General features: G+C 44.3%; 1 protein-coding gene across 2 annotated transcripts; it reads left to right on the top strand.

Moving 5' to 3' along the window:
- The first annotated feature begins 15359 nt into the window (after positions 1–15359).
- Positions 15360–71634, top strand: PNCK (pregnancy up-regulated nonubiquitous CaM kinase). 2 transcript variants are annotated; one of them, XM_040442803.1, is made up of 12 exons: positions 15360–15501; positions 26641–26743; positions 45887–46018; positions 59187–59261; positions 60359–60497; positions 61709–61832; positions 63188–63263; positions 64271–64383; positions 66086–66164; positions 68702–68789; positions 69986–70108; positions 70488–71634. In XM_040442803.1, exons 2-11 carry the CDS (start codon positions 26667–26669, stop codon positions 70100–70102), a joined length of 1020 nt encoding a protein of 339 aa, XP_040298737.1. In that variant the 5' UTR covers positions 15360–15501; positions 26641–26666; the 3' UTR covers positions 70103–70108; positions 70488–71634. The 2 variants fall into 2 exon arrangements, with proteins under 2 accessions (XP_040298737.1, XP_040298738.1); XM_040442804.1 differs by lacking the exon at positions 70488–71634 and adding an exon at positions 70207–70462.
- Positions 71635–72089: the final 455 nt, after the last annotated feature.

Raw genomic sequence — 72089 nt, 5'->3', positions numbered from 1 at the left:
ATTGAAATTAATTGGTCCTCATCCAATTCGCGAAAAAAAACGATTTTGTGGATGAGGCCTCATACTCACCTGCTCCCTGCTAAACCGGTCACAACTGAAGCCAATTATTCGCTGCAGCAGAGCACGTAACCATTCACATGCAGTACTGGACGTGGACATGCGGAACATGGACATGCGGGAGCCAGCACGGAGGACAGGCTGCGAAATCTTTATTCCCGGAGAACCCCTTTAAAGTCATATTTCAGCACAAGGCTCTGGTCTCCATGGCTGGGTACTTGTATTTTGTACTTGCAGACTGACAATAAAGTTGAATCTAATCTCGTCTTATGCCCCTCGCCAGGAATGCAGGACAGAAGTCTGAGGGTCTCCGTAGGGACAATGGGATGCCCCCCCCCCCCCCCCCCCCCCCCCGCTATAGATTAATCCATCACATTGCTGGGTTCCTAAGCCGATCACAATAGACTCTTATCTCTTGGTAATGTCAGGTAGATAGGCCTGGTGCCTTCTCCTTCAGATGTTTGAACATATGAAAATCTCACCTTAAAGGGGTTGTCCACTCCTTTACTAATGATCAATGTCTGATTGGCAAGGGTGGCTGACACCCCGCTCCCCTCACCGATCAGCAGTTCTGCGGTAGCTTTGCCGTCTGAGTGTAGTGGACGGAGCTGGTTACTGCAGCGTTGCTCCCATTGATGTGAATAGGAGCAGGGCTGGAGATACAATCTCCGTCTGTGTAGTCCAGCACTGACTTCTGACACAGCTGATCAGTAGGGGTGTGGGGTGTCAGACACCTAGGATCAGATACAGATCCCCTATCCTATGGACAGCTCCTGTAATTAACAGTGCAGTAGAGGATAACGCACCAATGAGGAACACGTCTCTACATTTAAAGGGGACCTGTCACCTGACATGTCTATTCTAGAAAATAATTATATTCCTCATGAAAATAACAATTCCAGAGCATCTTTTATCATAATGCTATGTTGTGTCTTTCCTCTGTTATTCCTCTTAGACATGTATGAATTAAACTTGCTATACAGCAGCACATGCCTGTCACATCCAGGGCCTCCCAGGTGACGTCACCTCTGATGAAGATCTTCTCTGTCATCATCTTCTCCATTCGGTCCAGACAACTTCTTTCAGCCGCCTCGTCTCTGCAGAGTGTGACACACAGACATGTTAGCTTCCTCACTTTTCTATCATCTCCAAACCTGGAGCCCCCACAGTGTTATCCTGCTGCTCGCTGTGTCCCCTAATACCCCCAGATACTATCCTGAAAAATCCTGCTCCTCCAAGTCCCACCTATAGTAATTCCCTTCTAGAATGCCCTCATTAGTAATACTGCCCCCTACAGTGCCCTCAACCGTGATAACGCTCCCCAAGAGTGCCCCCTTTAGTAGAAGAGCCCTCCTGTATTAATAATACCCTCACAGTAGAGCCCCCAGTAGAAATAAGGCCCCCCTATTGTTATCCCAGTGGTAATAAAGCTCTCCACAGACCCCTCAGTAGTAATAAGACCCCCCATAGTGCTCTTAGTAGAAATAAGGCGGATCTATAAGTCCCTCCTATAGAGCCCCCAGTGGTAATAAGAATGCCTATAGTGTCCCCTGGATTTAAAATGCTCCTACAGTGCCCTCAGTATTTATACTGCCCCCTGCAGTATACAGTCCCATGTAAATAACATTACTCCCCTCCCTTCAGCCCCTCCAATATATAGTCCTATGTAATAACATTATTTCCCTCCCTCCACCATAGAGTCCCATGTAAATAACATCACACCATCTCTCCAGCCCCCTCCAATATACAGTCCCATGTAAATAACATCACCTCCTCCCCAGCCTCCTTCAACATTCAGTCCCATCTAAATAACATTACTCCCTACCACAGCCTCCTTCAACATACAGTCCCATGTAAACATCACCCCCTTAACATTCAGTCCCATGTAAATAACATCACTCCCTCCCACAGCCGCCTCCAACATACAGTCCCATGTAAATAACATCACTGCCTCCTACAGCCACCATCAAAATACAGTCCCATGTAAATAACATCCCTCCCTTCAGCCCTAACATACAGTCCCAGTTAAATAACCACAACTCCTAGCATTGCTCTGCCTCTCCCTTCACTTACCTCTCCTCATGTAGCAGACATCACCACAGATTCTTCCCCCAGGACTTCTCCTCTCCTCCTCACTTCCCTCCTCTCCTGCTCTGGTCACATGATGGTGACATCATCGCAGGTCCTTCTCAACCACTGCCTGTTTTACTGGTCACATGACCGGTGATGTCTTCACGGGTCCTTCAGCTTTTCCAGTGCATTAGATTCAATTGTATTGCCTTCCTGAGGACAGCAATACAGTTGTATCTCTCTGGCAGGCAGGACATTCGGGGCCTGGGACAAAACATCAGGGGCCCAGGCCCCGAATGTTTTAACCTAGCAACGCCCTTGCTAGGTGGAATAGCAGAGGAATGGCCCAACTTAGAGTTATGAGAAAAGATGCTTTATAATTGTTATTACAAAAAACAAATTGGTTGGGAGAAGTGACAGGTCCTCTTTAAAGAGCGCCTGTCAGCAGGATCAGTCCTATTAAACCAGGAATTCTGTCTGGTGGGGTTGATCCTGCTGATGAAAACAACACCTGTCTTGTAAAAAAAAAGGTGTGGCATTCCCAAGGAAAAAGACATTTATTCTTTAAGCGAATTAGGCCTTTAGTGCACTGAGGGACGTGGTTAGCATTGGAAAGCTGAGTTGCACTGAGGAGTTAGGCCCTGCCCCTCTGTGCACTTAAACCCTCATTTGCATAAAGAATAAAATGTTGAACTCCTGGCTGCACCCCAAGTCTCTGATTACTAAAGTGCAGAATGGGAGTTGTAGTACCTCCAACGATATCAAGGCTAAGTTCCAAAACAAGCCACAATGCAGTCTCTTCCCAGTAGCTCTATATAAGCAAACAGTAACAATGATGATAATAGGAGTAGTAGTCCCTGAGCTCCTTCTAAACACTTTGTAACCTTTCCAAGATGATCACAGGTGTGCAAAAGTCTCAAAAATGTGGTGGGCGTCCCAGACTACAAACCATCCACAACACACATAGCAATTGCAATTTCCAGACTAAAGGATGCAGAGGGGAAAGCTAATTCCCTCTGCTGAGTCAGGGTATAATTAACTAAACAGTGCCACCTACAGACAGCTTCTGGGAATACATACATAGCATAGTAAAAAGCATGGACAGATTAAATAACATCAAATCAAGAACAATAAAACAGGTATAGGTGCCAGCTACAGATGTCCACGTAAGAGCCAGCCAAGATGCCCTGAACAGTGCCAACAACAGATCCTCCAAAAGGTGGCGCCATTGGCTGCAGTAACCTGAAAGTCCCATGCACAGTTGCACAATGCTACATCTGATCATCACTTCTACAATGGCACTCCTGGGGTGTGGATTTGGCATTTCTGATGCCCCAAGCAAACATATGACCGGGGTCCCCCCGTTTCACACTTAAGCCTTGCCTCATAGCACTGCTAAGCTCCGCCCCCACTGCACTGCTAGGCTCCATCATCGTCAGACTGCTAAGCCCCACTCTCAGCTTAGCAGTGCAGTGTGGCACTACACCTATGAAGGCCCCCCCCCCCCCCCGGGCCCCTGAACCGTCTGCACAGGTGATATATTGGCCCCTTTAGTCGTTTTTTTTTATTTTTTTTAGCAGCGGGCCACGGTGCATTTGCTTGGTTTGTGTGGTGGTACAGTCCGCCCCTGTTTGGGGTATCTTGCTGCATAGTTTGCCGCTGGTCAGTAAATTGGGCTTGCCAGCTGCGCACGATGATGGCAGTTTCGGTTTGTACCAATTTAGCTTCGATGCCCAGGGCACTGAAAAATGGTTTTGGCTCCGATGACCACACGATCAGTGCGATTTCTACGAGAGAGTTCTTGGCAATGCCGTGCAGCAAAGGGTTAATGCACACGGCATGAGTCAGGAGTATTGCAGATGTCTGCAACCAACCTGCGGGGGCGTGCAAGAGCGACACCTACAGTCTCTTAGCGGCATTGCGTCATGCGCATCCATGAGTTAAGATAAGATGCCTTTATTGTCACTGTACAATACAATGAAATGTTGTTTGGAGCAATCCTAGATGCCATAGACAGAGGAACAAGAACTGACATTTAAACTAAAGCATTACACTAGAAAAAAACAAAACATTGCACTAGAAAGCATTACTATTCCCAGTTCACAGCATATATATATATAGCAAGAGCACAGTAGGAAGTGCTTGTGAGTATATATACACCCTGATCAGACACCACTGCAGACAAGAGATCATCATGGGGTCATGAATGCAGCAGTCACTTTCAGTCTGTGGTAGTTTCTATCCTTAGAAGGGGCAATAATCTCCGAGCATTTAGGAGACTGATTGTTTTGGGGTAAAAGCTGTTCTTCAGCCTAGTGGTGCGGGCGTGTAGGGCTCTAAGACGCCTACCAGAGGGTAGGGGAATGAAAAGGCTGTGGCCGGGGTGAGTTGGATCCCCGCAGATAATCTTTGCCCTGTTGCTGCAGCGAGCAGTAAAGATGTCATCCAGTGATGGTAGCTGAGTACCAGTGATTCTGCCAGCCATTCTGATGATGCGCTTGAGGGTCTTCTTGTCCTCAGAAGAGCAGCCGGAGGACCCCACTGTAATGCAGTATGTGATAACAGATTCTATGCTGCACCTGTAAAAATGGACTAGCAGCTGTTTTGGGATTTGTGCTTTCTTCAGACTCCTCAGAAAATAAAGTCTCTGAAGGCCTTTTTTGGTAATTTCTGTTGTGTTTTTTATCCCTGACAGGTCCTGACTAATACAGGTCCTTCTAAAAAAATTAGCATATTGTGATAAAGTTCATTATTTTCTGTAATGTACTGATAAACATTAGACTTTCATATATTTTAGATTCATTACACACAACTGAAGTAGTTCAAGCGTTTTAATATTGATGATTTTGGCAAACAGCTCATGAAAACCCAAAATTCCTATCTCCAAAAATTAGCATATCATGAAAAGGTTCTCTAAACGAGCTATTAACCTAATCATCTGAATCAACTAATTAACTCTAAACACCTGCAAAAGATTCCTGAGGCTTTTAAAAACTCCCAGCCTGGTTCATTACTCAAAACCACAATCATGGGTAAGACTGCTGACCTGACTGCTGTCCAGAAGGCCATCATTGACACCCTCAAGCAAGAGGGTAAGACACAGAAAGAAATTTCTGAACGAATAGGCTGTTCCCAGAGTGCTGTATCAAGGCACCTCAGTGGGAAGTCTGTGGGAAGGAAAAAGTGTGGGAGAAAACGCTGCACAACGAGAAGAGGTGACCGGACCCTGAGGAAGATTGTGGAGAAGGACCGATTCCAGACCTTGGGGGACCTGCGGAAGCAGTGGACTGAGTCTGGAGGAAGACTGGGGAGAGGGAAAAGCCAAAATGCGTGAAGTCCAGTGTCAAGTACCCACAGTCAGTGATGGTCTCGGGTGCCATGTCAGCTGCTGGTGTTGGTCCACTGTGTTTTATCAAGGGCAGGGTCAATGCAGCTAGCTATCAGGAGATTTTGGAGCACTTCATGCTTCCATCTGCTGAAAAGCTTTATGGAGATGAAGATTTCATTTTTCAGCACGACCTGGCACCTGCTCACAGTGCCAAAACCACTGGTAAATGGTTTACTGACCATGGTATTACTGTGCTCAATTGGCCTGCCAACTCTCCTGACCTGAACCCCATAGAGAATCTGTGGGATATTGGGAAGAGAAAGTTGAGAGACGCAAGACCCAACACTCTGGATGAGCTTAAGGCCGCTATCGAAGCATCCTGGGCCTCCATAACACCTCAGCAGTGCCACAGGCTGATTGCCTCCATGCCACGCCGCATTGAAGCAGTCATTTCTGCAAAAGGATTCCCGACCAAGTATTGAGTGCATAACTGAACCCAACACTCTGGATGAGCTTAAGGCCGCTATCGAAGCATCCTGGGCCTCCATAACACCTCAGCAGTGCCACAGGCTGATTGCCTCCATGCCACGCCGCATTGAAGCAGTCATTTCTGCAAAAGGATTCCCGACCAAGTATTGAGTGCATAACTGAACTTAATTATTTGAAGGTTGACTTTTTTTGTATTAAAAACACTTTTCTTTTATTGGTCGGATGAAATATGCTAATTTTTGGAGATAGGAATTTGGGGTTTTCATCAGCTGTATGCCAAAATCATCAATATTAAAACAAGAAAAGGCGAGAACTACTTCAGTTGTGTGTAATGAATCTAAAATATATGAAAGTCTAATGTTTATCAGTACATTACAGAAAATTAGGAACTTTATCACAATATGCTAATTTTTTTAGAAGGACCTGTATTTTTGTTTTGTAGCAGAGCTTCGCCTCCTTAATGCCCCTCTTCAGATTGGACCTGGCTGTTTTGTACTCCTCTGGGTCCCCCTTTCGGAAAGCAATGTCACGTGCCTTCAAAAGGTTTTGGACATTTCTGTTTATCCATGGTTTCCTATTTGGGAAGGTCCGAATGATTTTGGTATCAGTGACATTGTCCATGCAAAATTGACTATAGGATAGGACAGAGGAGGCATATATGTTTAAGTCTGTGTGATTTTCCTTTGTAGCTGCTTGTTTAAACAAATCCCAATCTGTGTCCTCAAAACAATCCTGTCGTCTCATTGTGGCTCCTTCAGGCCAAACTCTGATTGTATGCAAAGTACAGTAGGCTTAATCCTGGTGATAAGAGGTTTGTATGCTAGAGCCAAAAACAAAGAAATGGGATCCGACCTGCCGAGATGGGGGGCAGGTGATGCTGTATAAGCATTTGCTATGTTGCAATAAACACGGTCCAATGTATTTCTCCCCCTAGTTGGGAATTTAACAAACTGGTAAAATTTGGGGAGCACAGTTTTGAGATTGGCTTGGTTAAAATCACCCGCTAAGATGAACACTCCATCTGGATGGATATTTTGCAGACTGTTTGTAATATCATGCAATTTGGACAGTGCCAGCTTAAAGAGGACCTTTCACCGATCCTGACATTGTGAACTAAGTATCATGACATATACAGCGGTGCCCAGGGATCTCACTGCACTTACCATTATCCCTGGGCGCCGCTCCGTTCTCCCGTTATGTCCTCCGGTATGTTCGGGGAAACTGAAATTTAATGTGGATAAGTGCAAGATAATGCACCTGGGGCGTAAAAACCCAAGGGCAGAATATAGAATATTTGACACAGTCCTGACCTCAGTATCTGAGGAAAGGGATTTAGGAGTAATTATTTCAGAAGACTTAAAGGTGGGAAGACAATGTAATAGAGCAGCACGAAAGGCCAGCAGAATGCTTGGATGTATAGGGAGAGGTATAAGCAGTAGAAAGAGTGAAGTGCTTATGCCGCTGTACAGAACACTGGTGAGACCTCACTTGGAGTATTGTGCGCAGTACTGGAGGCCATATCTCCAGAAGGATATAGATACTCTAGAGAGAGTTCAGAGAAGAGCTACTAAACTAGTACATGGATTGCAGGATAAAACTTACCAGGAAAGGTTAAAGGACCTTAATATGTATAGCTTGGAAGAAAGACGAGACAGAGGGGATATGATAGAAACTTTTAAATACATAAAGGGAATCAACTCGGTAAAGGAGGAGAGCATATTTAAAAGAAGAAAAACTACCACAAGAGGACACAGTTTTAAATTAGAGGGGCAAAGGTTTAAAAGTAATATAAGGAAGTATTACTTTACTGAGAGAGTAGTGGATGCATGGAATAGCCTTCCTGCAGAAGTGGTAGCTGCAAATACAGTGAAGGGGTTTAAGCATGCATGGGATAGGCATAAGGCCATCCTTCATATAAGATAGGGCCGGGGGCTATCCATAGTATTCAGTATATTGGGCAGACTAGATGGGCCAAATGGTTTTTATCTGCCGACACATTCTATGTTTCTATGTTTCTATGTTTCTATGGTTATAGTAGGTGGAGTCTGCCCTTGTTCTGCTGGGCGTCTCCTTCTCCAAGGCTGTAGCGCTGGCCAATCGCAGCGCAGAGCTTACAGCCTGGGAGAAAAAAAACTCCCAGGCTGTGAGCTCTGCGTTGCGATTGGCCAACGCTACAGCCTAGGAGAAGGAGACGCCCAGGAGAACAAGGGCAGACTCCGCCTACTATAACCAAGTCCCCTAAGTCTCCGCCTACTATAACCTAGTCCCCGAACATACCGGAGGACATAACGGGAGAACGGAGCGGCGCCCAGGGATAATGGTAAGTGCAGTGAGATCCCTGGGTGCTGCTGTATATGTCATGATACTTAGTTCACAATGTCAGGATCGGTGAAAGGTCCTCTTTAACATTAGCTTGTGGAGGAATATAAACTACGGTGAGATACACGACTGTGAATTCCCTCGGTAAGTAGAACGGTCTGCATTTAAGGGTCATAAGTTCTAAATCAGCAGAGCAATATTGTTCAGCAATGACTGTGGAGGTGCACCAAGCCTTACTGACATAAATGCACACTCCACCTCCCTTATTCTTACCGGACTCAGCGGTTCGATCCATTCGGTAGACAGTCCGATCCGCAAGTTCAATAGCCTCGTCCGGGATGTTAGTATTTAGCCAGGTTTCGGTGAAAAATGAGGCGCAAGAGTTCTACACAAAGCAATTGTATTTTCGACATAATTCATTAACGAATAAATTACATCCTACTGTAAGTAAATATGTATCAGAGAATTGCTCAAGTAGCAATCCCATAGTTCAGTCACGTAATTGCTTCTTTTATTCACTGGAGCATTGGGTGAGGAGGGGGGATGTGCAAATTTCCAGCAGCTTAGAGGTTTCAAAAAAAACCTAAACAACAACAACCTGCTTTCTCTCCCAGATACAGCGTCTATATCTTGTCCATGGGTTGTGTCTGGTATTGCAACCTGACCACTTAGAAATACCGCACTAAGGCATTGTAGGTTACTATTGGGGAAGTCAGTAAAAATTGTAATAAATCATTTTGATTGGAAAGTCCAGTTTGAAGTGGAGTTCCCCTGTAAGTATGCCAGGGACAGATTCATGCCTCATCCATAGTCACCTGCCGTCCTCGCTCTTGGCTTCTTTGAGTTCAATCCAAAGGGCTGAACTGATGAAACTTCTCAGTGATTTCCATGTTATAAATCTATTTGATGCGGTCGTAAGCTCCGCTGTCTGCATAATTACCAGCAGGTCCGGGGAAAAACTATTTATTTTATGTTTAGGGACAGGACTGAGTCCCTCTTTTGTCAAAGCAAAGGTTTCATTATGCACCCTCCACCATCGGACCCCCTGGTTTCATCACAACTGAATCTATTGTGAATCCCTTCCCCCTCCAAAGCACTAGATTATAGGGAGGACACAAGTGCCAATTGACCAACTATTTTAGGGACCTAAGGTGCTTCTGTAGTACCCCAGAGCAGGGGGTATCTACAAATGGTTTGTTATTTAATGTCACGTAATGGTATGTCATGTATTGTATAACCGGTATAGCTATGTATGGATGACACAGCCGGGGTTAATAATTCTGGCTGAGCTCTTTTAGGAAGCTAGGTGGTGGTTGGCTCCACCCCTAACTTGAGGTTGTTCTAGGCAGAATTCAGAGAAGAAGGAGGCAGTGGCTTTTGCTCCCTCTCCTTAGGCCCAGAAAGCTTCAGAGACTAACAGATCTCTGCACGATCTACAGAAAGAGAAGAGAAAGAGAGTAAGATAAGAACTTGGAATCTGCATGGCCAAGCATAGGAGTCAGCAAGGTAACCTGCTACTACAGCCATTCAGACATTGCTGCTGTGAGGGGCATCGTTAAGTCATCCTTCACATCTGGACACGTCCTGGCCAGATGTGCCTTCAAATCCTCGTGTCCTGCAGTGGACACTACAGCCACCATTTCGAGAGACTTTTGCAAGATAGTGTATAAAAAGGGCCATAACTCCCGTCCTCGCCTAAATCCATACATCGATATCTGCGAGAGATCTGCACTGTGAACAGTTGAAACTATGGTTGCTATAGTTGGATGTACTACAACTCCCATTTTGCTCTACTGTGAAGAGAGATGTTTATTCTTGTACCTTTATCCTGGTTTTCTGACTCCTACACCACACGCTGGCCATGGCCCTCCACACAAATAGCTGAGCACTGGCTTGGCTATCTCAGGCAGTCCTATAGAAGTGAATGGAACGATGGCTGTGCTTGCGCGGTGCGCTCTTCATTAATTTCTATCGGATTTCCGAAAATAGCTGAGCACGATCGCCTGGCCACTTTTGGAACTCCCACCAAAATGAATGGAGAGTACACTGGGCTTGCGAGGTGTGCTGTCCTTCCCTTCGGGATTCCATTCTGTCTACAACCCAACAGTAGGGTTGGGTTATTTGCCACTTGGGTTATTTGCCAGGCTGTGGTACACCGTAATCTTTGGTCACGCAACATGTACCGTGGCCAGTCACCCTATAGACTTCAGAGGAGATGGCCAAAGGCTACCTCTCCTACATACGGCTGCAATACGGGGCCCAGTCAGATCCGAGTCCCAAAGGTGGGATGGTGACAACCAGGTCACAGGGCTTCAGCTAGAGCCATGGCGGTGAAGAGCAGGAATGTCTGAGGAGCAATCCTCTGGAGGATACGAGGACGGAGATGAATCACCCCCGTATACTCATGTATTATATATATCTGTGCATGTACTGATCCGTGTGCAGCAAGACCTCCATCTGCATGTTAATGCCTTGCACCATCCCTCCCAGTGATGAGAAACCTCCTCGTTTTTTCTCTGCAGGAAAACACTGCGCTTTTCACTCGTTTCTCAGACGTGACAGGAATGGTACGGACCTGGAATGATTCAGGTTTTCGGATCTACTTCTACAAGTGAGGAAAGACTGCCCCCTGCTGGTGATCAGTGCTACGTAGCACTGGGGCTGAATACTGAAAGACATTTTTAGTCTGGATTGATGAGCAGTTTGAGTTTCGCCAAATTTCCGGCGAATATCTGTAATTCAATTCACCGTGACTCACCGAGGTCACCATAGGAATCTGTCAGAAGGATCCACCCTATTAAACCAGCCATAATGACTGGTAGGGCTGACCCTGCTGATTAAAACATATGCATCTTTCTCCAATCTGTTGCTGCCTTTAGGAGAATTAAGCATTTTAAAAAATATGCAAATTAGGACTTAAAGGGGTTATTCAAGAGTCGGCTCATTGTGGAGATACTTACCTTATTTCTGCTGCTGGGTTCGGTATCTTATGCTCCTGTTCCGGCTCCTTCTATTCCAGCGGAGATCAATATCTGTCGATGACAGAGGGACATGTGACCACTGCAGCCAGTTGCAGGCCACAGCAGTGAACTGCTCCCCTTGCACCACGTGACCAGTTGTCGTGATGCAAGGGGAGCTGGTCACCGATGAAGCGGTCAAGTGTCCCCCTGTCGACAGATTTTGATCTTGGAGCGGCAAGGAAAGGAAGAGACAGCCTGGGAGCGTTAGACACTGAACCTAGTGGCGTGACCAGGTAAATATGCTCTCCACCCCTTTAAGTGCACTGAAGGTGGGCCATAGCTACTTGGTGCACCTTAGCTCCTCTGCCCTGCTTCTCTGGATGCTCCACCTTGCACTTGATTGACAGGGCCAGGAATACAGGTGGAGGAGGATCTTTCAGGGAAGAAGAATGGGGGAGCTAAGGTCCACCCCTGGGACCCGCTCCTATCTTCAGAACGGGCCCCCCAATGTGAAGACCACGCGGCTGGTAACCCTCCTGAGGGACAGCTCAGTTATTTCCGACAGTTCCATAGCGGTGAATGGAGAGGTGGTTGTGCATCGGAGGTGCTTTCTCCATTCACTTCTATGGGACTTCCGAAAGTAGCTGATCACACTTCTAGTCCCATAGAAACGGATGGAGAGCACACACACATGCGCGTGAACTCTCCTTCACTTTGGGGGCCCCGATTTGGAGATAGGGGTGGTGCATGCACACCAGGATCGGCTGAGTGTGCATGTGCATGGGTGAGTCAGAAGTAATAGCTGATGCCCAAGGGTCAAAAAATAGATATGAATGGGGTAACAGACTATTAACAGGGCTATTTTGATCTTTGCCCTCTCTGTTCTATGTACACCACCAATTTTGGAATACCCCTTTAATCGATCTCCTAAATTTTTATGTTTGCTAGTTTTCACAGGGTATTTATTATGGTTCTTCTGATCAAATTCACCTCCCAAATCTTAAACCTCCAAAGTTCCTGTACTCCTATGCAGTTCCTGTACGTCTCTGCAGTTAAATATATACATGGCATCACATGGCACCGGCTTCCACACGCTGGCGCTGTCAGGTCACCCACATTTCCCTCCGCCTGCTTTGTGTTTCCAGAAGCCAGGCGATGACGTCTGCTCCTGACCTGTTTTTACTGTACCAGCTTCTCCATGTTAACCTGCCAGCTTCATTCATCTTTCAAGGCACCGATTCATGTTTAATGGGCTCCTTTAGGAGAGGGATTCAGATGATGAAAGCCAAGCCTGGCACTGGTGCCCAAAGAGAATGGCATTCCTTAGATCTGTCATCTTGGGTCTTAAAGGAGGGGGCATTAATAACAGGTGTCATTGAAGGTGAGGCATCAAATGCGCTGTGCCAATAGTGGGGGAGCATATTGACCCCAATTTTTGTCTTACGTTTTGCATGAGGGATTTCCTGGCATTCATTTTGAACAGGCTAATTAAAACTACTCCGGGACCAGGACCAGGTTGTCTAGAATGAAAGCATTAAATAGAAATCCTTTGGCTTACAGTGGCCATGACAAAGGAAGCCTATGAGCAATGTTTGACTGAGGTTCTTGAGGCCCACCAGAGATGATTCTTGAGACCCAACCCCTATATAATCAATAAAGTTTATTAAGTTTTGAATCAAAGGTATAGACCCCTAGTGGCAGGTCATTGGGTCCAAAGGGAAGCCAAACGGGTTTTCCTTCTAGAACTTTGGGGCCCATTATGGTATCAAAACCTGGGCCACCAGGCAGTATAGGTCATGCTTATGGTTGTGAAGGTACAGAATACCTTTAAGTCAGGACTGGTTTCCTGTCTGTTCCCACCCTAGTTGATTTTTTTGGGAGTTGGTGATGGGAAACGGTGGAGAATGTTAACATGGAGTTTGTCCTTCAACCTCCATGAGATATGACCACACTGCACCTACATGTTCTTGAGGCCCCTATATCCAGGGGCCCCATAGCAGCGGCAGGTCTGTCTCTATGGTATGTATACCCTTGCCTTGTATTATTAATTTGACTAGAAAGTTCACATTGAACCGAAACGCATCGAAGGACATTAAGGAAAACTGCCTAAAGAAAACCAGTCTTTGTTTCCCATAGCAACCAATCACAGCGCAGCTTTCATTTTTCAACAGCAGAATGCGACATGAAAGCTGTGCTGTGATTGGTTGCTATGTGCCCCATCGATCTCTCTCATCAGGGAAGACGCTGGGTGCCTCATTTTTTTTCACGCTTTTTCCTCTTGAGGCTGAGCCATATCTCTGGTCCAGTGGCCCTGAATCTAGGCCCCTGTTAAGGAGTTTTCCAGGTGTTTAATAATAATGTCCTGTCCTCGGGATAGGTCATCTATATCTGAATGGTTGCGGCCTCCTCCTAGGCCAATGATGTCATGTTCATTGGTCACATGGCATTGGCGCAGCTCAGTTCTATTCAACTGGACTGCAATACCAAGCATAGCCACTATCCAATGGATGGCGCTGTGCTCGGTAAGCTGCGAGGAGGCTGTGGCGTTCACCGGTGCACCATGGCCTCTTCAAACAGCGGATCGTGGGGGTTGCTGGGAGTCAGACCCCCACCGATCACATACTGATGACCTACCCTGAGGATAGGCCATCAATATTAAACCCAGAGGATAGGTCATCAGTATAAAACACTCGGAAAACACTTTTAGGCCTCATGCACACGACCGTATGTATTTTGCGGTCCGCAAAACACGGATCCACAAAAAATACGGATGACGTCCATGTGCGTTCCGTATTTTGTGGAACGGAACAGCTGGCCCCTAATAGAACAGTCCTATCCTTGTCCGTAATGCGGACAATATTAGGGCATGCTCTATTTTTTTGCAGAACAGACATATGGACACGGAATGCGCACAGAGAAACTTCCGTTTTTTGTGTGGACCCATTGAAATGAATGGTTCCTCATAGGGTCGGCAAAAAAAAATGGAACGGACATGGAAAGAAAATATGTTTGTGTGCATGAGGCCTTAAACCTAACTGTCCGCACTCCGCCACCTCCGCCGCCCCAGCTGCTGCGAATCTGCAACTCCCAGAATTCACACTATGGGTGTTACAAGAACAGCCGAACAAGGGTGCATGCTGGGAGTTGTAGTTTCACAACAGCTGACCTCTGCCTTAGGGCTCACGCACACGAACGTATTTTCTTTCCATGTCCGTTCCGTTTTTTTTTTTGGGCGTACCGTATGCGAAACCATTCATTTCAATGGGTCCGCAAAAAAAAACAACCTGAAGTTTCTCCATGTGCATTCCGCTTCCGTATGTCCGTATATATCCATTCCGCAAAAAAATATAACATGTTCTATTATTGTCCGCATTACGCACAGGGATAGGACTGTTCTATTAGGGGTCAGCTGTTCAGTTCCGCAAAATACGGAATGCACACGGATGTCATCCGTATGTTTTGCGAATCTGTGTTCTGCGGACCACAAAATCCATACGGTCGTGTGCGCAAACCCTTTTAGAATGTGGCAGCGGTCAGCAGCGTTAGGCTACATTCACACGACCGTATGTGTTTTGTGGTCCGCAAAACACGGATCCGCAAAAAATATGGATGGCGTCCGTTTGGCATCCGTATCCATTATAAGAATAGGACATGCTCTGTCTTTTTTGCGGGGCTACGGAACAGACATACGGATGCGGATAGCGTTCGATGTGCTGTCCGTATTTTTTACGGCCCCGTTGACATGGATGGGTCCGCATCCTATCCGCAAAAAAAAAAAAACAGAACGGACACGGAAAGAAAATACGTTCGTGTGCATGAGGCCTTAACGTGAACTGCTCCATTCACATTGCTTTCGCTTAGCCGAGACGTATCTCCCTTTTTGAATAGGCAGATGTAGCAGAGCTGAGTCGGTCGCCATCCGCATATTGCAGGTTTTCATTCATGCGGAGGAATGCTTTATGCATCCGACGAACATTTCTGGGATTTGCCCACCGCAAGCCAGGAAGCCTGCGGTAGACACTAGTTTTTTTTTTTTCCAGCAATGAATGTCCTTATAAGGATGGACCCCTTTAAGGGAGATGGATAATAAAGGGGTGGGGAGAACGGATGATAAGGGAGGGAGAGGAGAGCGCTACAGTTTGCTGGCCTGGACTGTAGGGGATGAGAATGTTTTAAATAGCATGGAATATGTTCACACAGTCACACAGCTCTGCATCACTCGAGAAGGGCAGCATTCCTCCCGCCACACAAGGTTAATGCACTACTGATCACAGCCAGGTAAGTTCCGCTAGAGGATTTAAAGGGCATCACCGATTTCACGATCTCATTTCACAGAATGACTTGGATATGAAATCTAATCATTTTTTTTATATTTATTTTATTTTTATTTTTTGGCATTGATTTTTTTTCCCCTCCTCCGCCATGCTCTATAGTGCCGCTATAGACATTCCTCCACGGCCAATTGTTGCAGTTCGGTTGGTGACAAGTTGTTCCAGGGTGCAGGGTGTACGCTAGGACTCGCCTGCACTGGGACATGTCTCCGTTGGGGGTCTCGGAGAAGTTGGTGCAGTGTTCTAAAGAGTTAATCTTCGCCAAAGGGTTAATCGTGGACGCTAGGGATTATCCGAGGTCTCCGCGGAAACCCACCACCACCACCGTCGCCAATCCAGCGGGATGCTAGGGGTTAGAAACTCCATTCTCAAATTCTAAGAGGCATTGTGCATCTTCATGAAGGCATTGGGAACCCATCATTCTGAGGTCTCAGTCACAGGGGGCCAGGAAGCTGAGATACGGGGAGCTATTGGATAAGGCGGGAGTTATATCCGGTGGTCCCAAATCCTATAGCTACCAAAAAGCAGCTTTACCGGCTGTCAGTAATAGCAGTTATTGGACATCATCAATCAGTGAGTCACCTGACAAACAGACCCCCATATCTCAGCTTCCTAGTGTGTCAAATAGAGAAAACAGCGCACATCGTAGGGTTAACTGCAGACATTCCTCAAGGAAGCGGCACTGACTCCTGGAAATCCCAAATGTCTCCAAGAACAGTTTTATTTTTGGCTTTAGAGTGTAGTATACGATTATCTATCATCTCTATCTCATATCTATCTATTATCTTATATCTATCTATCTATTATCTTATATCTATCTTCTATCTATCTATCTCATATCTATCTATCTATCTATCTATCTATCTATCTATCTATCTATCTATCTATCTATCTTCTATCTATCTCATATCTATCTATCTCATATCTATCTATCTAATATCTATCTATCTATATATCTATATATCCCTCTATCTATCTATCTATCTATCTATCTATCTATCTATCTATCTATCTATATATCCCTCTATCTATCTATCTATCTATCTATCTATCTTCTATCTATCTATCTATCTATCAATCAATCAATCAATCAATCAATCAATCTATCATCTATTATCTATCTCATATCTATCTATCTAATATCTATCTATCTATATATCTATATATCCCTCTATCTATCTATCTATCTATCTATCTATAAATCCCTCTATCTATCTATCTATCTATCTATCTATCTATCTATCTATCTATCTATCTATCTATCTATCTATCTATCTATCTATCTATCTATCTATCTATTATCTATCTCATATCTATCTATCTATCTATCTATCTATTATCTATCTATCTATCTATCTATCTCATATCTATCTATCTATCATCTATCTATCTATCTATCCCTCTATCTCATATCTATCTATCTATCTATCTATCTATCTATCTATCTATCTATCTCATATCTATCTATCTATCTATCTATCTATCTATCTATCTATCTATCTATCCATCTCATATCTATTATCTATCTATCTATCTATCTATCTATCTATCTATCTATCTATCTATTATCTATCTCATATCTATCTATCTATCTATCTATCTCTAAGTATTATAGTGTATATATATATATATATTATACATCATGTTACTATACATTTGTTTTTTATGTAATTATAATCCTTAGATAATAATATTATAACCCTTGGTGGAGCCACCTTGAAAATGTTATTTTGCAATTGCATAAATAGCAATTACTTAATGTACTGTTCTCCAGCATCCAGATCACTTTCGTTAGACCTGAGCGTTATCCTAAGCAGTAGCGGTAGGCTGCCCATCACTGGTCTGCTTGTATAGCTGGTGTGGTTATCCTCTAGATACAGGCATTCATAAAACAGCTGCTGTCTGCTGATGGTTCTGCAGGACAAGCTTGGGTTGGATGAAATTCAGTGCATATAACTGGAGAACTAAAGTGCAAGGTCTCCAGATAGCATATCGGACAATTACTAATCGAACATGTACTAATTAATTCCTTGAAAGTTGCCCACCTCTGGGGCCCGACCTCATCTTGAAAACAGGACTGAACTTAAATGTCGGGATGGAAAGACCACTTTAAGTGATCAAATTGTGTTTTTCTACAGCCACCACTAGGGGGAGCTTACTGCATACTGTTTATTACTGAGTTCAATGTATGATCAGTATGCGATCCTCTAGTGGTGACGGCTGGTAGAAAAAAATGTATGTCCATGGCTATGCAGATGTTTTTGAGCTGTTTAGCAAAAATGGAGCAATTGTTCTGAGCTCCCTTGATGCTCGAGTCACAGAAGACCTAGTTCAACATGCTGCAGGTCCATCTGATGTAGATAGAACTTTGCTTTTAGCCACAAATTGCACCATTTTTGTCCATAGGATATGCCTGGTATTGCAGCTCACAGCCATTTCCTTCATTCAGTTCTGGGACAAGACAAGACCTCAGTTGTTCTCCCTTCCACCCATTGTAGGATCTTGCCAGCCCAATAGAACATAATATGATCTTCTGGTTGGGCCAGGAATTTAACAATGTAATGGTGGTCCAGCCGCAGAAGAGACTTCGGCTCCACAAGGTCTGTGTTACTGTGTGGTTGGATAAACATTCGCTGTTGTGACCCAATTAGCATCAGATGCCAAGACCATTTCTGTTCAATTAAGTTCCTCACACACGCAAAGCACTTAATTCTATGGAATTTCATGAAGGGCCCAGACATGAAAACTCCACTCACAGCAGAAGGCCTTAGGAATATAAGTAAATGTATAATAGGCTGTAAATCATTCCTGTTAACACCTACGTGTTAATCATTTTCCTAATCATGGTTTGTACATCATGGGCTTCGCATGAAGCCCAAACACACCACACCTTAATGCATGCGTCTCCATCTAACAAGGACCTCACCTCCTGTAGAGCCTACATATTTAGTGTCTACACGATCTGTATAGAGGACTTTGGCGGCCCCATCATTACCACCTGTGTCAAAGCCAAAATTCCACCAAATGATGTACCCCTTAAGCCGGTTGTACTTAAAGGGAAGAGTTGAAAGATGGAGGGTTAGGCATTGAAGCAAGCAGTTGGGAAGAAGAACCCACCACCTGACCCATGCAGTGCCACCACCTCGCCATCACTTATCATTAGGTCTGTTTTTATTAGGGAAAATGACCCAGCAATGTAACAGCCAGATTTGGTCAGGGAGGCCAGTAGGCCACTAAACTTTGTCTCAGAAGTTAGCGACATGGCTGGTAGATTTTTGGGACGATGGCTCCATATGGGATCATCAATGGTAGAAGTGAAGTATTCAAGGTTCAATTAGCTTGCAGAATATGAGCTGAGGAGTCAGGATCCTGTGGACTTCGTCTATCCAAGGGTCGTCTGATTTAGAAAACCAATTTTCGGCATCCTATTAAGGAATTCTAGGTAATTTAAGGGGGTTACCCGATTTGGGATCTCCATTAATTCACCAGAATGGCTACAAGGAGGACCTGGCAAGGAGGCTATGATCTATAACGCAGTAGAAGACATTTACTTGTACTGGATATGACCACAGTCTTCCCGCTCATCCTCTCAGGCCTGTCACTACTCATTATGGTGCAATGTGATAACGAGCTATTACCATTAATTACTCATTATTTTTGCTCATAGCTTACATAATAAGCGACAAGCTTACTTCAGTGACCCTATCAGAATATCTTACGTTTGCCAGACTCTACATCTTACTAACAAAGCCAAATAATATGGAAATCTGCATCGTCTGAGAAGTGTTCATACGTTAGGATTACAGCTTGACACGTATATAAATTTGACATAGCTGCGTCTGTATATGCAACTCTCGATGCCAAATTCACCCCTGCTACATCTTTATATATGTTTCCATACAAGTGCAGCGAGCCCCTGAGAAGCCGTGGCTTTGGCTATCACAGTCAATCACGGTGGCTTTCCTCACACCGTTGCTCACTTTTCTCCCTTTCTGGGTCTTGGGCTCATGTCTGATAGTAGTTGGGGTACCATTGATGTTAGGTGTTTGGATGGGTGCAAGGCCGGGTGTATAGAGTGCAATAGCCATCATATGATGTAGGAGACCAGTGGTAGAAGAATAAACATCTCTCTTTATTGTAGCGCAAAATATGAGTTGTAGTACATCCAACTATAGCAGTCACAGTTCCAACTTTACACAGTGCAATTCTCTTCCAGATAGCAATGTATGGATTTACACAAGTATGAGAGTTATGGCCCTTTGTACACTATCTTGCTAAAGTCTTTCTCAGTAAAATCTATGGCTGGTCATAGTACCCTGGTAATAATGGTTGTAATGTCCACGTCTGCCCAGGATGCATCCAAGTGTTTTTCTCACTGCAGCAAAGTCTGAATGGCTGTAGTTGCAGGTTATCTTACTAGATCCTATGCTTGGCCATGCAGATTTCAAGTTTGCCTGTTCTCTCCTTTGTCTTTCTTCTTCTCGTTCTCTCTTTCTGTAGATCTAGTGGTCATTTTTATTTTATTTGAACATTCATTTTTTTCTGGAGTTTTTGAAGTCCTCTAGACATCTAAACATCACAAAAAAGCCACAAGTCAAAACGCTGTGCATGTTCAGCTTGGCTAAAATTCCTAGTCAAGGTTCTTCAAATGTTGACTTTCAGGGTAGCTTCAATAGGTGGCACTAGAAAGACCATTTTCTTCCATTTGGAGGAGAGGCAATTTACATAATATACTTTGAAGGGGTTGTCCAGGCCCTGAAAAACAATTGGGAAGGCCAGGCATGGTGTGCGAGTAGATTTAAAAAAAAAAAAAAAAAAAAAACCCCCACTCACCTGTTCTGGTCTTCCCAGTTCCTGCAGAACATCTCTGTCCCTGCCGCTTTCCCTGGCTGGAAGTGTTGCATGCCATGCTTCCACATGTCACCGCTGAGGTCACTGATTGGCTAGCAGTGATAATGTTTGCGTGTCAGGGACAGGAAGCGACGGGGACAGAGCACCAGCTTAGGAACGGGGACAACCAGAGCAGGTGAATTATTTTTTTTAATTTTTTTTACTAACTGCAGTATTTAAAAAAAACTTGGCTGCTTTCTTTCCAAAAACAGCTCTGTACTTGTCCACAGGTTGTGTGTGGTGTTGCAGCTGAGTCCCATTAACTGTAATATGGCTAAGCTGCAATACCAGATACAACTCATGGACAGGAGAGGCGCTGTTTTAGGATGAAAACAGCCATACATTTTGGGATCCTGGACAACCTCTTTTTTATTTGCTCTCTAAAAGGCACAGGTCTGATGGGACAGATTTACATTAAGGGGATTTCTGGGACTACAATATTAAAGACCATCAATTTCAAATTGTTGGGGGCTGAACTCCCAGCACCCACATCAATCAACAGATTGAGCGGGCCATGGCACTCCAGTTAGTGCTGTATGTCCTCATTGTTTACCAGACTCAGCTACTTTCAGAGGTATGAAGCTGTCCCAGACAATCGGTTGATCATCGGTGGATTCCAAGAGATGGACCCCAACTAATCAAGTACTGATGGCCTATCTTAAAGAGAGGCCACCAATATTGTAGTCCCAGAAAACCAAGTGTTTGTTGTGTTACTGTTGGAAATTAAATGTTGATATAAGGGTCACATAGAGAAGGCTTAACATTAGCTAGGTGGCCTTTGTCCCCATAGTCCTTTCTGTTGGAACCACTCATGGCAGCCTTCTAGACAACCTTCTTGTTAAGTGATATTAAAATTTGAAGAACATTCATAGTGTTATTAAATATTCTCCTACATCTTGTTTTTAATGGAAACATATGGTTTAAGGTAGTCCATTAAGTCAAGATCAATAAATGTTCAAGTACTGTAGATGTTGCTGACATGTCTCCTGGTGGCCTGGCATATAGACTGAATTATGGTGGATAGGCGTCAAGATCTAAACCAAAATGCTGAGTGATGAGTGTGATTTCTTGTTAGACCTTCACCCACAAGCAGTATATCTGAGGTTAGTGGAGAAGTTGAAGCGTTGAACATTGAAGGGCGGTGGTAAGACATTTGGAAGGGTCGAGTCTACTTCATGTTATTTTGGTCTTAAAACTGTAGAAACGATTGAGACTGAATAGTTCTGATGTCACCATGAGAGGTCTTCAAACTATGCCACTCCAGCTGTTGCAAAATGACATCTCGCAGTTGTCATGACATGCTGGGAGTTGCAGTTTATCGACAGCTATTGAGCCATAGGTTGGAGACCACCTTCTTAAATACCTTCATGGACATGAAGCTCAGATGGAACTGAACCTTTGTCCAGACATTGAACAGAATGACGAAGAGCCAAACTCATTACCGAAAACTTCATGGTTGGGTTTATTCACATTTTCTCGAGAGCTAAATATGACAGTTCACATCTGGTAGCAGACCACAATGATAAAAGACTTAGCTCCTCCATACTCCATTAATTACCCTGAAAATCAGAACTGTGTCTTGTCACATGTAGACATTTACCTGGCAGGAAATGCGACATGTTGGACAGATAGATTAACAACATGTCACATTATTCATCATTATATCTCCTGATACGAGTTGGTGTCTCGGAGAGATGTCATGTCTCTATATAATGTATCCTGATCGTCCATGGACATGAACCGGCTTGTAAGCTTCAGGCAACTCCATGGTATTAATAGGGTGTCTCCTGATTGGGATCCTTGGTTCTGAAAGATGTGTCCACCACAATGATGGTCTATTAATTGTAACGAGAGGCACATGTTAGCATTAGTTATACGATTAAAGATGGTCAGTCAGGAGAGGCAATAGTGTCTCCCTGATTACTGCTCAAAATTACAACCAGAAAAAACTATGAGGGGCAGTATACTCAGTAAAACTTCACTTTTAATAACGTATAGGAGATAAAAGACGGCCCCTACAGACATACAACGAGTAAGACCTGCACACACTCAACCTGGTGGGGTGAGTGGGCGTAGACAATTACAGAACAAACAAGGATGTAGATGGTGGACTGGACCAAATATGTGGAGAGGCGGGCGAGACTGTGTTAGTGTATCTAACCAACTGGCCCTACTGCCTCCCTGCTTGTCCTAGTCCGCCCTACAAAGTGTGTCCAAGGGACGGGGTCCAAAAAAGCTCCGCAAGGGGTGGCACAGACTGGAACTCTCTTCCTGTATAGGTAACCCTAATGAGGCCCTCACACAAGAGAAAAATCCCGTCCAATGGAACCACATACATAAAAATAAGTAGAGATGTTACCCCACAAAAATACCGCTGAAAGGGGATGAAGTGGGGATATACTCAAGTGTCCCAGCATTAGTTATATCTGTCTCTTGGAACCCCCACCCCCACCCCACCCCACTCTACTGAAATGAACTTACATGGGTAAACCACATGGCAAACATGGTGATTGTCAAAAACTACCATAAAAAGAGCAAGGAACAGGAGAATCCACCTCAATGGCCAAATAATAGAGCTACAATATGACCAAATAAAAGAACTGGTACTTAGAAACTGCTCAGAATCATCCTGACAATAGCGGTGGAGACCTCTTGGCAGTGAAGGTCTCAAGATGCTGAAGGACTTGGGAATCTTCTTGTTCCTGTCAAAAATGAGTTTTAGCACTTTAAAATATTTATAACCATACAGCAAGACAAGATGAAAGATGCACCGTGTGTTACGTAAGAAGACTAAGGACTTATTCAGACGAGTGGTGTAAAACTTGCCCATTTTTTCTGTCTGCAACGACCTGGCGGGGAGGCGAGGATGGGAGGAGTGGTAGTGGCAATGTACTCACAGTTCACAGTAGCTTGCTCCATTCTGCCACTCCCAAGGGTCAGGCAGTGACTGCAGGGCATACCCTTTCTTCCTTAGAGGCACACCCTGGTATTAGGGTTCCAGCCTGCTGCTAGTTGGGGTGCCCTTGATGGTGAACAGTTGGTAAGGCGCAAGTCAGAAGGGCAGAGACAGAGGGATAGTAGAGTCCAAAACCCGATCCGCAGGTTGCAATAAAGTCTTTATTGAATTGAAGTTGGGAGTAGTAGTACATACAGACGTAAAAGGCACAGTTCCAAAGTATATATATATATATATATATATATATATATATCACAGTGTAACCCTCTTCCAATAGCAACGTATTGGCTTTAACAATGATGGTAGTAATAGTTCTCCCTGGATCTCTCTCTAAGGACACCTTGCAGTCTGTCAACAGAAACACAGGCATGTAATAAGGTTCTTATTAACTCCTTTTGCAATTCTGGGACTGAGGGGTGCATATTTCCAATACGGATGGCCAGTCTGCCCCAAAGTGTGGTAGGTACCGGAGGCAATAATCCTTTCTGCAGCAGTAAAGTCTTAATCCCATAAACAAGCTTATACCTTACTGACTTGTCAGCATGGCCTGGATAACGTTCTGGACCTCCTAAGATGTCAGATCTCCGTCTCCAAAGGGTACTCTGGTAGTAGAGTTGCTGTCTTGGCAGATGAAGTCGCAGAGACTAAAGGTGGATTTAGACAGGTAGATCATTGGGCAGAATATTGGGTACGAACGTTCCTGTGAATGCTCGTTACCGACAATGTAATGGTGAAACTTTCATTCCTGCAGGCACATAAATTAACATTTCTGGGCAGCAGATTGTGTGGTCTAAATCTGCTGGCCAGAAACATCTCCGCTGTATGAGGACGAGGGATTGCAATAGCCATCCCTCGTCCTCATACTGTAGAGGTGATCGTTGCATGTAACTGAAATGGTCTCCTCCACTGAATTAGCAGCCGACTGTCAAGAAGGACAATCTGCTGCTGCTCGGCGGTGTAAATGCGCCTTAAGCTTCTCTGTACTTGGGAGCTGTCACACACACATTTTCTACCTTGCTCTGCTCAGACTAGTATCCTTAACTAACCAGTGGGCGGACCCAGTCCATCACCTGGTAATCTAAACAGTCTGCCAATATGTTAACCATTTGGTTGGCTATACATTGCTACTAAGTAGATATAAAACACAATCAATCACAACATTTCACAAACAGGCCGCACGCAGATGGCGGTCCAGATCCGTGGACTTGAATGGGTGAGTCTAGCATGTGCCAGTCCATGTGACACCCGTACATTCGTTACGTAAACATTGCTCATCTGAATAAGCCTTAGGGTACGACCACATGGTCAGGTTTCTGCATGCAGTTTTGGAAGCCACGTCCTCTCCTTTTATAGACCATTCCTGATATTGACTTCCAAAACTATATGCAGAAACCTAACCATGCGGTTGTAGCCAGGGATTTATTTGGCGCTGATTTTGGAGTGTTCCTGCCTCAAAATCAGCTCCAAATCTGCTCCAAAAACGCCTCAAAACAGCCTCCCACTCATTTCAATGGGAAGCAGCACTTGCTTTTTTTTTAGGGGGTTAGTAAAGGGACACTGCAATATGTCCATGGTGACGTCTGGTGACCAGTTTGTGCTAAGTACTTCTCTGGCAGCTTTGAGTCTCAGAGATGTAGGTTCCCTGAACTAGTCCTAGTTTTCAGGGGCTCACACACGTCCTTCCTCTAGACCTTCTCAGCAAAGACTCTCATGGGGAGTGAGACCAGCTCCTCACCCTGACAACTGCACTAAAACTGCCAGATTTATCTATGCGTTGCCTATACACAACCATTTGGGATACACAATGCTTGAGAAAATAAAACTTTAGCAATAAGTCACAACATAATCTTCTACAATATTAACTCTTTGGCAGTGATCCTCTGGGTCACTGCAGACGGAAATAAGCGTGTGCGTCCACCATAGCAATGTTGCTGAGGTGGACGGAAAAATAAGGAAAAGAACAAATAGCAGGTGGTGCTATACAGATACATTTTATTGAATAACTCAGTGGCTATGCTAAATTTTTAATTACATGCAATTCCAAAATTATTCAGATCCAGGTGCTGGTTTGAATAATGTAGAATGGGAGAAGGGACTAACATTAAAACTGTCTTAGTTGCCCATAGCAACCAATGACAGGAGAGCTTTAATTTCTTAAACTGTTCCAGTAAAGTGAAATCTGAGCTCCTGATTGGTTACTACGGGCAACTAAGACAGTTTTAATAAATGAGGCCCAAAGTGCATGTTATCAGCATACGGTGGGGGCATGCCTTTCCCATATGAAGCCTCTCTATTGTCTCCCAATTCCTATCCAGCATTTAGAAGGCATCGTCTCCTGTAAATGATATTCTCTGGTGTATTGCGTGCCTTCATATAGATATGGCCGTTTTCCTTTTAGGAATATGCAAAGGAATTTTTCTTGACCTGCCACCCGTAACCCATGAATCATGGAAAATGAAAATCAGACATCATATAGTACGTGACAACCTCTTTCTAACAAAGCTAGAACCAGCCCTGTACCTCACATGGAACCAGAGATCTCCCCATTCATTGCTCTGCTAGATTTATATCAAGCTGCCGGTAGGCGTGTCCTTTCTGCTGCTGCTCTCTGCCTACTCAGGAGGCAGTTGAAGGATGGAACTGAGCACGTGCGTCCACCTCAGTGAGGTGGACGGAGAAATAAAAAAAAAAAAAAAAAACAGCAGGTGGCGCTATAGAGATCCATTTCATTTAAAAAATATTTGATTACATACAATTACAAAAGTATTCAGATCCAGGTGCTGGTTTGAAAAGTGCAGAATATTTTTCGTGGGACAACCCCTTTAAAGGATGCATACATTTCGAACTATGGGGTAGATCGATCTGTTTAAAGTAATCCTACTTACAGTCAACTCATTCTTGTTTGCCTCTGTGTATGCAAATGGCAATATTAAATCCTGACTTCTAGGAGTTCCAGAAACAGCGCCACCTCTTTCCATAGGCTATATCTGGTATTGCGTTCCAACCCATTCCCTTCAACAGAGCTGAACTGCAATACCACACACAACCTGTGGGAAGGAGGGGCGCTGTTTCCGGAGGAGAGCAGCCATGTTTTTCTACTCCTGGATCCCATTTACCTCCATATCCCCCTTGTGTCCAGCTCAACTTCGAGCAAGTTAGAGGAAAGGTCATTGCTATCACAAGTCGCAAGGCGATGAAGGGTTTCTGATGATCGGTTTCTTTGTCATTTTCCATGCACAGGTTGCCAGTCACATTGAGATACGGCCATGCCTCTTGGGAAAAATGGAAAGAAGAAAATTGAAGACATCAATATGGTGTACAACATCAAGGAGAAGCTCGGATCGTGAGTATCGTTTAGTATTGTTTCCTTCTTACTGTTTCCTGATGTCAGAGGGTCTTCTCCACACTAAAACTTGGTGAATGTGGTCTTAAAGGGGTCATGCCATGGTTAAAGGGGTTCTCTCACTTTGGCAAGTGATATTTATCATGTAGAGAAAGTTAATACAAGGCACTTACTAATGTATTGTGATTCTCCATATTGCTTCCTTTGCTGGCTGGATTCATTTTTCCATCACATTACACATGGTTTGTTTCCATGGTTACGACCACCCTTTAATCCCGCAGCGCTGGTCGCACTTGCACACTATAGGAAAAAGTGCCAGTCTCTCTGGTGGCCCGGGATTGTGGGAGCGTTCACAGGCCAGAGCTATTTCCTATGGTGTGCAAGCACGACCACCTCTGCTGAATCACATGGTGGTCGTAACCATGGAAACGAGCAGTGTATAATGTGATGGGAAAAAAAACGAATCCTGCCAGCAAAGGAGACAATATGGACAATCACAATACATTAGTAAGTGCCTTGTATTAACTTTCTCTACACGATAAGACCACCCCTTTAGTGTAAAAAATGAAAATCAGACATCATATAGTACATCTCTTTCTAACAAAGCTAGAACCAGCCCTGTACCTCACATGGATCCAGAGATCTCCCTGTCATTGCTTTGCTACATTCATATCAAGCTGACAGCTCAATGGGCGTGTCCTTTCTGCTGCAGCTCAGGGGGCGTGTCCTTTCTGCTGCAGCTCTCTCCCTGTCACAGCTCAGGAGGCAGTTGAAGGATGAAACTGAGCATGTGCGTCCACGTCAGTGAGGTGGACAGAGAAATGAAAAAAGCAAACAGCAGGTGGTGCTATACAGATAGATTTCATTGAATAATTCAGGTGTCTCTATACAGAAAAATAGATTCAGATACAAAAGTATTCAGATGCAGGCGCTGATTTGAAAACTGTTGAATATTTTTCATGGCTCAACCCCTTTAATATGTAATGGTGCTTGGGCCCCTCATTGACGTCGGGCCCCGGGGCTGCCGACCCTAACACCCCTATTATAATCCGCTTTTAAGAAATGGCTTGTATACTTGTCTATTACCAAGAGATGCAACGATTGTGATCGAGGCGTAGCTAGGGAGCGTCCTGTGTGCTGAGAGGTAGAGATAATGTCCCCCATCTACTACTTCACCCCAAAAAATCTACTGACATCACACCTATGAGTCCAAGTCCGACTTTTTAACAAACCTTGAGACATGACGAGGGGTAATAGCCAATAGTTTTGGGGTAATTTCATGTAATTAAAAATGTAGCATAGTCACTGAGTTATTCAATAAAATGTATCTGTACAGCGCCACCTGCTGTTTGTTCTTTTCCTTATTTCTCTGTCCACCTCAGTAACGTCGCTGAGGTGGTCACACGTGTTCAGTTCCATCCTTCAATGCCACTAGCCATCTAATATCTACTGTTAGAAGCTGTGACAGTTACAGGGAAAGAGCTGCAGAAGAAAGTACACACCCCCTGTGCTCTGATAGGGAGACTGCAGCAGCAGCAGAAAGGACATGCCCCTTGAGCTGTGATATGGCCAGAGCTTCAGCAGAAGGCCACTGCCAGCACTTCTGCCCTCTATGTTACTCTCACCCCCCTTGCAGCTCGTTGTACATTCTTCCACTGCCTCAAGTCAAATGTATGGTTAGAAAATGTGACAGTTACAGAGGAAAAGCTGTAAAAGAAAGTAAACCCCCCGAGCTGTCAAAGGGAGAAAGCTGCAGCAGAAAGTGCATGCCCCCTGAGCTGTGATAGGGAGAGAGTTGCAGCAGTAAGGAAACACCCCCTTAGCTGTGATAGGCAGAGAGCTACAGTAGAAAGGACTCAGGCTGTGAGTCGTGATAGGGAGAAAGGACGCATGCCCTGAGTCATGATAGGGAGAGAGCTGCAGCATAAAGGACATGCCCCCTGAGCTGCCAGCTTGAAATAAATCTAGCAGAGTATTTGGAGCAATGTGTGAGGAGATCTCTGGATCCATGTGAGGTACAGGTCTGGTTCTAACATTATTAGAAACAGATTGTCATGAATTATGTGATGTCTAACAGTACCCCTTTAAGACTGGGACCCTGCCAGCAGTGTAGGACTGGGAAAAGGAAAGCATGTTCTTGCGGTCAGTTATTCTTGGCTGACTCATCCCATTGCCGCATCCTCAAACAAATTATTTTTAGATCATTTTTATTTTCTAAGCTGTTGACAACATAAACATTGGCGGATCAGCGTTGTCGTAACCTTTAGCGTAGGATCCTCTACTTATATAGATTACGTCAGAATATCAGCACAGCATCTAGATGGGGCCTAGAAGGCCTAATCAAGCCTGCACATATAGATATAGTATAGCAAATATCTGCTGTAGTCAAGGATGGGCAGTGTCATGGTTGGAAGTATTCCCGATGCTCACGGTGGCGATGTTCTTCTCCCTCGTTTCCAGGGTGTTTACAGTGAAGAGGGGTCCTCAGGATGATAAGTGTAAGGGTGTGTATTATTGTGGGATCAGAAGTTCGGGAAAAAATAGACTTCTGAATTCTCATCATGATGTGAATTCAGGGTTAGGTTCAAAAAGAGTTTACTAAACTATGATAAAAGATATATACAAAGATATACAAAAATAAAATAAAGCAACAGTCACGAGAGTCGTCAAACAGATGGGCTAGCTCCAGATCAACCAGCATCCATCATGGCACTCGGCTGACCCCAATATGATACAAAGAGAGGTGATGATAGCAAGACATCTTACCCGAATCATGTCTTTAAAGGGCTTCTGTCACCCCACTAAACCTTTTTTTTTTTTTTTTGCTTACTTATAATCCCCACACTGCGATTTATGCCTACATAATCAAATTAATCATTTTGGTCCTGTAGATTTTGTTTAAAACATGCTTTTATAATATGCAAATTACCTTGCTACCAGCAAGTAGGGCGGCTACTTGCTGGTAGCAGCCGCATCCTCCGATCCTAAAGACGCCCCCTCCGCATTGTGATTGACAGGGCCAGGGAACGGAATCGTTCTCTGCTGGCCCTGCCTGTTAGCATTCAAAATCTGGCGCCTGCGCCGTGGCCGTACCTGTCTTCAATCGGCGCAGGCGCACTGAGTGACGTCATCGGCGCAGGCGCATTGAGGATGGAGCGGCTGAGCAAGCGGCCGCCTCTCAGTGCGCCTGCGCCGATTGAAGACAGGTACGGCCACAGCGCCAGATTTTGAATGCTAACAGGCAAAGCCAGCAGAGAAAGATCCCGTTCCCTGGCCCTGTCAATCACAATGCGGAGGGGGCGTCTTTAGGATCGGAGGATGCGGCTGCTACCAGCAAGTAGACGCCCTACTTGCTGGTAGCAAGGTAATTTGCATATTTTTAAAGCATGTTTTAAACAAAATCTACAGGACCAAAATGATTAATTTGATTATGTAGGCATAAACCGCAGTGTGGGGATTATAAGTAAGCAAAAAAAAAAAAAAGTTTAGTGGGGTGACAGAAGCCCTTTAAGTGTTTTCTATTCTCCTGGTCCCTACGAGCTCCACATAAAGGGCACTATGCATGTCCAGTTACCTCAAACTGCAGGAATGCCGCCAGGTATCAGAGATCATGAACCAAACTACATATAATTAAAGGGGAAGCACCAATTAAAACCTTGCTTTACAGGGTGCCTTTACACATCTTGGAAAAATGCAGGTGGGCATTTATAAGCATGGGGTGCATATTTCTGTGCAGGGCAGTGATTGACACTTTTCAACCCAGTAGGATAACATGGGGGAGGTCCTTATGCTGTGTATTTTCTGGTGGATTTTTCCCACCACGTGTAAAGGCACTCTAATTTCTCTCCCTCCGGAGCACACTCAGGTTGTGGCCTCTGGTCTGGTGGAAAGTGGGGTGCCAATGGTGTAAAAGTGCGGTTTAAGGACAGGAGACCAGACGAGGAAGGAGGTGGTGCAGGTTAACATTTACCAGACGTCTTCACTGAAGAGAAAGTTCTAAACAATCATCCACATAAAAATGGAGGTACTGTTCTTGAACGGTTGCAAAACTTTGCTAAAGCTGAATTAAAAGCAGCATCCAACAGAGAAGCACTTTCAAATAAACTATTCTATGCATCCCAATTCAGCTGGAGGGATGGGGTGCTTCACAAGCCCAGTACTCTGTCTGTATTTTAAGACTCTTACTGAAGCAGGGATAGGACCAGGGGTCAGACGCCTTTACAATATACCTGAATGAGTGCTGCAGTTTTGTATGACTAGGGGTCGGAAGCCTTTATAATACACCTAACCAAGTGCAGTAAAGTCTATAGCCTTGTGAGCTACCTTCACAGATTTCCATGCACACCATCTTGGCAGCTCAAACTTCTTAGGGATGCTGGACTGCCATCAGTCTCTGGGATGCCTCCTGACCATCTCCTTGAGTCTCCATAAGCTGACTGTAGCTGCTACAAGACTGCTTACACTTCACTTAGCTGACTCACTTCACAGGAAAGAGCCAAGCCCAGGGGTTAGGGCCTGTCCCTTCCTGAAGACAGTTGTAAAGGGCCTTGGATGAACCCTATGATTCTGCCAGAAGTAACCTATAATTCACATAACATAGTATAACACCTATTAACCCCTTAAGTATGACCGGGATTTAAACATGGTGCCCGCTCAGAAACTGACCCGGAAACAATGTCTGTGATCATCTGTATCACTGATATGCATGGTCAGTTGTGAATATTGCATCTGAGCGGTAAAACCCAGCGGGCTCTGTGCTCCCGGGGCCTGAACAGCCTCCTCATGTTGAGATCGAGGGAGCTGTTCAGTTGCTGTGGCAGCCTCGGGCCCTGTGAAGGATCCAAGACCTGCCACTGCTGTTCCTATGGAGCCCTGCCTGTGGCAGGATTCCATAGGAACATAGTGAATCTCCCATAGACTGCAATGGAAACTCATTGCAGTCTATGGGACAAGTGATCAGATGAGCCCTATGTTTGATTTATGCATTTTAGTTTTTCACTCCCTGCCTTCCTGGAGCCATAATTTTTCTGTTCACATAGCTATATGAGGGCTTATTTTTTTCAGGTTGTAATATCATTTTAGATTGCATACGATGTAGCGGGAAGCTGGAAAATAATTCTAAATGAGGTGGAACTGAAAAAAAAAGGCAATTCCATCACAGTTTTAATGTGTTCCCTATGCAATAAAAATGACTTGTTACCTTTATTCTTACGAGTCAACATATTTACGGTGAAACCATATTTATCTAGTGTTTCTAAAACACAAATTTATTTAGTGTTTTAATAGTTAAAAAAACGTTGGAAAAAATTTATTTGATCTTTTTATTGCCATATTCTGACCACCATAACTTTTTTTATATTTATGTTTACTGAAATATTCAAGGGCTCTTTTTATTGCAGGGAGATCTGTAGTTTTTTATGTGTATGGAAAATGGCGAGGTCCTTAAGGGGTTCATATATTAGAAGACATATAAAAATATAAAACCCTATCAGTGGCAGTGGCCTAATGTGTCACTGCAAATGTAAAAAATGAAAATCAGACATCATATAGTACATGACAATCTCTCTCTAACAAAGCTAGAACCAGCCCTGTACCTCACATGGATCCAGAGATCTCCCCATTCATTGCTCCATTTGGTCTGCAAGATTTTTTTCAAGTTGGCACTTCAGGTGGTGGTGGTTGTGGTGGCCCTGCTCACGGGGTGTGTCTTTTCTGCTTCAGCTCTCTTGCCCCCGCTCATGTACGTCTACTTCAAGGGGCAGTGACTACACATCAATGTAAAGTTTAGCACAGTCGTCGCCAACTGGTGACTCTCTAGCTGTCGAAAAACTTCCCAGTTGACTCCTGGTCTAGGATGTGATCAGCTTATATGGTATTTTGGCCAAAATCACGACACGGGTCCTAGGTTCCTAGCGTCCTCCTAAATTACTTTTGCCCTCAGCCCAAGCTAGGCTTTTGTAATTGGTTATTATGTTGATACAGTAATGAAAAGTGAGCGAACTGGTGGCACTTTCAATGCTCAATGCCATCCGAATCATTCTCCATGTGATCGGTGACATTGGAAGGGTTATTTATCAAAATGTGACACAAAAACCAAAACCGGTGACGTATTCTGTTTCCTTTCTAGTAATTACATCTATTTATCATTGTCAAAATGGCCGGATCACAGGCCGAGAAAGATTGAAAAATCTATTAAAACAATTCAGGAGCTTATAAGCCATGAAAATGCTACAAGTATGTGAACCCAAGGCTGCCTAACGTCTTTCCAATTTATGGAAGTCTACAGGTCTCGATGGACCTCTCTCTTGTCTATTCTCAGTGCATGTATCTAACAATATGACTGTAATGGACAATACAGCATGGCCTTATTCTGTTTAGGTGAGCAATGGAAGGCATCTAGATGCAGCAGAAACCTTCCCCAACCTGACCGTCTGCAATAAAGACTAACCAAGTCGTATCTAAACTAAGCTGGTCTTCAACCAAAGATGGAGGGAAGTATCTGGAGGCCTATGTTCAATGCCCAATGTGCAATGCCCTTGGCAAGAGGGTTGTACTTGGGTGCAATTATCAATACGATATTAAGAATTGTAGGGGTATCCATCTCTATTGGAAATGAAGTAGACGCATTAATGAGGACCTGACCCATCATTTGACATTTTTCGATATCTCCAAGAGGAAACTTCACATAATCGACAGTCATCTTAGCTCTATCACCAGCTGTCCTCTAAGGCCACTGAGTGGTGCCAACATGGCTGACAGGTAGAATAGAGGTCATGCTCATTCACCCAACCTGTCCTACTGGACTTGAGCTTCATGTAGTCAGATTACAAAGTAGTAAGAACCTCCACAGATTCTACTGTATAGATATAGAAGAGCTTAGCTGGTCATCTGACAAAGCTTAAAAGGAATTTGTCACTATTTTTACGGTGGCCTCAGATAGTTGACATGGTGCCCTTAGATAGAGGCCGTGATTGAAATGCTGCGTCATCTGTTTTTGGATCAGTCTATTTCTTAAAGGAGTTCTCCAGGAAGTACTTAAAATGGTTGCCAGCGAGCTGTCCTAGAATGTGAACAGGACTGGTTGCCACCACTTGCATAGCAGCCTAGGGGGTTGAGGTGGTGGGGACTCACTAAACACTATGCTCTGGCATTTGCATATACTGCATATGAGTTTTTATGTCAGGCTGCTCAGCCATGATGTCATATTGTAGACAGAAGGTACCTGTCCAGGAATGTGAGCAGGGCTGGTTGCCACCACCTGCAGAGCTGCCTAGGAGGATGAGGGGGCTGAGCCTCACTATATACTACACTTTTGTATTGTACTCATTTTGAGCTAAAAATAATTTTTAAACTGGTCTTTATTAAAAATTTTGAACCACTGTCTTTGTGCAGCCTTGAGTTTCTAGTAGCAGGATCTGAATTTTCACTCTGTTCTGTCAGGCAGCTTAGCTGACGGCTCCTTATCTCTGCTCTCTGACATTATAACTAGAGATGAGCGAATCGAATTTCAGGAATTATTCGATTCGCAGCAAATCCGAATTTCCTCACGCTTCGTGGTAACAAATCACATTTTTTCCTAAAATGGCTGCTGCATGTATAAGGACATGGGGCAAGGAACTCTGGGAAGGCGGGATCACCCATAATGCCATGCATGCAGCCAATCAGCAGCCAGCCAGCCCTGTGATGTCACAGCCCTATAAATAGCCTCAGCCATCTTGGATTCTGCCATTTTCCAGTGTACTTAGTGCAGGGAGAGACGTCAGCAGGCGCTAGGGACAGTGGTAGAAAAAACTTAATTGTGCTAAAAAGACGATTTACAAGTGCAGGGAAAGATTATTCAAGGTGTAGGGAAAGGATAGGGAGGAATCATTCCACAACATTTATGTAGAACAGGGTTCAGTAGGGGAGGTTACAGCCTGGGTAATAGGAACAATCCTATTACACCTTGCTGCACTGACTGGGGATCCAAATTGCCATTATACAGCTCTGTAATTCCAGCAAACCGTTCTTGTTATTGGGGTGCAAGTGCTGTTTGATACAGCCATTAACAGGGTTTATTGCAAGGAAATAAAGTTCTAAAGTCTTTTGTGTAGTGGAAAAGTGGAAAATATATATATATTTGCCGTTCAGCGGTGCAGTTCTATGTTCTAAAGCCCTTTTTGGCGTGTAATAGTGTCACAAAAAAGTATTTGCCGTTGTGTGGTGAATTGAGAAAATTACAGCCCTTTTTGGCGTGTATTAGTGGGGAAAAAAGGGCTTATTAGCTGTTGTGTGGTGAAGTGAGAAAATTACAGACTTTTTTGGGGAGTTTTAATTTCCTTTTTATTTATTTATTAGATTTTTTTTTGGCATTAGCAATACTGATGGATTACTGACCAAATGCTGACAGAGTGAAGGCGGATGCTCCACAGACAGGATACGTTTTTTTGGGTTATTGTTCTGACGGATCAGAGGAAGGGCTAAATAATCAGCGATGTCAACACAAACTGACCGTTTTTTTCGCCCTATAAGACGCACCGGCCCATAAGACGCACTGGGTTTTTGAGGAGGAAAATAAGAAAACAAATATTTTGAACCAAAAGGTGTGCTTTTGGTGGGTTTTGAACTAATGGTGGTCTGTGGATGACACTATTATGGGGCATCTGTGGATGACGCACTGTTATGGGGGTCTGTGGGTGACACACTGTTATGGGGGCATCTGTGGATGACACTGTTATGGAGGCATCTGAGGATGGCACTGTTATGGGGGCATCTGGGGGTGGCACTGTTATGGGGGCATCTGGGGGTGGCACTGTTATGGGGGCATCTGGGGATGGCACTATTATGGGGGCATCTGGGGATGGCACTATAATGGGGGCATCTGGGGATGGCACTATTATGGGGCCATCTGGGAATGTCACTGTTATGGGGGCATCTGGGAATGGCATAATACTGCTATAGGGGGGGATCTGTGGATGACACATAGCATCTTATGCTATGTGTCATCCACAGATCCCCCCCACAACAGTGTCCCTGTGTAGTAAATGACCCCTAATACAGGGGGTGGGGGTCGGCATCTTGTTTTGTAATGGCAGCGGGGCCCGGTGCAGTCACTGTATTCTACTACACCGGGCCCCGCTCACTGTAGTAATCATATAGGCAATGTTAATTCATCTCCAATCCAGGCTGTAGTTCGGTACTTACTACTAACTTTCATAGCAGGCAGGAGGCCGGGCGGCGGCAGCGTAACTCACTACGTCACGCACCTGCGCCGCCTGCTTCATTCATAAAGTGCGCGGAGCAGGTGCGTGACGTAGTGAGTTATGCTGCCGCATCCCGCCCGCTCGCCCGGCCTCCTGCCTGCTATGAAAGTTAGTAGTAAGTACCGTACTACAGCCTGGATTGGAGATGAATTAACATTGCCTATATGATTACTACAGTGAGCGGGGCCCGGTGTAGTAGAATACAGTGACTGCACCGGGCCCCGCTGCCATTACAAAACAAGATGCCGGTCCCCAGTCCCTCCTCCCTCCCGCTGATACACACGCCGGCAGCGATGCATCAGTGTAAAATTGCAGCATTTGCCCCATAAGACGCACTGCTAAAAAAGTGCGTCTTATAGGGCGAAAAATATGGTACTGCTGACATCCTCTCCACTCTGCCAGGGCGGCTCTACTTGTATAAGCGTTTAATAGAACAGGTTCTGTAGACATATATGTGGAATCAGCTGCCGACGGTGTAAAAGGAGTGAGCTTCTTCTTGGAGCTAACATCGAACTGTAAGGCTGAGTTCATACTTGAGTTATTTGGTCAGTTTTGGCCCCGTGACTGCCCAAATAAGGGTACTTTCACACTAGCGTTAGTGTAATCCAGCAGGCAGTTCCGTCGTTGGAGCTGCCTGCCGGATCCGCCGATCAGTGTGACAACTGACAGCATTTTTAGACGGATCCGAGCGCGGATCCATCTACAAATGCATTGCAAGAACGGATCCGTCTCTTCGCTTGTCATGCGGATGGACGGATCCGTCTTGCAGTCTTTTTCACAGTTTTCCCGGTCTGCGCAGGACGGATCCATCCTTCAGTTGTTTTGCAATGCCAGATCCGGCACTAATGCAAGTCAATGGGAATTAATGCCGGATCCGAAATTCCGGCGACTGATCAGGCATTTTGGACGGACATAATACCGCAGCATGCTGCGGCATTATGTCCGGCCAAAGCGCCTGACAGTGACTGAACGGAAGGCATACTGATCTAAACTGAACGGATTTCTATCCATTCAGAATGCATTGGGATATGCCTGATCAGTTCTTTTCCAGGCATAGAGCCCTTTTGACGGAACTCTATGCCGGAAAAGAATAACGCTAGTGTGAAAGTACCCTAAGCGAAGTGTGCAAGGATTCTAAGAGCGACGCCAGTCATGTGCGTGTCATACGGACTCACAGTATTATTTCACTACCACAGCAGACTCCCTATGCGTGTTACTGCAAGGCACAGTGTTCTGCACCACTATAAAGGCTCTCTGCAGCCAGGAAATAGCCGTTTTTTTAACGCGATTCACCGCGAATAAATTCGGATCAAACTAAATTATTTCAAAAAATTCGCCGAAACGGCGCGCAGACCCTCTGTTACATATGAGGACACAATTATTCTAAATAACACATGGTGGTGGTGGTGGTGGGGGGGGGGGCTGTTTCAGATTTTGCTTTGAGTCTCAGAAGCTTCACGTTTTTTCCTCAGGCCAGGGGTAGCCAGCAGCCATATAATTAAAGACAATAGGATAATTTCATGTTTCTCGTTACTCTGGCAACATTACACCGCTCTCATTTATCAGATTATTTAACCCTTTAAGCACCCATATCACTGAAAGAATCCTCCAGTTTCCTCGTGACTCAGAACCCCACTATCTGGTTATGAAGCATTGCCAGATCGGAGACGTTTGATGCAGAGGAAACATCAGCCTTTCTTGTCTTGTCCAGGGAAACACGACCGATTAGAGGGTGTTTGCGCCCCGCAGACTGAATGGCAATGGTCGGAACATGCTGTGAGGGATGGGAGCAGGGAAAGGTCCTCTCGCTCCCTTCACACAGCACTGTCTCTCCTGTTGTCCGTCACTTTATGTCTGCAGAGCCTTTATCGTGTCTCTTGTTATTTCCATCGTTTTATTTCTCTCTCTCTCTCTGGCTGCCTTTACCAATCACAGGAGAGACAGGCCGCAGCTGAAGGCGAACTATTCCGAATCTCTATGTAGAATTATTAGAAGAGACAACCAGAAGCCCTCAGGAAGACTAAAGTACGGCTATAAATCCCAGTTCATTAGACCAGAAGAGACAGTCAACACTTATCCGGTAACTGCGGGTAGTTACTCTCATGGCATGTAGCTAGCAGAGTCAAGAAAGGACAGCTGTGAAGGAACGGAGAAGTTTTTCACAGACCCATACATGGAAACCTACTGGGTTTGGGGGGGTTCTTGGGAGTCTAGGTAAACATGCTCTTGTTAAACCAAGAGTGGGGTAGACATGGCTCCTTCCTTATGGTGTCCCATATAGTGCCCAAATAGTACATTGATGCAGTGCACAAGTGACCATACCATACACTGCCAAAATAACACTGCCAGTTGCCTAAATGTGGCTGCTGACTAGGTGGATCCAGTACAGCTGATAGGCTCATAGGTTTGGGCACCAAGTGTGGCACCAGGTGTAGGTTTTGGTTGACCAAGCTATCAATGTCCCTTTCAGTAGAGGCAAGTGATGACAACTAGAGAGGAGCAAATTTCTAAGGGCTCTTTCACACTTGCGTTCTTGTCTTCCGGCATAGAGTTCCGTCGTCGGGGCTCTATGCCGGAAGAATCCTGATCAGGATTATCCTAATGCATTCTGAATGGAGAGAAATCCGTTCAGGATGCATCAGGATGTCTTCAGTTTCGGAACGGAACGTTTTTTAGCCAGAGAAAATACCGCAGCATGCTGCGCTTTTTGCTCCGGCCAAAAATCCGGAACACTTGCCGCAAGGCCGGATCCGGAATTAATGCCCATTGAAAGGCATTGATCCGGATCCGGCCTTAAGCTAAACGTCGTTTCGGCGCATTGCCGCATCCGACATTTAGCTTTTTCAGAGTGGTTACCATGGCTGCCGGGACGCTAAAGTCCTGGCAGCCATGGTAAAGTGTAGCGGGGAGCGGGGGAGCAGCATACTTACCGTCCGTGCGGCTCCCTGGGCGCTGCAGAGTGACGTCAGGGCGCCCCAAGCGCATGGATCATGTGATCACATGGATCACGTCATCCATGCGCATGGGGCGCTCTGACGTCATTCTGGAGCGCCCCGGGAGCCGCACGGACTGTAAGTATACTGCTCCCCCGCTCCCCGCTCCTACTATGGCAACCAGGACTTTAATAGCGTCCTGGGTGCCATAGTAACACTGAAAGCATTTGGAAGACGGTTCCGTCTTCAAATGCTTTCAGTACACTTGCGTTTTTCCGGATCCGGAGTGTAATTCCGGCAAGTGGAGTACACGCCGGATCCGGACAACGCAAGTGTGAAAGAGGCCTTAAAATTTGACTCAGGTCCAGTTCGGCCAAACAATTTGAATAGGGGATAAATTTGACCTGAATAGAAATGTCCTAATTGCCTGAAAAACTCTTTCCTTTGTCTCTCTTTCCGCTCTCTCTTTCTCTCTCTCTCTTTGTGCTCTTCTAGTACCTCAGACCTGGGGGTATTTGCAATTATGTTGTGTATTATGTTTTATGTTTCTGCTGTGTACACCATCATTGGACGTATGGTTGGCAAGAAAAGGGCTAAGTGCCCTGTTCTTCCCCTCTTGGAGGGGAGTGGGCAGGTCCAGACAGGGAGGAGAAAGCAATCACATTTCAGAGCTCCTACTCCAAGGGACTGTATCCAGTTCTCCTGTGAGACCTTAACTCCTGAAAAAGTATCAGCATCAAGAACACTGCTTCCAAGGGCTTCAGTGTGCCTAGACAGCAGAGTGATCGACAAAACACTGCTTTACAGACCCTGATGCAGGAGAGGGACTACAGCTCAGACACCCATCACCTAGACCTCTTCCAGACCAGTCAAACACCAGGCTTCATCATATTGTGGACACCTATATCCACAAGTGCCTGCTAGTGCAATTCAATTGCCACCTAACTAGCCATGATATTTTATCACTTGGTTACTAAAACTGCGCTTTGCCCCTATGACTGCTGGATGTGCCATAAGTTACCGTATATTTTGCACTAACTAAAGAGAGACTATTATACTTTTACTTCTGGCCTGATTCTTCAAACCATCTTTCCACTGCACCTACCCCCAGGGAGCAACAGCCTGATGGAGGTCACACCACCTCATCAGAGCCACTACTACTCCTGTCCTCTGCACTAGGGGCTCGTTGCACTCTCCTCTCTCTCTCTTTTTCTCCTCTATCCTCTTTCCCCTCTGTCTCTCTCTCTCTCTCATTTTAGAATTGATTTGCTCATCTGTAATGCCAACCATGGATATAGAATCTTTTGTGACTTGTCCATGGATCCCGTTCCCATACTCAGGCTGTTATGTAATATGAAGACTGGCTCTATGGCTGAAGAGACCAAGAGTCATGCCACCCTTCACTTCTACATTGGACGGGGAAAGATACAACTACAATTTTTCCACATAACGGCTGTACGCTCATTGTACAATGTCAGAAACAGCCAGAGGGCCGAGGGACATGTTGCTTGGTTTCTTGCCAAAAATACAGCATTTTAGAATGACTGCTGTGTGAAATGAGAATGTGCAGTGAACTTTCTGCTTCAGTGGAAAGATCCTGTCATCAAGGATTTCCCGATCCAGAAGAACGCTTTGAGAATATAAATGGGTTCAATATTGCTGGTTATAATGAACATTACCTGGTTAATACAAAGGCTTCAAAAGAACAAAAATTTATAGGGGAGTTTCACCAAAATCTTTTTCTAAAAAATGCCATTAGTATGGCAATAAGAAATAGAAAAAGATATGATTGAGGTCCTTCACGTCTTCACGTACCTTCATGTACCTTCTTTGTGTAAAGGACAGTCGGTGAGGACCCCCTGTGCCAACTAACCAGTTTGACTTTGGGCTAAACCTAAGGGATTGTCCTGACAGTTCCTGGTTTTCACCCTTTAACCCCTGTACAGGGATCTAGACTTCGCTGCAGGAAACCAACTAGGCTGCTATCTCCTGGAGTAGTCCTGGTGTAGCCTCAGGGAAAAGTAGTAGTCTGAACACAGCCCACGGTCGGGGTATGCTCAATACAAAGTCTTGGTATCAGTTCCAAGGTCTGGAAAGGCAACAAGGAGTAGAATCTGTAGACAGGGGCAAGCTACGGTACATGGGTAGTCAGACAAGAGATCACACCTTTGCTGGTTACTAAAGACTAGAAAACCGCAAAGCTCAGGCAAGGAGGTGGAATGACAGTCCAGCTAAATAGGGAGACTGATCAGAGCCTTAATCAGAGGAGTTCACTGAGCACTAATCCTAATACACACAGGGAAAGTGGAGCCCGGGACAGCAAGACAGTGGTGGACACGGGCCACCAGCCTAACACACTGCCTGGCAATTCTTCCTAGAATCAAAGCCCTGAATGTATCTTAAGACAGACCGGTTGCTAGGGACAATCTGTCCGACAACCTTGTTGACTGTAGACAAAATTAGATGCTATCATAGATTATTGCTGTGACTCCTAAATCATGGTCAGCAGAATTTTCTTCACCTCAGCCAGCTTGGTATAAGTGCCAGGGTAGTAGGCATAGTAGTTGCTCTATGGTAAAAGTACCCTCAAAAGTAAGGGCCAGTGAATGTTTACTGTGGAGGATGAAGATGGGCAGAAGAAGGGAAGTGTAGAGAAGTCAAGAAGGAAGGACCTCACTTGGCAAAGTTGGTCATGGGTCTATTTAGGTTTGCATGAAACGCCATCATTGTGGAACGCCACTACCACTCACTTCACAAGACACCTGAAAAAATTCTTCCTTCTTTGTAATCCATTGTGGTGGGCAGATATTCCCACCATAACCAATGAACTCAGCATTCTTCATCCTTCATGATCACCACTTGCTGGAGCAAGCCCTTGTGCCCATGGCAGTGTGCCTTTTCAACCCACTGCTAATGACTGAAGTTGTTAGAAGACATTATAAGGATTTTCACATTGATGATTGAAAGTTTTTTTTATTTTATAATTATTCGTTTTTTTTTGCAAAGCTGAAAATAGGTAAAAAAACAATATAAACAAAAAAAATTTAAGTTTTTACTTTTTGGTGGGATTTTTTTTAATGCAATTCTATCTTTTCTTCACAAGGCAAAGAAAAAATATTAGGCTAAATATTCCTGGCTACTGCTTGGATATGTTTCTTATGTTTCGCCTGATGTCTTAATTATCTGTTCAGCCCACGATGTGTCACGGGAGGGGAGGCAGACCAGTCATCCGTGCTCAGCTACTGTACAAGACATTTACGGTATCGTGAGGCCGCTGTGATCACGGAAATCAGCAGGGTCCTGAGAGAAGAACGTTTCAGCTTTCCATCTTACAGCTGATTAATCCAATATCTTCTCCTCCTCCGCTTTTTTTGTGTCTGCCATCGTGTCAGCCTGGCTGGGTGCCGTTGCCACTGCCCTCTTCCTCCCACGCAGTGCCATCGTCCGTGGGAGATGATGCCAGCCTCCCTGTGCTAACGAGGAGGACTGCTAGTTAGTGAGCTGAGGATATGTTGTGCGTGGGCTTGGGAGCATAGTATAGTGAGTGGGTGGATGTCCCTTCAGAAGAGCACAAAGTCACATGCAAGAAGCGAGGAAGCAGTGGGAAACAATTAGTGAGCAATGGCAGTGAATTGGGCACTAATGCCTAGTGGCTGCTTTTTTAAAAAAAAATTGTGTTATGTAATATGAGTTATACGAGTGCAACGCTCCTGAAGATCTGACGTAGACCCTTAAAGAATGCTTAGAAGAGTGGTCGTAGACTTTTTGTTAAAAAATGAAAGATGTTTTTGGGATTAGCTCATCCCACTGGCCAATTACTTAGTGCTCATGCACAGGAACGTATTTTCTTTCCGTGTCCATTTTTTTTTTTGTAGACTGTATGCGGAACCATTCACTTCAATAGGTCTGCAAAAAAAAATGGAAGTTACTCCATGTGCATTCCGTTTCCATATGTCCGTATTTCCGTTCCGCAAAAAAATAGAAGCATGTCCTTTTATTCTCTGCATTATTAAACAGATGTCAGGAGAGGAAACAGGTCCTTTTTAATAACTGTCCTCAGGAGGGCTAATTTGTGGTAAAAAATGTATGAGCTATGAGGCAATGTCAACAATCTGTAAATTCAGCATATGATCCCTGGTGGTCAGTGGCAAATGCTTGGACCAGGGACTTACAACTAAAGGTGGCCCTGTCGGAGAAAGCCCTGTTGTCCCTGGTAGCCCAGAGAAGACTTGTTTTTCTTTTTGTGGCTGGTTTCGGTTTATTTCTCAGGAACTTTGGGATAGTCAGATAGTTTCCACTAATAGTTTACTCTTTCGTACTGTGATGTGTTAAGTGTACGTGCCATGTAGAGACATGCCACTAGTTGTGTCCTGTAACTTCTCATCACAAGGGTGATGGAACATCTGTTCCGGCTGGAATGGCATACTGTTATTATCTGTCTACTGCTCTGATGCTGATGGATAGATGTGGGGGCAGAAGACTCTGTCCCCCAGGAGGTACTATGCTCTAGACTGAGTCATACCTGTATATATGGATGATAATCAGAGCACATAACGTTAAGGCTATGATAATTACCACCAGAGAATCAACCTTAGGACCAGGGCCGATCCTACACGGGGTGCAGTGGGTGCCCCGCACCCCAGCGCTGTCACCCGAAAGGCGCCGAGCGAGCCGCCGGGACTTTTTTTTTTTTTACTTTTTTTTTTTTTACTTTTTTTTTTTTTTAAGCCGAGCAGCCGATTCGCCGAGGAATCTGCGAGCCGAGCGGGATGTCAGTGACGACGTGACGTCAGAGCCCGCGGCGCGCCGCCTCTGCGGCTGGAGATCATATAGCTCCGCTCGGCTCCACCCACCTCTGCCATCTTCAGACAGCGTGGTAGCTAGGAGGCAGAGGAGGGACTGGAGCGAGCGGACAGCGGAGCATTTTAAAGCTGCTGCTGCCTGATTCAGCTGAGCTGATTGAGCCTGCCCAGTGCCTTGAATGCCTTCTGCCTGGTCTGGCTAGACAGACTGAGTGGCGTGCCATCGATCTGATCATCTGCCTGCTGGCTGCTGCAGTGCCTTGCGAAGTGGGTGCTGACTGCACCTGACCTGGCTGGCTTCCCTGGCTGCACCCTGTGTGTAAGTAATACTGTTACTGTGTGCCATTAAATGCAACCATTGTGCCCATCAAACTGCAGCCACTGTGCCCATCAACATGCAGCCACTGTGCCCATCAAAATGCAGCTATTGTGCCCATCAAAACACATACTGTGGCCATAAAAACACAGCCACTGTGCTGTGCCTGTCAAACGCAGCCACTGTGCCCGTCCAAACGCAGCCACTGTGCCCGTCAAACGCAGCCACTGTGCCCGTCAAACGCAGCCACTGTGCCCGTCCAAACGCAGCCACTGTGCCCGTCCAAACGCAGCCACTGTGCCCATCCAAACGCAGCCACTGTGCCCGTCAAAATGCAGCCACTGTGCCCATCAAAATTCAGGTCACAAAGAGGGCCTCTGTTAGAGAGCCCCCCCCTCCAGGATCCATTAGACCCCATTGTAGTTGCCTAATATATCCCACCCCTTGACATGTGTCATTGTAATAATATAATCAATGCTATTCACTTCACCTGTCAGTGGTTTTAATGTTGTGGCTGATCAGTGTAGTATACATTTGCTTTTCCCCTTAGATGTCTAGCAAAAAAACAAAGTTATCAGGATGTCAATACAAGCACCGCCGAAAAAGAAAGGAAGAAGCTTTGAAAAAAATTACTTCTTCTATTACAAGCTTCTTACAGCCACAGTCTTCATTAAGCAGTGGTCAAGATTCCCTTTGCACTGATGCATCAACATCAAGCAAAGAGTTAAGGTCCAGGTCCAGGGCCATAGAAACATTGTAAAGGGGAGGAGTTAGTAAGATAACCACGCCCATGTGGGGGCGCCAGAAATATTTCTGCACCCAGGCACCTGTGACCCTAGGATCGGCCCTGCTTAGGACTCCACTTTTAGATCAAGATTCCTAGATTTTGGATTATAAAGATGTTAAAAGATGTCCTAATTTATAGGACACCTTTAAGATCTCACACTACCAGGGCCATTTAAAAACATTGGAAAGATGTCATGAGTGGCCATAGAGGCCTCCTAGATTGCCAGTTACATATGCCTCTTATCTCATGCTTACTTCATGGACTAGGCTGGACTTCCATTTTTCGGGGACTTCTTCCATTTTTTGTGGCACCTCCCTGTGACACTTAACTTGATGATACACCACAGGGATGGCCCTATTGACAAAGAATTCCTGAAAACAGCTACCAACATGGTCCCACTAGCTATCAACATGCTACCAAGGGGGTTTCCCGCCAAATCCTCCTTTGAGTTTTCCAACAGGGCCACCATATGTGAAATATGTGGGCCCCACATATGGAGTTCCTATTCTCCATTTAGTAACCAATTTACTGAATGGACCTTTTTTGGTGGAAAGTACGAGAGTATGAAACGATCTTCAGACATGATTTTTTAGCTACACCATACATGTCAAGGGTTCATGTCGTGGGTTCTCCAAGTTGAAGATGATGGTGAAATAGACCCGATTTTTGTATTTTATTGTCAATTAAATGGAGTTAGTTAAACTCATTAGCCTGGGACCCTGACTTCAGGACCTCATCTACTGCCATGATGGCCATCTTGACTTCAAGGTCTCCATCTGTACACCTTTGACCAAGCAGGTGATAGACTGCACAGTGGATGCCATAGTGTCTCACCTTCCTACCTAGCATACAAAACATGCCTCATACCTGAAAATGAGGTACTGGAAGCACAAGGTGAAACCCGGGAAAGAACCAAGCAGGGAGGACCAGTAACAAAGAAGGGCCGAAGGTGGGAAGATGGACACATATGGATGTCTATAAAAGATGGGGCATAGGGCTATGGTTTTTGTAGGACTGATGAACAGTAGGCCAGACACACTAATTTTCTGTCTCCTGTTTCTAGGGGAGCATTCTCCGAAGTGGTTCTGGCTCAAGAAAAGGATACTGAGCGATTGGTGGCCTTGAAGTGCATCCCAAAGAAGGCTCTACGTGGGAAAGAAGCCGTGGTGGAAAATGAGATTGCTGTTCTCCAAAAGTAAGGAGTTCACCAAAATATGGGCCACAGAGGGGTTTATGAGCTACGAGATGTGAAAAAATTTTATTTATTTTTTTCTCCAGAAACAGCGCCACTCTTGTTTATAGGTTATGCCTAGTATTGCAGCTTTAGTCTATTCTTTTCATTGGGGTTGAGTTGTAATACCAAACACTGCCTGTGGAAAAGAGTGGCGCTGTTTCAGAAAAAGAAAAATGTTGGGGAACGAGCAGTTTTTCTCTTTTCTCTGTATTGGGGCAGATTTAAAGGGAACCTGTCACCGGGATTTTGTGTATAGAGCTGAGGACATGGGTTGCTAGACGGCCACTAGCACATCCGCAATACCCAGTCCCCATAGCTCTGTGTGCTTTTATTGTTTAAATAAAACTATTTGACACATATGCAAATTAACCTGAGATGAGTCCTGTCCCTGACTCATCTCAGGGACAGGACTTATCTCAGGTTAATTTGCATATGTATCATATTAGTTTTTTTACTTAATAAAAGCACACAGAGCTATGGGGACTGGGTATTGCGGATGTGCTAGCGGCCACCTAGCAACCCATGTCCTCAGCTCTATACACAAAATCCCGGTCACAGGTTCCCTTTAATGTATTAATAGTCTAAGACTTTGACAGTGTAAACTGACACAGGGATTTATGATTCCCTCTGACCTAGAATTCTGGAGGTAAAAAGTAGGCAAATTTTAGCGCATGTCATCTTTGTGCAAAACTTTGAGCCCGTTTAACACTTTCAAAAAGTGGGTGGGAAAGTGGGAGTGGTTAGCGGTGTTAACAAAACTGCAGTAGCATTTCTAGACTGATATGTAAGGTTTAAAGATGCGCCAAATTTTACAAACAAATCTAGATCAAAGTACGCCAATGCAAACTCAAGCAAAAACTTTCTTAAAAAATGACCCAGATTTATGAAAGTGGTTGATGCTAGACGATAAATCTGGAAAATTTGCAACAAGATTTTGGTGGAATTTTGCCGCACAGTTGCATCTTGAGACACTCCCCTTTCCATAGGCCACACCCTTTTACGTCTCACTTTGGATAAAGTGAAAAAAATGTCTAAAACAATAAAAGTGGTACATAATTTTTTGGTGCATTTAACATGACTAAGGTCGGTTTTACAGGGCTGCAGCAATTAATTTAAAGGGTTTTTCCAGTTTGCGTCAACATCCTGTAAAATAATTATTTATGAAGGTCGCTGTCATTTTGTAATGTTCTGGCCTGTGGTCACATCAGGGGCGTAACTAGAAGTGCCTGGGCCCCACAGCAAATTTTTGTATGGGCCCCCCAGCCCCCCCCGCCCAATTTTTGATATACTATTTTTACCCCCACCTGTCCTTTTTATTTTTGATAAAAATCTTTTTTATTTATATGCAAATTACCTTCCTAATGTGCCCAAAGGGCTGTCCCTCCGGCCGTTTGTGCCCAGCTGCGTCCATTATCGCCAAGCCCAGCGCCGTCCCGCTATTAATTATTCACTGCTGTCCTCGTCTTTTTTTTTTTCCTAAGTGTGCCGTAGTCTCGCGCATGCGCCGATGTTACTCACGTGCGGGCCCGCGCGGTGTCCTGGCAGCAGCCTCAAGTAATGTAATCGCGCATGCGCCAGAAAGCGGAGAAAGCTGGCGCATGCGTGATTACACTACTTGAGGCTTCTGCCAGGACACCGCATGGGCCCGGACATGAGTAACATCAGTGCATGCGCGAGACTACGGCGCACTTCGAGAAAAAAAAAGACGAGGACAGCAGTGAGTGAATAATTAACAGCTGGGCGGTGGTGGGCTTGGCGATAATGGGCGTGGCTGGGCACAAACGGCCGGAGGGACAACCTCTTGGGCACGTTAGGAAGGTAATTTGCATATAAATAAAAAAGATTAAACTTCACTGACACGCTGTCGGGCGCCGGGCCCCTTGTCAGCCTGGGCCCCGAAGCAGCCGCTTCCCCTGCTTCCCCGGTAGTTACGCCACTGGGTCACATGACCTTGTCCATGCAGCTTTTTCCTAGTTCCTGTGATGTTAGTCCATGGGAGTTCAGGGATAGGGGAGTGTCTATGTAAATAGCTGGGTGGGAGGAGCTACAAGCGAGCAGTGCGTTGTTAGGGGCGCTGCTGGAGCTGCTGCAGAGGAAGGAGAAGTGCATCATGGGTTTGGTTGGATGCAGCAACAGGAAGTGCTTCATACAGGAGGGATGCAAACCTGAGAAGTTGGCTTACATGGTGAAAACGGGTCAGGAGAGTCCAAATTGAAAAAAAAACACGGGGAAGATATACCTGATGTAAGCTGCAACATAGCAGTCCTGGAAAACCCCTTTAAGACTATACTATATCAAAATCCAGCGCAGGGTCAGATCCGGTGGGGCATGATGCAGGAATTCTAATTTTGAGTTCGCAGATTTCCTGTGTCATGCTCCACCCCCTCCCCTGAAGTCGCACTGTATTCCTTAAAAGACATTCTAAGGGCCCGTGGAATTTTGTCACGGAAACAGCATCAAAATTTCTCCGGTGTCTACATTTGGGGCAGCGTTGCAGGTTCAAAGCCATGACCGTGTCAAGAAGGGGCATGTCCTTTCCTGGCGCTGTGTCCAGACAGACGTTGATTCAAACTGCGGCGGGTGTCGGCTTGCGGTTCAGCTCCATTCAATGACCTAAGCCCCTGGCGGGTCTGCAGCGTCCGAAGTGACCAACCGCGGCAGAAACGTAGCGATATGTCCCTTGATTGTCTACCTAAGGCTTGCGCGGGGCTGGATTTTATATCTGTGCGCGGTGTACGCTGCTTGGCGTCTTCAGCTCATCAGGACGACGTGATGTGAAAGATAATATGGAGTCTGTAAATGGTTCAGAGGGAGTTTTCCAATTTAATGGCTTCCCTTGTTGCGCTGGATTTACTGCTTTGCTTCCGGGGGCCTTTCTTCCGCACGCAGGTGGATGTACCAGGGGAGAGCTGTAATGCAGACGGTGTAAAAGGATTGTAAATCTCCTCACGTTTTCCTGCATGCGTAATTGTCTGAGCTGAGGGATGCGGTGTCACCAGCTGCCTCAGTATGTGAGGTACGTACTACAAACATCCCACACTTCTGTGGCGCTGCGCCGTAGGCTGCTTTTTATGTCCCGGTCTGATACATTTTTTTCTCTCTTTTACATCAGAATTTCAGAATCAGCTCGTTTTGGCTCAGTATATAATCTTCTATTGTGTAGAATCACTCTATACTGGTGGAAGAAATCACTACATGATGCAGAGGAAGAGGTGGGCTTGTACTGATAGTCAGCAGCCTGTCTGAATAAGCAGAGCTGGAGCGTAAAAGGTGCCACATGGAATGGAGCTTAAAGGCTATTTACACTGTCGGGGGGGCAATTATTTTTATGATTGCATTTTACTTATTTTGGGCTAAAAATTATTTTTTCTTTTGGTCTTTATTAAAAATTTTCAGCCATTCTGTCGCAAAAGGTTAACTGTCCGTCTAACTGTGTGAATCTTTCACTTTGTGCTGGTCATCTAATAAACCTTATCTGTAAATTACTAAAACACTTATTTAAGCCACATTCTTATCAGTAAGATAAGGACTGAGCTATAATGAGTGTTTAGGAGGTCAGAGATAATGCTGAGCTGCCTGTTGGAATACAGTAAAAATACAGAGCCTGCTACGAGAGAATCTCAAGGCTGTACAGAGAAAGGGGCTCAACATTTTTAATGAGGACCAATTGAAAAAAATATTATTAGCTCAAAATGAGTACAATGCAATAATAAAGGTGTACACAGTATCACAGAACAGCAGATGCGAACCCACTGTGCCACTGACAAGCAATACTCCAGAGGGGCATGACTTAGCAACTACCCGGATTTCACTAGAGCCTCAGATGAGAGGATAGGCTTGACCGTCGGTAGTTGCCGGGGGCTACTCTGGAGCGTAAACCAGTCAGTGACAGCTGGTCCAGGAATACCAGGAGGAACCTATGAAGGTACCGACAGTACAGACGTAGTAAACCAGGCAGGGTCGTGACCAGGAGAAACAAGACAGGAACCGAAGGGTTGATGCAGAGATGTAGTCAGGACGAGCAAAGGGTCAAGACAGGCGGCACAGGAGCAAGGTCAGACAATCCGGGTCGGCAACAGGAGAGGCGATTCAAGCAGGCTGGGATAGGAGATAAACGAAGTCAGGAACACGGGTGGTAAGCAAGCTCTTTAGCAAGCTCTTACAAGATTACAAGATCTTACAAGTTTAGGACCTTGACACTTAGGCGTCTGGCTAGAGGTCTGAGCTACTAAAGTACCTGCAGGAGAGACAGGATAGGTTAACGAGATCACCTGACACAACTCAGCCCCGCCCAGGGAGTGATGCGTACTGCCACAACCGAAGCCGAGTTCAAGCAGTGTTCAGGTTAAATGGAAGTTGTGGAATCTTCAAAGGTAATACTGACCACACAGGCAGAACCCAAAGCTGCAGCAGAGACAGGGAATCGCAGACCACGATCACAGATGAGCACGGTGCCCGAAACCACGGCGGTAAGCAGGGGGACAGCGTTGCACAGAGGACGCTGTTACACACAGCCTTTAAAGGGGTTATTTTATGAAAGTCATAAACCATTCAGAATGAAACTGATACAACAATCAGCTGTGGGAGGCCACATCTAGGCATCCATTTTGCTTATATGTAGCATTTCATGGTGACCAGTCAAATAAGTACTATTCTCTTCTTGTGCATAGAGCCAATGGGTCTTACAGAGCAGCTGCTATCACACCCATATGTTCTTTAGCCCCTTTAATTTTAGATGACCTCAGACCCGTTAAATAATGAAGCTGTGCTGCAGGTAAACCAGTGGTACTGATTTAAAAGGGTATTTCCATCTTATAAGCAAATGATATGCCATCACTTTATGATCTATAGGGGCCAACCTCCGGGACTCCCACCGATTCTCAGAGTAAAGAGTCTGCAACACTAATTCAGCATTGAAGTTCCTTCACTGTTTTTGCCCCCACAGCAGCGCTCCTGACTATTCAAGTGGTCTTCAATTCACCTGTCCATTCAGTGCTATGGGACTGCCTAGCGGTGAATGGAGCATGGCCATTCTTGTGTAGTGTTGTTGTCACTGACGTTCCCGCGACAGGTGGCAGGAGATCTGGCAACACGTGGTTGGATCTGACAGGTTTTCCTTCTGGATCAATAGGTGTCAGTGTTGTTTCTGGTAATGGCCACACCCCTTGTCTCAGGTGTTGCTAATGTGGTCATTTAACCTTCCTTATTTATTGTGGCTTCTCCCACAATGCTGTGCGGTTTATTGCTTCAGTTTCAGTTGTGGATAGCTGGTGTGTGGATCTCGGCCGAGTTCCTGGTGCTTTTATTGCTCCTTTGAAGTTAAGTCTTTCCTTTCCCTTTTTGTATTTTGTTTGGGTTCTGTGTGTTGCATTTCCCTATTGTTTGAAGGAGACTCATGTTCGTCCTTCCTTTTGGACGAACAGGTAGTCTCGTCCCTGCCATTAGTACCAGGGTCCTATAGGGCTAGGTAGGACTCTAGGTATTCCTGCGTATGAACACACCTACCTCTGCGGTCTGTTCATACTGGTAGTCAGTCAGGATTTTGGTTAGGGTTTTACTAAGAGGTGTCCATCTTCCTTCCCTAGTTTTCAGGGCTGATTCCCTGTTCCCCCCCTTCCCTCTTATGCTTGGTGTGGTGTTTCCCTCCCACACCGAATCGTGACAGTCGTCTACTTGACTTGGAGGGTCACAACGTCCTGAAGACAGGGGAATGTCTCAGAGATGGGACCAGCACCTATCTGACATTGATAGCATTTTCTAGCGACATGAGATGGAAATACCCCTTTAAAACTTTGGGGCTCTGACCTCCACAGCACAGTACTTTATGACAGTACTATATTTTCCTCTATGTTAGTGACGACTGGTTGCTTTTAGGTAACTGAAAATGCAAGGTTGCCAAACATTTGTCAAGATGAAACAGTACTTTCTGGTTGTGCAGCGTTCCTGTCATGGAATATAATATATGGCGGCCTGTGCTGGCATTAACAGTAGAGCAGGGAAGGAAATATTTGACTCTCAGAAGTAATCCTGGGCTTACAATAACATCCTGGAGATGAGGGAGAGAATGTGGGCTCAATAGTCTGGAGTCTCTGAACGTAGAGCAAGTTCTTCCAATGTAATTCTACTGATTATTGGATATTAAGATGTACTAATTGGGGTTAAAGGGGTTTTCAAGGATTCATATATTGATGACCTATCCTCAGGATAGTGTAAAAATGTTGAAGAGCAGCACCCACGGACCTCACCGACCAAACCAGAATGCACCAGCCCAACCACGGCCGCAGATCCTCAGCGGTCCACAGATCAGCAATCAAAACACGGTCACGGCAGCATCTCCGGTTCCATCTTTATTTTTTGTACCAAAAAGAATGTGTACACAACAGCAGCAACGTTTCGGCTACCAAGCTTGAGAAAGGCTACCATGTAGCTGAAACATTGCTGCTGTTGTGTACACGTTCTTTTTGGTACAAATAATAAAAATGGAACCGGAGATGCTGCCGTGACCGTGTTTTGATTGCTATCCTCAGGATAGGTCATTAATATCAGATTGGTGGGGGTCCGACTCCCAGCACCTCCGCCGATCAGCTGTTTGAAGAGGCTGGTGAGCTCCTTGGCCTCTTCCTATTCCAGTTCATCAGTCAAATGGCTTAGGTGCAGCTCAGTCCCGTTGAAGTTATATAGTTAATACAGTTGAAAAAAGACATAAGTCCATCAAGTTCAACCAAGAAGTGAATAGGCCTAAGCTGCAATACCAAGCACAGCCACTATACAATGGACGGCGCTGTGCTTGGTATGTTGTGAGGTGGCTGCAGCCCTTGTCTAAGCACTGTGGCCCTTTTAAACAGCTGATTGGCGGGGGTGCTGGGAGTTAGACCCCCACCAATCTGATATTGATTATATATTCTGAGTTTCCTGTGTGGCACCTTCTATAAGAATCTTCCCATATAGTGTACCTTATGCAGCTCAGCCTCATTCACTTCAGTAAAGCTGAGCATCAATACCAGACGCAACCCATGGACAGCTGTGGCAATGTTTTTGAAAAAAACTTGCCACGTTTTTCTTATCCTGGGCAACCCCTTTACGACCAAGCCTTGTGCAATAGAGGTAAAAAGGTTATCTCCAGCATGAAAGCTGAAGCTGGCCATACATTTCCACCCCAGCAGTCCACAAATGTCCATCCTTTGAATACAAGGATGGGTCTGGTCCACCAGAGCAGCTCTCCACCCTTACTCACGGAGGGCCCCCAAGGAGGAGACAACCTCCTTGCTCAAGTAGGAGACAACCTCCTTAAATTTTGGAGACCGTCGCTTGTACAGGAAGGCTGTTTACAATATGTAATTGTGTCAGTAGACTCTGATCTTTGCGTTCTGCGGTTGAGGCAGGTTGGTTAAACGATGCGGCAGGAGATATTCCTTCCTACAATGTACATTACAGTATGAATTAATTTGTGAAGCAAAGAGATGTCAAGCTCGTCCTCCCAGACGGCAGGGGAGACAGAAGAGAAGAATGTGCATTGTCTTTACTGGCTTATTCCAATATCCATTCTGCCATAGCTGAAATACACAATTGAATAGTCCTCTACAGGGAATTGACTATTCCAGTGGGTCCAGATTAACCCGACAATCTTGAAATAAGACGTTGATCCCAATCAGTATTGCTTCCAACATACAGCAATAACATGGTGTACGGCTACATCACAGCAGGAGGGGGTTATCTCTCCGCTCAGAGAGCACAGTAGATAAGTGGCGGCTTTAAACATCTCATTATATTCTTTATGGATATGAAGCTTAATATTCCTGGTATGACTGCTTTATGTTTCCAGCCCCGTTTATCAGCCTGCTTAATTAGAGTTCAGATTGGAAAGTGTCATGTTATTAAGTCCTAGCCGTGGTAAAGGATCAAGCTTTTGAAGACCTTCTGGAGGTTTATCAAGTACCAACCTCCTCACAACACATAGCATCGGCCTTTTTAACGGGTATCGTCCCTAATGCTTGGTACGTTACCCAGTTTATCTGGTCAGAAATGGTAGGCCATAAGTAAGTCTACCACATTATATTTCAGGTGGATCTGACTACTTGACACAGATTGATGTAGGAACTTGGTAGGTACATTTTGAGTGCATGCTCATTTTGAGTGAATGCACTGAAGGATCAGGACCCCATTAAAAATCAAACAAGGCCCGTCCTTGTGGTGTCAAGTTTTGCCACCCAGGAAGGCTCTGGTATTTGTGCAGTGGCCGAGTTTGGGGTGGTCCTGCTGGGGCCCCCAAACAACGTTGAGGCGTCACCACGTGTTGCTGCTCTCTGGAAGGGATGGGCAATAAGTCCAGAGTCAGGTTTTGCAGTTCTTTACTGGAGGAACTCAAGTGCAAAACAATACAGGCAAGGTACTGAGCTGGCTTTCCAGTCTCTTCCCTGGCAGAAAAAGGTTTTGTGCAGAGCAAAGGTCTGAGCTAGCTGTCCTTCTGGTACCCTGGCCAAAGGTTGGTAGTCCAGTGTCTGTGGCTCAGTCGTCCAGCTGGCTGTCTGGACCACAGGGTTTTTCGACCCAGGGTCTGTGGCTCAGCTTACCTATCTCAAAGTGTTCTTCTGGTCACTCATGCAGTTTGGCAGAGTCTCTTCTACTAAACACTGGTCCCTATCACTGTTCTCTTTATATACAGTTTTCTAGCTGAACTAGAACCTTCTATTGGGAGGGATGGTGTAGAGAAACACAGCTTAAATAGAAACATTGTTACAATTTCTGTCTGTCAAAGACTCAAGCGGTTTTTCCAGACATAAACAAGTCTTTAGACATAAACAACAGAGCAAAACCAGACAGTCAAAAGGTTAGTGTGTCTGTTATTTCCCTCCAAAACTTTGCATAGTTCCTTATAGTAACTTTGGAAGATTTCTAACTTCTCATAATAGATAGGAAGTCCCAACGTATTAACTGGCTGAGCTTAACCCTTTCCACAGTACAGTACAGATATAGTGTAATAATAGTGTAAATGAACAGGATATAGTACAATAAACATATAAATGCAGTTCAACAATATGAAACAGTATGAGTGTAAATAACAGCGTAAATCACACTACAAGTTAAACCTTCAGAGTGAACTACAGTAGGGAGTTGATGGTTTTGCATAGGAGCAAAATAACCACAAATCCCATAGTCCAAAGTACCTTTGCTCCAGGGCACTACTTTTGTTTCCCTACTGTTCCAGTAGTGGTTACTCTTTTTATGTTTTGCTTTCTAACATTAATCTGATTTCCCTTAGTCTTAACAGCAGCACAGTATGAAGTATTTCTTTTGAGCCTCCTGTGTTTTACTCATTTCTGTTAAACTAAGTGACATACCTATCTTGCTGTTTTAGTCTTGGTTGTATTTGCCAAAGTATTTGCTTCCCCTCCCAATCTTCTTAGTCTTCTCAAACAGTATTTTATTAACCCCTTCTCTTCCACAGATGTCTGCATGATCTCATAACAGGTTATAGGTTGGGTTATAGGTTTTTAGAAAAAATAACCTTTGGGCAGTCTATTCTGAATTCTGTAAGTCAAGAGGGCTCTCCCTATGGGGCTACTTCTTGCTAGTTCTCTGTATTGTGCTGATGGTTAGCATGTAAGGGAAGATTTGATTTCTAATGTTAATCTGTTTTCCCTTAGTCCTAACAGCAGCACAAAGTTTCCCTCCCTATCTTTGTCTCACTCTTTTTAGTGTAGATAGCGAGTGGGTGGCTTTTATATGGGATTGCTAATTAGCTGTTTTATTAGATGTATAGCTTATCTGACGAATATGAGCACTTCACACATTTTTAACCAGTTTACGTTGAATGGCTTTGCCACTGAAACAGGGACCTCATATTCATCTGATAGGTAGGGGGTCTCAAACCTGTCAAACATTTATGGCATATCCTTCAGACCCACTCATAGTGTAGGCTTACAGATCCTAATGCTAAATACACCTGCGTGTCTGCCTTATCAGAAAACCCTCTAAAGAACAAAGTTGAGGGTAGTTTAGTTGCATAGACAATCAAAGGGTGACTGGCCTGAATCCTCTTCAGAGCTACTACACGATCCTTTGAATCAGTAGAAGGTCATTGATCTTGGTGGGTACCACAAAGTGCTAAATCTACATCTGTTCAAAAGACCCCTTGAAGATAACATCTAGGAACCTCCAACATGGCAACAAGCCCTATTATCTATGGGAATCCTATAATCTGAAAAGAGTTTGGTTTGGACAAGTCCTTGAAGAAGAAATGTTCTAACACATTTGTGTAAGACTCCATTTATGTTCAGGAGCTACCAATCCCACCAAACCTTACCAGCTACTGAAGAAATGAAGATGACGGTTTTGTTAAACTCTCAAAGATTTTTCAAAGTACTTAAATTGTCTAATGTTCTTGGCTACGTGAAATTCTTCATATCTGCTCCATCGTCACCATTAATGACTTGCAGAAAGATCTGCCTCCAGAAGTCTTACAAATCAGTCTTGTGCTCGCCACTCTGAATCATAGTCTTAAGCCATTATCTGATCAAAAATTAATCTTTTTCAGCATTTATATAGCCGTTTCATACTTTTGCCCAAAAGCAGAACTTCTATGGTTGTCATGGAAACCTTAGAACTCAGTGCAGCTCCTCTGATCTCCCAGGAAAGCTGAAATTACTCAAACCAACGTCCGATAGTTTTTTTTTTCTTACCCACCCACCATAGAATTATGTGCGTGTGATTACAGAGACCGGGAGAATAAAGATAACTGTGAAAATGTCATTAATTATGTTGCAATAAACAATACCGTAGACCTTTCTAGCAGTATACAGTATACAGCTCCATTGCAAAGAGTATTTATAACTTTAACTAAAAATGTTTCAGTCATAGTACCTATGGCTTCCTATGTGCCATGGTTTAAGGATGCATAACGTTCCGTAAGGCTGGGTTAACACACTGTAGTTCCACCACAACTTCTTTTTGAAAACCGTCAACAAACTTGTTGACAGACACACCTCTAAAACCTCAGCTCAGCCCTATAGTAGTAACTTAAAAATAGTTGCCAACAGCCCCCGAATTTGATGGGACTGTCCCGGCAAATTTGGAATGTCGCAGGCCAAACATGGACGGGCGGGGCGTAAAATTGGCTGTACTTGGCTCGCCTTGAAGCATTCCTGGGGATGTGACTTATCTTATATGCCCCAAATTTACCAACTCGAATGTTGGTAACAGATGAAAGAGATTCTACAACCATCAAAATGGGCCCTAGGTTTTGCCACCCAGAATACAACTGTTTGTTTCACCATTTCCCCTCCTTTTTAGTCTTTACAAGACAGTTTCTTGACCCCTTTTTGCTAACAATGCCGTTACCATTAGCCTGTGGCCTGTGTCCACCACTGTCCTGCTTTCCCGGGCAGGTGTGAGTGTCACTTCACTCACCCTGTGTCTATTAGGATTAGTGCTCAGTGAAGTTCCTTACAGTGCTGCTAGAGTTAATCCTCCCCTCTTCCTCTCTGTCCAGCTGCTGTCTACGGTTCTACTCAGCCTTTCTATTTAGGTGGGTTGTGGTTCCACTTCCTTGCCTGAGCTTTGAGGTTTTCTAGTGTCTAGTAACCAGCGAAGGTGTGATCTCTTGCCTGACTATCCATGTACCCTGCTTGACTACCGATTCTGCTCCTTGCCGCCTGCCCCGACCTTGGAATAGCTATCTGGATTATGCATGTACTGAGCCTGCCCCGACCTAGGAATTGCTATCTGGAATACACATGTACTCAGCCTGCCCTGACTTTGGACTGTGTTTAGACTATGCCTTTTGCCTGATCCCTTTGTGTTTTGCACCGGTGTCTCTGACCTCATGGGTCAGCTGCCAACTACACCAGGACTACTCCAGGAGGTAGCGGCCTGGTTGGTTTGAGGCAGCGCAGTCCAGATCCCCGTACAGGGGTTAAACGTTGAATACCAGGGAACCACCAGGACAATGCCCGTAGGTTTAGGCTAGTTGTGGACAAGCGTCAGATCTTGCCTCTGCACACTCCAGCATTGTAAGGCAACGTCCAGCCCCATTCACTATAATGGGGACTGGCGGAGATACGGCCGTATTACGGTAAATATTCTGATAATCGTCCTGAAGAAAGCCGTTGCATGCTGCAGTTTTCTTCCGGCCGATTATCGGCATTTTTTATGGAATGCGACCGGATCTCCGCCGATCCCCATTATAGTGAATGGGGCTGGACGGAGCCTTACAATGTCGGAGTGCGCAGTGGTCCAGCAGGATCTCTGACGCTAGTCTACAACTAGTCTTAGTCTGACGTCAAACTGGTTAGCTGGACAGATTCTCACAACCCAATAGGACAGTGGACAACCAGGGATGAGCACCATCTCTCAAAGGGCCCCTAACATCTGCATGGTCTGTTGTGCACTTACTGAGGATCTATTACACAGTCGGAAAGCTGGTTTTGATTACAGTATAATTACTGTATAAAGAGGACACTTCCCAGGATGTACATTCCCAGGGCACCGTGGCACGCTCTATGCAGGCATTAAGAAAAAAGTCAGAGCTGGAAAACTTCAGCTCTGCAATCTCCTTTGTGAATGCAGCTCTGGAGACCCAAGATGCTTTACATTACTTATTACATTACTTTTTTTTTTTACCAGCTCTGGATTATAGTCTGGACCAGTATTTGCTACTCTTTGGACTTTAGAGCCCATATCTTTCAGAATTCCCTGCTGGTTCAGAATTCCCTGCTATGTACAGCTAAAATACTGTATATAACCATTATTGTCCAAAATACTTGCAAGTTTCAAAGTCTCATTGATCTATATGAAGAGGAATCATACACGGAGACACTTCTCCACCGAAAGGGGGACCAGGTAGACCTCTTGTAGACCCTTGCTCTCGTACTATGATGGGCCCCATTAATTCAGGAGAAAAATCCCTTTTGGAGCTACCTTTCCAGCCAATCACTTTGCCAATAGGTTTATTTGATTAAAAAACTATTATATTTTTTATAGGGGTTGGTCCTCAGGCCTCGATAATAATTTTAGCTGGTCGGGCCAGGGAGCCCCAGTCTGACACTGAGCAGAAAATAAATACAGTAGGGAAAACCAGCGCCTCATCTTCTCCTTTATAATACTGTTTATATTGTGTTTTGTATCTTTGCAGGATTAACCATAAAAACATTGTGGCCCTGCAGGATATCCACGAGAGCCCCAGTCACCTGTACTTGGCCATGGAACTGTAAGTATAGACACTTTTCCACTGCATGATACCATCCCTACCCTACTCACCTCTACTCGGTTTTGGTACCAGGTAGTTTGTATTCCACGTTGGATATGTTATCCCTCTCAACGTAGCTGGTGGCAATGTAGTGACCATCCTCTCGGACCAATCACTAGTCATCAGTATGGTCACATGACCTTCATGGTACCAGCTTTGCTAAATTTTCCACTGCATGGTATCAGCCCTACCCTACTCACCTCTACTTGGTTTCAGTACCAGGTAGTGTATGTTCCAGTTCCACTGTGAATATGGTACCAACCTTCAACGTAGCTGGTGGCAATGATCCTCTCTGACTTATCACTAGTGATCAGTGTGGTCATGGGACCTTCATGGTACCGGCTTGACACACTTTTCCACTGCATGGTACCAACCCTACCTTACTCACCTCTACTTGGGTTTGGTACTGGGAAGTTTGCATTCCACTGTGGATATGGTATCCTCTCAATGTAGCTGGTGGCAATGTAGTAACCATCCTCTCCAACTGATCACTAGTCATCAGAGTGGTCACGTGACCTCCATGGTATTGGCTTAGCTTGTCTGGGACCTCCACGGCTGTAGGTACCATCTACAACTTTGGCCTAGAGAAGAGACGGAAAAAGAGAGTAGAGTCAAGCCAGTTCCATGCATTGTCCCATCATATGTGAATATTGCTGCTGGACCCCCGCTCCCTCCATCACATTATATGGACCCCAATATGGATATATATATTTTTTTAGATGTTTAAATAAAAAAAAACACTCATCGTAAAAGGAAAATTTCTTCCTAGAAGAAAATCTTCAAGACATCTGTTCTGCAGGGTATGTACGAAATGTTAGCTTGTGGCTTTAAATTAGATAGGAACAGAGTGGATTATGTGACCTGGGCAGGTTTCATTATATACTGCCTATGGGTTCCTGGCAGAAGCATATTTAATCCACATTCACACAGCGGCTACACTGAGTGACTCACATGCCGAGAAATTCCTGTGCTGTAATCCCACCGGCTTTGAGTGCCGGCTAATTCATGGCCTGCTGCTGTGACTCCAGCCTGAATCATGACATCTCCATATCTCACAGTGTCACAGGCGGTGAGCTCTTCGATCGTATCATCGAGCGGGGATATTACACAGAGAAGGATGCCAGTCAACTTATCCGACAAGTCCTGGATGCTGTCCAATACTTACACAATATGGGAATTGTGCACCGTGACTTGAAGGTATTGGATAGCAATAGAAACACATCATGGTTTATACCTCCAACTGTTGTGAAACTACAACTCTCAGCATATATACCTGCTCAGCTCTTATCAGAACTCCCATGGAGCATGAATTGAGCATGCTGGGAATTTTAGTTTCACGACAGCTGGAGTGCCGAAGGTTGCTGATCCCTGCATTATACTGATCTACATACTTTATAAATACATTGCATTCCTTATCTTGTCCGGATCCTGAGTTTAAGCTTCTATTATACTTCAGAGCTGAATTCACAATTCTGTCAGCCAACAGGCATGCTGACAGACGCATCCTTAATAGCTTACCTTAGCTTTTATAATGCAATGAAACTATGTGCATTATACTCTATTATGAGCTCCAAGCCAAAATGGAATTCTTTGAGATTTTAGCTCTGAGGCCAGAAGACTTGTGAATGATGCTCTGGAGTATAATACAGTCCATAATTAAAGGGTAACTGTCATATTTTTTTTATTTGACAGTTTATTAGAGCTAGGCATGTATACCTGTGTTAGTCTGTCAATGATTGTCAAAAGATCTGTAATTACCTTATAATAACAGCTTTCATTAATGTCCTCTGTGCCTTTCTACTGCTCCCTTAAAAGACGGTTGCTATGGCTTGTCTGTCTTCCTTTTAGTATAAACAGAAGACAGAGGGGCGGTCTTCCACACTGCATGCCTGCATTAGGCTTCAGAGTGAGGAGGCGTGTCTCTCAGTAATCCAATCTGATTGGCTGGCAGGTAGCTTCTGGCTACAGCAAGTGTGTATGGGAAGTGAGAGAAAGCAGTTTTGGCCTCAGAGAACTGGCAGAGGAGACATCTTGAGAAGGTCCTCATATTGTAAATGTTTAAACAGCCGTAACTAAGGGAAAAACTCAAGGAAAACAGTGGTATGTGAATAAACTAAAGATTGGTTTATGAATGTTGCTGCTGCAGCAGTAACATATACAAAAAGATTTTTTTTTAAAGAAAACATGACAGTTACCTTTTAAGGATCTAAAAAAATAAGGTAATATATTTAAAAAAGGTATTACATTTTTTATGTAAAATAATTTTATACCTACTGTAGAAGATTGTCTCTCTAGTGCCACCTGTAGGTGGCTATCCTAAATATTGTTCATACGCTACATTTTTCCGCCATGCTGCTTCCTTCATAACTCCACCAACAACCATTTTTCATTGTCTTCTAAACTTTTAGCCAGAAAACCTGCTCTATGCAACTCCCTTTGAGGACTCAAAGATCATGATCAGCGACTTTGGCCTCTCAAAGATTGAAGATGGTGGAATGATGGCCACGGCTTGTGGGACACCAGGTTATGTGGGTAAGGACTCAACTCATCCAGTGGTTTTCAAAGGGGCTGGGCCATCTGGGACATTGATGGCATATCGATCAATGTCAGATAGATGCAGGTTTCACCTCTGGAACCCATTCCTATCTCCATAACACACGCGGTCACCCTCCCTTCGCCCCAGTGGAAGTTCCAAAAATAGTTGATTGCCAACTCGAATATTTCGACAGTCCCATAGCGGTGAATAGAGAGGTGGCCACGCTTGTACAGTCGGCTCTCCATTCACTCCTATGGGACTTCCAAAAACAGCTTAGTGCTTACCCGCCTGTTTTTGGAACTCCCAAAGCAATGAATGGAGAGCATTCAGCGCTTGCACGGTATGCTCTCCTCCACTTCGGGGGCCCCGTTTTGGAGATAGGAGCGGGTTCCAAAGGTGGAACCTGCACCTATCTGAAATTGATGGTATATCCTAGCGATATGCCATCAATGTCCCAGATAAAACAACCCCTTTAAGACATCATGGAAGATGTAATACACTGTAGCCTTAAAGGCTATGTACACCTTTGTGGGACATTTTTTTTTTTTATGATTGCATTTTACTCATTTTGGGTTAAAATCATTTTTTCAATTGGTCTTTATTAAAAATATTGAGCCATTCTGTCACAAAGTGTGAACTATTTGTTTAGCTGTGTGAATGGTACTTTTTACTTTCACTTTGTGTCGTCATCTATAAAGGTTTTATCTCTAAATTACTAAAAGGTCATAAACACTTATTCTGCCACAATCTTACCAGTAAGATAAGGACTGAGCTATAATGAGTGTTAATAATGTCAGAGAGCAGAGATAAGGAGCCTGTCAGCTGAGCTGCCTGACGGAATAGAGAGAAAATTCTGATCCTGCTACTAGATAAACTCAAGGCTGCACAAAGACAGGGGTTACATATATTTTTTTTATAAAGACCAACTTAAAAAATAATTTTTAACTCAAAATGAGCACAAAGCAATAATAAAATAAATTGCCTCCGAAGGTGTACATAGCCTTTAGGGGTTCATCCGGGATCTACAAAATACGGATACCGTCCATGTACATGCCACAAAGAATAGGACATATTCTATAATTTGGTTAAATGAATGGGCGCGCGTGCGATCCGCAGAAAAAGAGGATCGGATGCAGACCCAAAATACAGTCATATGCATATAATATTAGAAATCAAAACTCTGCAGAAAACACTGCTTTGGGGGCATGTGTGTATAGCTGACTTGTGTAGCTCTTCCAGAAGTGAACCTCAGTACTGGGTTGTTGGATACCAGTTGTGTGATAAGAGATTATACAGGAGCTGGTAAGCTCGTATAGACCCCATTTACTATTCTTTTCTCTGATGTTTGCAGCCCCTGAACTCCTGGAGCAGAAGCCATATGGAAAAGCTGTGGATGTTTGGGCCATTGGGGTCATCTCATACATTTTGTAAGTATCTCTCAAGGATCCCACCTTTTACATATAATAAAAAAAAAATTCAGGTCTACACTATATGGAAACAAAGGCACTTCTTGGTAAAATTGCTGGCCCACCGAATGGTTGGGGCCATGAATATATATGACTCCCGATCAATAGAAAGTTTGAATTACAAAAGTATCCACTGTAAAATATATTCCTTCTTAAAGGGGTCTGTCTAGTGACCCTGGTCTTTTTTATCAATATAATATAGAGGTGGTCCAGGATTTATTTTTGATTGCCCCCTAGTGGGACCTGTGAAGAAAGCTATACTTACCAGCTCCTCGCCAGCTTGTATTCAGAGGACTTCCAGTCCCCACTTGTAAACTTCCTGCACAGACAGAGTCATATGTGCTGCTGCAGCCAATGACTGGCCTCAGTGGTGACATGTCCCAAAGAGGCATGTGACCCAGCAGTAATGTGCGGTTCAAGGACATGTCACAGTTGAGGCCAGCCATTGGATGCAGCGCTGAATGTGACCTTGTCAGTGCAGGAAGTTTACAGGCGGGGACCAAAAGTCTACCGAAGACAGCCATGAAGGCTGGGAAGGAGTGGCACGGAAGAGGAACGTATTGGTCTCTTCACAGGTCCCATTGTGAGGCATATATGTGTTGTGAATGAAAAAGAGGAGACTGATACCTCTGGCCCCCGAAGAACATAAGGATTGGGCAGTTAAAATCCAAATGGCTGATCCTTATCTCTTCCAACATCTGCCATGGTAAGAAGGTTAGGCGCTCCTATACACATTAGTTGGTCAACTGATCCCACCAAAATCAGTTGATTTGGCCGACCTCCATCTAATGTGCATGGTCAGTTTTAGGGATTGAGATATGTGGATCACCCTGGGTCAGACAGGTGCGGGGCCTCCTCCTATGTATAAGGAGAAAAAATATAAAGTAAAGCTGGCCATAATACCAACTATTATTAATTCAGGCTAAGATATTGATGTCAAATATGTCGCTGCTTGTACCGTTCTCCAGACTTTGCGGATATCCACCATTCTATGACGAAAATGACTCCGAACTGTTCAATCAGATCCTAAAGGCAGAGTATGAATTCGACTCCCCGTACTGGGATGATATTTCCGAATCAGGTAAAAACCTTTCTGTCCAATCGTCTTCTCGTATGGATTTCTTCTCCAGAAAAACGTTTGTGAAAATCTCATCTTGGCAGTGACATCTTGGCAGCCGTGGCTGAAGAACAGAACTTTTCATCTCATGTTTCTGACACTTTGAGCCGAGTGTTTTTTAACTACAGTACTTCAGTGTAAATGGATAACCTTTATACTTCCAGTCAGAACCAAGAAAATTTTAAGTAATGAAGGTTTAAGGGGAAAAAAAGATCTTACCTGGAATAGATGAAATAATGAGATTTCCTGGGGATTGAGGTGTCAGTGCTCCTAGAGGTTCCTTCTCGGGAGGCTCATAGGGGGGACTGGTTCCTTGATAGGTGCTTCTGGAAGAAAAACACAGGTGTAATCTAAAGGAATTTTACTGTTTGACATGAAAGAATCTTAGTCATTTCTTTTGATTTGGGATGGTTTTCTATTTTTAAGGGGTTCTTCACCTTTTTAAAGCAAATCCCCCCCCCTCCCTGTCAAAGCTGTGGTCTCAAGCATACTTAGGGTAGGTTCACACCTCCGTTAAATCAATCCAACAGGCTGTTCCAGCAGAAAATCACCAGATCCGGACTTGCTGGATTCTGCCGTTCACTGAGAAATGCTGGTTTTTGGTAGGTCAAAAACCGTTGCATGCAATGTTTTTTGTCCGTCCGAAAACCGGCACTTGTGCTGGAAAGTGGACGGATTCCATTATACTCAATGGAGTCTATCAGTGAACTGCAGTTTCCGGCTAGTCCAGTAGACTATTCTGCTTGATCTGTTTAACAGAGGTTTGAACCTACCCTTTCTTGCTCCCCATCTCTCAGTTCCAGCTCCGTCAGTCCATCGCTCCCTTCGCCTCACTCTGGTCCCCCCATGTAAACTTCTGGCATGGTCACAAATAGGGGTCACATGAGCCGCTGCAGCCAGTTAATGGCCTTATCCTGCCCAACTCATAATGGTGCATATTATATCACAAGAGAGAACAGTTTTAATTATTTTTCTAATAAAATATATGATAACTTGGGTTGGGAGTGTCCACCATTCAGTACCCTCACCTATTAACCAAACAAAAGAACAGTGATAAAGGGTGTCTCTTGCTTCGGGGGACTCAACACCTTATTTTACATGTGGTGGTGCTGCACATGTCTTCTTAGGTTCACCCATAGATTACAAATAAACGTTAGGAGGCCCTTTTGACAAATGTGTCAGAATTAGAGGTCCTAAAGAGGACAACCACATGTGTCAGGATCAGAAGTGCTAAAGAGGACAACCACATGTGTCAGGATCAGAGGTCCTAAAGAGGACAACCACATGTGTCAGGATCAGAGGTCCTAAAGAGGACAACCACATGTGTCGGGATCAGAGGTCCTAAAGAGGACAACCATACGTGTCATGATCAGAAGTGTTAACTCTCGTAATGTAAACAATCAATGTTTCCATTTCCAGTCAGCAAGTAGAGATATTGAAAGGGTGAGGAACTGAAATAAGACGTATATTAGAAATTGGTGTAGCTTTTCATTATAGAGTCCCTAAATTTATTGACCAAAACCTTTAAGAGAAACTTATCCTTATCCTGTCCACTTGCAGTTTAGAGCAGCACGGTCATGAATATCATACAGGCAATTGTGAACAGCCGTATACCACAGGGTCGCTATGATCACTTTGTGGCAACTACTCCTAATCTGTTTTCCAGCCAAAGATTTCATCCGACACCTGCTGGAGAGAGAGCCAGAGAAGAGGTTTACCTGCGAGCAGGCGCTGCAGCATCCATGGTAAGACGCTGAGCCTTCGTCTGCTCCTGCATCCACGATCATATCACGGTCATCCTAGTTTCCAGGCATCCGGCCAAGATATGCAGAGAAGCTACAATATAAACTCGGAGAACAAAAGCCTCTTCTTACCCTCCACTATTCTCACGTGTTACAGTCCTGTGCCAACAGACAGGCGGATAGAGTGCAGTAGCTTTCATCAGATTGCTTTGCCATACCTGAAAATTTTGACACGGTTGACAGTGCCGCTCTTGTCTGCTGGTTGTACTTGATATTGCAACTCTGCTTCATTCAAGTCATTACCAGATGCAACCAATGGGCAAGAGTGTTGTTTTCGGGGTAAAAAAGTAGGCACCATTGCTTCATACAACCCCTTTAATGATCTGCAGCTCTCCAGCTTTTGTTGAACCAAAGCTTCAAGATTATCCTGTCAAATGAAGCCATGCTAGGGGTTGTAGTATTAGAACAGCAGGAGAACAACAGGTTCCATAGGGTGCCTTTTTGTGCATTTTATAAGACTTTTTGTGCATTTTATATGACTACAATTTTCATATTTTTTTCTGTAGCTTTTTGCTTTCTTTTACTTTAAAGCGGTTTTCGGAGACTATGATATTGATGATCTATGCTCAGGATCAACATCAGATTGACGGTTCCCCCACCAGTTAGCTGTTTAAAGAGGCTGCGGCACTCCGGTGAGCACTGAGGCCACATCACAGCTTCCCAAGCACAGTGCCATCCATTGGATAATGACTATGCTTAGTATTACAGCTCAATTGAATGGAACTGAGCTGCACCTGGACCACGTAACCGATGAATGTGACATAACTGGCCTTGGAAGAGGCTACAGCGCTCACCAGCCTCTTCAAACAGCTGATCGGCAGAGGTGCCAGGAGTTGGACCCCCACCGATTGGATATTGATGACTTATCCTGAGGATGAGCCATCAATATCAGAATCTTGGAAAACCCCTTTAAAGGATACCTATCATTTTAACATACTTCTAATACGTCATACAACCTGTCAGTACTTTTAATTGGTGGTGGTCTAGTGTGGAGACCCACACTCATTGCCAAAAAGAAGGAGCAAGTGTAATCATCTGAGCTCTGTGCCCATAAATCCATACAGTGCTCGCTCTCCTCTAGGAGCCTAGCCTAGCTAAACTGTAGATGAGGGGCACAGTGCTTGGCTTTGTTTTGGTAATCGATGGGGGTGTCAGCACTTGAACCCTCAACAGTTCAACAGGGTCAACTCCAGGTGTATCTTCACTCTTGGGCAACAGAGTAAAAGTAGGTTCCTCATATCTCCGAACAGTCCTTTTTTATGGGACTGTCCCTTAAATGAATCCAGAAAAGGGGTTTTAGGAAATATAAATAAAAAGGGTCCATTTGGGTGTTAAAGTGTCTCACAATTCGAGATTTGGACATTGGGTGGTATGGGTTCTTTGTCTTCCCTATGCTGATCTTAACGTAGCTTGAGGATCTCAACACAGACATGGTCCTGTGCATGAGATCTAAGTAGGAGAAACCAACCACATGAACTTTCCTGCTAATTATCATCTGCCTTCCCCAATGTTTCTCTTCCCTTCTATTTGTATTGAAACAGCATCTGAAAGCTACATCTTTATCTATCACAATAAGCTGGCATCTTCTGGCCCAGCGCTACTTGGCACGACTCCCGGCATGCTCATACTGCATTCTGCAAGAGTTTCGAGAGTCACTGTAATGAAAAGAGTTTTTATGTTTTATGTAATGAGTAAATAGAAGACAATAGTCTACTTTTTACATTTATTGGATTAATGAAGACTTTCCACTTGATGACCATTTCGCTGTATAAACCCCCTTCCTAGTAAAACTCCATCATTAGACAGAAATGTGATGTAATACAGGCATGGCAGTCCCCGAGCAGAAGACATGAGTCATAGACAGTCCATGGTGAGACTTTCCAGAGCAATGAATTTGGCTCCTCATTGGTATTATACATCATTATAGTAAACCTAAAATACAAAATGTTCCTATGAAAGGTTGGCCAATACCAAAATTTGTGATGGCTTTTTCCATTTAAAAAGCTCTTATACAGATCTATGTTTCCACGGTTACAGACTACAATGAAACCCTGTGTAGTCTGATCCTGCAGGTGTCCAGTTTCCGATATTGATGATTTATCCTGAGAATAGGTCATCAATTGTCAGATCGGCAGGCATCCTACTCCGGCACCACTGCCGATCAGCTGTTTGAAGAGACGCAGAGATGGTTCTCTTCACTGTTTACCTGCTTGCGGTCAATATTACAGCGGCCAGCAATATATGCTCAAATTACAAATTAGATTGTAGATCAGATTGAGTGGCCCTCTGAAGCCACCAAACTCGTCTAGCTTGGCCCAAGTTTTTCATATAACTGCAGGATCAGACTACACACAGGGTTTTGTTTGTAGACTGTAACCACGGAGACACATGGGTCTGTATAGGAGCTGTATACACAAAAGAGTAGGATATTTTTTTAATAAAAACACGATGCATGACATCATCTGCTTTATATTCTGCAGGATTTCTGGAGACACTGCTCTAGAAAGAGATATCCATGGGTCAGTAAGTGAACAGATCCAGAAAAATTTTGCCCGAAGTCAATGGAAGGTGAGTTGAATCTAGAGTAATGTTCTTTCAGATATTATTATATGGAAATTACATGGTCAATCTCCCCTGTCGAATTTTAAGGGAATATGTCATGCAAGACAAGTGAAGCTATCTTATACAAGATCCCAGTTTAGTTGAGTGTGAACGACCTGTTAACGTCTACCAAAGTACTGTTCTAATCATAAAAGATGCTTAATAACTTATTTTGGACAATCTGCAAGTCCTGATGAAGTTTGGTAGTTTCCTGACTCTGGAGACTGAAATAGCAATAGACATACAAAAACTCATAAGGTTCTTGTTCTTCTTCTGATGATAAGATCGGACAGTTCCATCACAAATTAGTATTGGAGCTTAGTATTGAAGTGAAGATATCTTAGAGGAATATTGTTTTAGTATTAGGAACTCAGGGCTTACAGGTGATCTGAAATTAATAGATCATGGTACACTATATTTGTGAAGGTTCTCATTCATGGAGGTCATGGTATATCAGTAGTACTAAGTCAGAAGTTGTATTTTTTCTTGAAGACTTTTTGCTAGTCATCTCACAGTTTTCTCAATTAGAATGACTTGTACCAGGAATCTCAGGAGTAGGCTAGTTTAAAAGAGGTGTGAAAGAAGCTATTTATGTTGAGTTGGATAAACCAAGTTTGAATATAGGTGAAGGGGTGCACCATTTATTCTCTGCCATTGTCAATGCTGTTCTAGCACCTCTCCCGAGGGAGCTTAATCACACCGAATAGCTTCTCTATTGCAAATACAATCAACATCTTACCTCCATTAGGTCTTTGGTCTTGTACTGATTATGAAAGGTTATGCTGAAGTATTTAATGCTGGAGATTTCATTCCTATTGAGAAAGCCAGTAGAATGACTAGTGAAACATCTTCAAGAGAAAATACAAGTCCAATTGCCCTGACTTCATTTTTATGGGGTCAAAGTGGGGTAAAATAACAGTGGTTACCTTACCATTCAACTCCCATTGCTCTTCGGCTGCTGCATTGGTCCCAACTCCTCTCCACTTCCTGTTCTCGGGTTTGACAAGTCCTTTTTATTATTTTAACCCACTCTGACCCCATTTTTTAAATTAAAATTATACCGCCGGAATAACCCTTCAAAACTGAACATAAAGCAATAAGAACTCATGGATATATAGTCGTAGTGATGTAACGGTAAATGATTTCTTCATGTATCCATTCAGAGGGCCTTTAACGCAACATCATTTCTGCGCCATATCACTAAGATGGGTCAAAGCGCTGAGACAGAAACGGAAGAAACACGCGGAGAAGCTGTCCCGGATGAGAAAGATAAATGGTGATTAAAGGTGAGGTGATAGTAAGGAAGAATGAGGACCATGTGTTGGATGAGGAACCTTATTTTGTCCCTAAAAAATAATCTGACTCTGACATCTGTCTCCCATAGGCTCCCGTGTTACAAAATTTATAGCGGATGGTATGCCTCTGCATATAGCATAGTTCACTACATCATTCTAGCTACAAATGTATACGTCCTGATGAAGGCCAAAATGACACTCTTACGGACTATCCATCTGGAGAGTCAAAGACAAGTTATTGGAAATGCTAATGATTTTTTTCTAACTCCACTTCTGCCATTTTAGAACGATGTGTAAGGAATGCTTTTCTATTGGCATGTCAAGGAGCTGCCTATTAACATTCTGTTTTCGCTTTCCTCTTTCTTCACAGCTGGAAAGTAAAGACTTGACGTCTGGAGTACCCTCGTACCAGGGATCTCCATGTCGGGCACTACACCCTTGCATGAGCTTGTGGTGACACCTGTCTGCATGATGCCTTCAGTGGCCAATGGCTGTTCTTCCCTTAGCCCACCACGGCCCCTTATAACTTCCTGCCCCTCCAGCAGTTTATTGAGAGGTTACTGAGATGGAGCACAATCATCACTTCAGTATTTTTGATTCCCATTGTCTCCTCATTCAAAGGGCCAAAAGAAGTCAAAGAGGATTCACCTGCTGGGTATTCAATACTCCATCGCAGCGAGCAATGCTGAAGATGACCATGGAACCAGGAACATTGCACTGTGATATTCTTCATAAGTCCATTTCTGAAGCCCCTTTCTTGTGTTACTAAAATCAGGACTCTGGACCTTCCATAATGAGGACTTAATGGTCCTCATTGAAGGTTTCTGAGATTATATGCAACATAATGTTAAAAGTAACTAAAGCCATATCTGGTACCCAAGAACCTGACTGGTCACTACTGCCATTGCAGTTCTCTTCATATAACATAGTCAACGCCAAGGTTAATTTAACATTACTCAGAAATTACTTTTCAACATTTTCTTCTAATAACGTAGGTTTCCCCCAAGAATGGTGATTGAATCACAAGTGTCTCAATCTGAAAGTTAAAGGACAAATCATAGATGAGACATAAAAGAAGAGCAAAGACTGAAAATTAAAACAATTACCCTGAAGACAAAATGATCGGGACCTGGGAGGCTGGGAAGATCATGAGCTGAATTTTCGTTGGGTTTGGATGTCTTGACTGTGTAAGTTCTAGTGGAAAAGTGTTGCCTTCATTGTAAACCCCCGAGGTCTTTGTGCCAAGCCACAGACCTAGAGCTCCTCCGTGCTTCTTTGTCAAGATGAGACATCTATGTTGAGACACTTTACACTTTGTGGACTCACCAACAAAATCATCGAAAACCCTTTGCCCCCAGTGAAGATGTGCCAAAAATGTTAAAAGTGTGCTTAGGCTTCTGGTGTCATTATGAAACACATAGATATTGGTGTATTAGGACTGTGATTTAGTCTCTGGAAGAGTGTACTCCTGTGATTTTACTGTAATATATTAAATGCAAGTGCTGACCTGTACATTGGAATGTGAAACGCGTCAGTTTTCCTCCCCCCCCCCCATACATTAAATATCGTTATATATAAACTTATATAAATCAAGCGAGACAAGATGGGGCTTTGAGCATCAAGTAATCTCCATATAAGGATTCACTTCACATCTGGAGCCATACATCAACGTACATGGGAGATATATCTGCTATTACTTAGACACAAACCCAGATAAGAACAGAGCAGAACTTAACATAATATATATCTTAATGTCAGGGAACGGATATCTCAGACATTAACCGTAGAGACGTTTGCTACAGCTAAAAAAAGAATTAACTTTACGGCTACTGTATATATATATAAAAAAAAAGGGATTGACAGTAGAGCTCCTTTTTTCTGTTACAAAGCCCAAAATCCCATGACGGAGAAAAATAGGAATTCCAGCGTTCTTTTAAATTTTTAAATGGTCCTAAATGGACTTAAATGAATT

This window comes from Bufo bufo, chromosome 8 (assembly GCF_905171765.1).
Source record: "Bufo bufo chromosome 8, aBufBuf1.1, whole genome shotgun sequence".
NCBI lineage: Eukaryota > Metazoa > Chordata > Amphibia > Anura > Bufonidae > Bufo > Bufo bufo.
Note: the sequence above shows the minus strand (reverse complement) of the source record. Positions and strands in the feature narration are given on the sequence as shown.

Excerpts from the sequence above, each read along its gene's own strand:
- PNCK (XM_040442803.1), top strand. The coding sequence starts at position 26,667 with ATGCCTCTTGGGAAAAATGGAAAGAAGAAAATTGAAGACATCAATATG. Across the intron at positions 60,498-61,708 it reads TTGTGCACCGTGACTTGAAG|CCAGAAAACCTGCTCTATGC; the intron begins GTATTGGATAGC and ends CTAAACTTTTAG. Across the intron at positions 66,165-68,701 it reads CAGGCGCTGCAGCATCCATG|GATTTCTGGAGACACTGCTC; the intron begins GTAAGACGCTGA and ends TATATTCTGCAG.